The sequence below is a fragment of the Eulemur rufifrons genome, chromosome 6, assembly GCF_041146395.1.
Source record: "Eulemur rufifrons isolate Redbay chromosome 6, OSU_ERuf_1, whole genome shotgun sequence".
Classification (NCBI taxonomy): domain Eukaryota; kingdom Metazoa; phylum Chordata; class Mammalia; order Primates; family Lemuridae; genus Eulemur; species Eulemur rufifrons.
In genome coordinates, this window is record NC_090988.1 from 96,963,738 (window position 1) to 97,031,462 (window position 67,725).

General features: G+C 54.4%; 5 protein-coding genes and 2 non-coding genes across 21 annotated transcripts in view; 2 read left to right on the forward strand and 5 right to left on the reverse strand.

Moving 5' to 3' along the window:
* Positions 1–10,616: 10,616 nt before the first annotated feature.
* Positions 10,617–35,567, reverse strand: FRMD8 (FERM domain containing 8). Of its 3 annotated transcripts, XM_069470195.1 has the most exons (12): positions 35,282–35,567; positions 34,667–34,891; positions 33,795–33,879; positions 32,100–32,267; positions 28,394–28,495; positions 27,976–28,034; positions 27,693–27,859; positions 24,604–24,828; positions 23,330–23,453; positions 22,322–22,465; positions 14,916–15,120; positions 10,617–12,498 (listed from the first exon to the last, which is right to left on the reverse strand). In XM_069470195.1, exons 3-12 carry the CDS (start codon positions 33,877–33,879, stop codon positions 12,380–12,382), a joined length of 1,398 nt encoding a protein of 465 aa, XP_069326296.1. In that variant the 5' UTR covers positions 34,667–34,891; positions 35,282–35,567; the 3' UTR covers positions 10,617–12,379. The 3 variants fall into 3 exon arrangements, with proteins under 3 accessions (XP_069326296.1, XP_069326294.1, XP_069326295.1); XM_069470193.1 differs by lacking the exon at positions 10,617–12,498 and having other exon boundaries at positions 14,704–15,120; XM_069470194.1 differs by lacking the exons at positions 10,617–12,498; positions 34,667–34,891; positions 35,282–35,567 and adding an exon at positions 34,188–34,305 and having other exon boundaries at positions 14,704–15,120.
* LOC138385627 (small nucleolar RNA U83B) lies at positions 17,128–17,206 on the reverse strand. Its single transcript, XR_011233847.1, has one exon. It is a non-coding gene; the product is annotated as a small nucleolar RNA U83B (small nucleolar RNA).
* A 1,162-nt stretch (positions 35,568–36,729) lies between the features above and the next one.
* On the forward strand, positions 36,730–46,210 carry SLC25A45 (solute carrier family 25 member 45). 12 transcript variants are annotated; one of them, XM_069471591.1, is made up of 7 exons: positions 36,730–37,957; positions 38,511–38,573; positions 39,558–39,601; positions 39,789–39,860; positions 40,164–40,349; positions 42,451–42,709; positions 42,853–46,209. In XM_069471591.1, exons 2-7 carry the CDS (start codon positions 38,537–38,539, stop codon positions 43,119–43,121), a joined length of 867 nt encoding a protein of 288 aa, XP_069327692.1. In that variant the 5' UTR covers positions 36,730–37,957; positions 38,511–38,536; the 3' UTR covers positions 43,122–46,209. The 12 variants fall into 12 exon arrangements, with proteins under 12 accessions (XP_069327692.1, XP_069327704.1, XP_069327693.1 ...); XM_069471594.1 differs by lacking the exon at positions 36,730–37,957 and adding an exon at positions 39,321–39,450 and having other exon boundaries at positions 37,985–38,611; XM_069471598.1 differs by lacking the exon at positions 36,730–37,957 and adding an exon at positions 39,335–39,450 and having other exon boundaries at positions 37,985–38,611.
* A 6,671-nt stretch (positions 46,211–52,881) lies between these two features.
* Positions 52,882–67,725, reverse strand: part of CDC42EP2 (CDC42 effector protein 2) — a 34,005-nt gene continuing 19,161 nt past the window's right edge. The window contains exon 3 of the transcript XR_011233677.1: positions 52,882–52,892. The gene's annotated coding sequence lies outside the window, so the exon portion shown is untranslated. The remainder of the gene's footprint in view (positions 52,893–67,725) is intronic.
* TIGD3 (tigger transposable element derived 3) lies at positions 53,465–55,237 on the reverse strand. Its single transcript, XM_069470197.1, has one exon. It carries the CDS (start codon positions 55,217–55,219, stop codon positions 53,768–53,770), a length of 1,452 nt encoding a protein of 483 aa, XP_069326298.1. The 5' UTR covers positions 55,220–55,237; the 3' UTR covers positions 53,465–53,767.
* On the forward strand, positions 57,407–57,508 carry LOC138385553 (U6 spliceosomal RNA). Its single transcript, XR_011233784.1, has one exon. It is a non-coding gene; the product is annotated as a U6 spliceosomal RNA (small nuclear RNA).
* The window catches only part of DPF2 (double PHD fingers 2), a 15,371-nt gene continuing 6,028 nt past the window's right edge, over positions 58,383–67,725 (reverse strand). The window contains exons 5-12 of one of the 2 annotated variants that reach the window (XM_069471604.1): positions 65,608–65,700; positions 65,356–65,434; positions 64,811–64,852; positions 63,631–63,768; positions 63,411–63,539; positions 63,105–63,217; positions 62,071–62,152; positions 58,383–59,876 (exon numbers count right to left, since the gene is read on the reverse strand). In XM_069471604.1, coding sequence (XP_069327705.1) covers positions 59,800–59,876; positions 62,071–62,152; positions 63,105–63,217; positions 63,411–63,539; positions 63,631–63,768; positions 64,811–64,852; positions 65,356–65,434; positions 65,608–65,700 — 753 coding nt within the window. In that variant the 3' untranslated portion in view covers positions 58,383–59,799. The remainder of the gene's footprint in view (positions 59,877–62,070; positions 62,153–63,104; positions 63,218–63,410; positions 63,540–63,630; positions 63,769–64,810; positions 64,853–65,355; positions 65,435–65,607; positions 65,701–67,725) is intronic. The other variant, XM_069471605.1, reaches the window with a different exon arrangement.

Here is a 67,725-nt window from a genome sequence, read left to right on the forward strand (position 1 = left end):
GCTGGCACCGGAACAGGCCCTGGCCCGGGTCTTCTAGAAGCGAACCTGGGGAACCCCTGTGCCCACTGCCAAGGTCGGGCAGGGCCTGAGTGTCTGGAGAGGATTTTGAAAAGCCACCCGTGGTGGGATGGTGCAGGGTGAGGGGGAACCACTGCCTGGGATCCTGCTGCCATCTGTTCAGCCCGGGGACCCTGAGCTGTAAGGCAGAAAATGGACGCTGGTCAAAGTAACCAGAACTGAGAATGGCATCTGGCACAAAGTCCTGCCAGGACGTCTCCTAGGGTAACAGCCACACCCCAAACAAACCACCAGAGACAACAGGCTCCTTTGGCAACCGGGAGGAAACTGGAGAAGTTGTTTTTCCCCTGCGTCCATGAGTCTGTGAGATGGCATCTGCGGGCAGGGCGGGGCCCAGCATGCACCCCTCCCTGTGGTTCTCGGAAAACTGGTGACTCTGTCTCATCTGACCTTCAACACAGAAGTCGATGATGTGGCAAGCCTGAATGATGTGGCAAGCCTGGGCCTGTTCACTGGCCTGCTTAGCCCCACTCTTCTGCCAGCTTTGGATTCCAGCAGCTCACCCTGCCCCATCAGTCTGCCCCATCAGTCCTGTCCTAACATTTCCAGTGGTGGGTTGGGGCGGGGGGGACAACTTTGGCCTGAGAAAAAGGTGCAGAAAGAGGGAATTGCCTGTCAGAATGTTCTAGAAAGCTGGGAGGGGTGTATGAAGCCAATCGAGTGACTCTTCCCTGCTGCCTCACAGTACCAGGCTGCAGAGCCAGCCTTTTAGTTATCTGACAAGGTGTCTGAGAGATGGGCAGGCCCTGCTGTAGGGCTGTTTCCGGGCCCAGCTGTCTTATCTTGCTTTGCTTTACCTCTGGTCCCAAAATCTCCCTCATTCACACGGATCATTCCCAAATTGCTCTCTTGACCCCGCAGACTGGAGCTGCCAGAAATGACTATCTGAGATTTTATTTTTCAAAAGAGTAGGGAGAACTAACAACACACAAAGCATAGGTTTCTATAAACCGTCCCGTCACAAAGGGAAATAAGCCTCCTTTGTGCTCTTGTGCCTGGAGCTGCCACCACCACCCTTGGTTTTCAAGGACAAAAGGGCACAGTTTCAGAGGTCTTTACATAGAAGCTCTGCTGGCCTCCGAGTTCCACACAGCTCATTTTCTTTGGGAAAGGAATGTATTTGAGGAGAGATGAGTTGAGGGTAGAAAACCACACAGGGTGTCTCTGTCCTGCCTTAGGGGGCCCAGGCTGTGCCCACAGTACAGTGGACGTACGTTGGGCCTAGTTCTGCCCTCGTCCTCTGCACATAAGGCTAAAAATACCTCCACCCTGACTGAGGGCGGCCAGTGCATCAGCAGATTTCTCTAGCTCAAAACAAGCTGTTCCAGAAAACAGCAGTAAACAGAGGACCTTGGATCCTAGGATGCGGTTGGGTGGTGAGGGGCCCGCCCTGCCTGGGCGGGTGGCCACAGCTTGCTCCTTCCCGGCAGCTTGCTCAGGGGCTCTGGGTTGGAGGGGAGAGAACAGGAAGGAGCTGCTTTGGCAACGTCTGGATTCCACAGTCAGGGCCCTGTCTCCAACCCCTTTGTCACGGCCATGTCCAGTCAAAGTCACTGGTCTCCCCGGTGACCAGCCTCCCCATCTTGTTCTGAAGCCAGCCCAGCCCCGTTGTTTCCAAACACACATGCACTCCAGCCCGGAAAAGGACCCAAGGAAGTCCCTGGAAGAGGGAGAGACTACGAAGGGTGAGAAAAGGTGGTGCTTTGGGTTTACAAAAGGCCAGGACAATGACGGTATTGCTGTCACCACATGAGAATATGCCGGAACTCCAGTCCACTATCTGCATCTGCTTGGATCCAGTTCCAGAGCTGTGCCTCCTGGCCCACCTTGGGCTCCCACTCCACGGACGTCCTTGGCCCTTTCTCACTGAGCCCTGAGGGCCCAGGGCACAGAGTCTGTCTGTAAACTGCACAGTCACTGTGCGCTGGCAGGGAGGGAGCCTGCCTGCCGCCGCCTCACCATAGCCTGTGTGGGGGTGGGGAGGCCAATCCTGGGCCCCACCTCCAGCTCCCACCAGCCTCTTCCTGCCAGGCTCCGGCTGCTCTGCCCCCACCTCTCAAGTGACCAAGTGACTGCAGACAAGCCCTTCACCTCTCCCAGCCTTGCTGTCTCCATCCTGAGGCCCTTCCCCCTCCTGCCCTAACATTTCATAATTCTGACGAATATTATCTTGCCTGGAACAGTCTTTACCCAGCAACCACCTGTCCTGCCCAGCCCTCAGCGCCTTCAGGCCTCTGCTCCAAGGTCACCTCTCTGGGAGCCCCCCTGACTGCAGCTCTAAAGTGCCCCCATATCTTGATCCTTTGAGGGAGGGGTTTCCTCTGTTTTGTCCTGATCTCTGTGCGGGGTCAGAGCCCCCGGCATGTGGTAGACATGAGTAAACGTGTGCGACTCCAGAGTTTGTTTTGAAAATGTCACTCTGAGGCTGGGCGCGGTGGCTCACGCCTGTAATCCTAGCACTCTGGGAGGCCGAGGCGGGTGGATCGCTCAAGGTCAGGAGTTCGAGACCAGCCTGAGCAAGAGCGAGACCCCATCTCTACTAAAAATAGAAAGAAATTATATGGACAACTAAAAACATATATATAGAAAAATTAGCCGGGCATAGTGGCGCATGCCTGTAGTCCCAGCTACTCGGGAGGCTGAGGCAGGAGGATCGCTTAAGCCCAGGAGTTTGAGGTTGCTGTGAGCTAGGCTGACGCCACGGCACTCACTCTAGCCTGGGCAACAAAGTGAGACTCTGTCTCAAATAAAAAAAAAAAAAAAGAAAGAAAATGTCACTCTGACCTCTGTAAGGCTTTCGGGAAATATTTGTGGACGGACAGAAGGAAGGAAGGGAGTTCCCAGGTCAGCTGTCACCTGTGGCCTGAAATGCGATGACAGGCCCAGATCTGTGGGCAGGGGCAGCAGCTGCTCCGGGAGGACTGGTCCGGGAGGATTGCGGATGCCTGGGCAGGAAGGGGTGGGGGGCCCGGGGTGGGGGGAGCCCGGGAGACAGAGGGCTTTGGTCCTGGTTTACGGAGCAGAGGTGAGGTGGGATGGGCTCCCAGGGGCTGGTCATCTCCCTCCTGCTGCCCATGAGCTGACTGTCCCTGCCCTGCCTGTCCCTTCCTCCTTCCCAGCTGCCTGGGCCCCTCGCAGCACCTCCCATCTCCTACGTGTACTGAGCCCTCTAGCCATTTTTAACTATTTGACATAAGCATAACTTGGACCAGCCGGCCGCTTAGGCCAAAAAGCAGGCAGCCAGAGGGGCAGGCGCTGCTCAGTGAGGACCGGGCTGCTCACGCCTTGACCCTCATCTCCCCTGGGATGTGGGGGTCTGTGGGCCTGGGTCCCTGCTGCCCTTTCCTTACCACTACCAGGGCACATCCAATGGGGGCCTCCTCTGCCTAGGGCCCGGCCTCAGGCTTCGGGCCATGCCTTCCAGGAAAGGACTTTGGTGGTCAGTCCCCTACATCTGTATCTCCCAGGACTACTCCCTGTTCCCTGCCACTCTTGAGCAAGTGGCCTCCTGCCCCTTCTCCCAGGCCCTCGCGGCCCAGTCCTGCTGAACACGCACAGCTTCCCCAGGCTTGCCCCAGCCGCCCCACACCACACCCTTCCTGCCGCCTCCTGCCACCTCCTTCCCGGCTCACTGCTGCCCCTGATGCTGTCACAGCACTCACCAGACCCGTCTGTTCCCACCCCAGCCATGCTGACCGCCTGTGTCCTCACTCCTGGTCCGGGCCTGCCCGCAGAGGGAGAGCCTGTGGAATGCGTGGCCTGGTCCCTAAGGCCTTGCCCCCTGGGGCTCCCCAATGCCTCCAGCAGCCCCTAGATCTCTTCTACCCTCCTGTTGCCGATAAGGCAAGTCCCAGTTTCCCTCAACCCCACACTTTGGCCTGTGCCCACCTTTCCAGCCTCTTCCCCAAACCCACCAGGAATCCTGGTGCCAGCTCCTCTGGGCAGGGAGCCGGCTGCTTGGTGCTGACAATCTGCCATCTCTGCCCCCAAGAAACCTTCTCTTTTCTCCAGGGCCTGCCAGCAGCTCCCACCACCAGAGCCTCCCACTTCCACTTGGGTCCCTGCTGATGGGAATGTCCTCCAGCCTAGACCTTACTGGTCCCCACAGTGACTGCATTGGAGCACCAGTTGTTTAGACTGTCCTTGAACTTCTGAAGGAGACTTTTCTGCTCTGAACCCCCCTTGGTCTAACTCAGTGCCTTCCGTGAACAAGTCCGTGCATGGCGCCAGGGCTTCTGCTGCGGAGTGGACACCCCTGGAGGCTGCTGACCTTCATGTGGTAGGGAGGCCTGTGCTCTCACTGGCTGGGAGAGTGTCAGCAGTCACCGCCTCCCCACCACAATATGCCGAGGTTAAATGGGTAGGAGACACAGAAGTCCCAGGGAAGAGCTGTGACTATTGTTATTCTCCCTGTTGCAAATTATACTTATGTCAAATAGTTAAAAATGGCTGGAAGGCTCAGTATGCATGGGGGATGGAGGTGCTGAGAGGGGCCCAGGCAGCTGGGAAGGAAGAAGGGTGCCTCGGGCAGGGCGGGGGACAGCTCGTGGGCACAGATGGAGCAGGAGGCAGATGACCAGCCCTGGGATATGCTCACCCCACCTTCTGGATTTTTCCTAATAGCCCTAGTTTTAAATATGTTTAGTAAGTTGTCATTTCACAGAAAAACACAATTCCAAAACAGAATTTGTTTCCAGGACGTGATCCTGATCTTTGGAAAACTCAAGTCCCATCAGCAAGCCGAGGAACTTCCAGGGAAACAAACCCGTATCTAGTGCTCTTGGAGGTCCAGAAACCCCATTATGGATCCAGCGGCAGGAGGAAGGTCAGGGCAGTCAGGAGCCAGGGCGCCCACTCTGAGAGGGAGTGGCCACACAGCGCCAGGCCCGAGGCCCCCAGATTCTGTCCCAGGGCTGTGCCATAGTTCCCGGTTGCTTGGTTCTAAGAACCTGGTGGCGGAGCCTGCTCTGGGCCTCGGCAGCTGAGCCAGGAGGAAAGGGTGGGCTCAGCTGCCCCCTGCTGGCCACAGCAGGACCAGCAACCTGCGGGCAGTGATGGTAGCCACACCCCAGCCCACACTGCAGGCTCAATGGAGACTAGAAGGCCGTCCGGACTTGCTGCTTAAAACTGATGTCCTCAGACCCAAGCCTGGACCTGCCATCCCTGTTCTGGGTGAAGTTTGGTAATCTACCTGCGTCATTTGAAATGTGAGGTGGATTTGGACAGGGAAAAAGTGCCAGGTGGCTCTAAAGTGCCAGGTAGTCCTCTGGGTCAGGCAGAAAGATGAATAGCAAGAATCTGTCCTGAGGTCTGCACTTCCCTTGGGTCAGGGCTGTCAGTGTCTGTTAGGCTTGAGGTCACGCCTGGCTCTGCTTGGCTGTCCCTGCCCTGCCCATGCCCTCTCACTTTGCTCCATCTATCCTACTGAGCCTGTAAGACCCCTCCTCCAGGAAGCCTTCTTTGATCACCGATCCTCCTCCCCATCTGTTGTCTGTTCCTCTTTGTCTTGTGTTGGGTGTGGCCAGCTCATCTGTCAGGAGCATCATGTGTGTCCAAAGTGGCTCCTTTTCCTGGCCTTTTGTGCTCCCATTCCCAGTGTCCCCTGAAAAGCTGACTGGACTCTGAACTGACACTCCTGGGCAATTCGATTGCTAATCCTGCAACCCTGTGTGCAGGGGGCAGCTGAACTCCTGCTCACTGACAAGGGACAGGCACCAACACGCTCACCCCGGCCCTCTCCGTCCCAGCTTTACCTGTGTTCCTTGAGCCTTTGTCTTCTCGGACGGAGTGTGGCAGCTTCCTGTGGTGCCCCACTGTAGCTTCACAGACCCAGCAAGGCCTCTGGCCTCCCGCGGGTGTCTTGATGTGCTGCCACACACCTGGGTGGTGGCAACACAAAGCCTCACTGGTGGGTCTGAGCTGGCCTCTTGCTGGCTGCAGCTGTGGCAGGAGCCTCCCGTGCCCAGCTAGCCCAGTGCTGGGAAGGCCTGCAGGGGGGCCCCAGATGCTGCCGTAAGTGATGGACAGTGACCCAGAAATGCCCCAGCGATTGTGTGTTGACTCTTCCGGTCACCTCTGCTACCCAAGTTTGGAAGAGTTAAAGTGTTTGGGGGCTGCGAAGACCTTGTCCTGCTGTGCTGACCCCAGGGGCAGCCTGGGCAGGGCCTCCTCTGGTCTGGGGGCCTCTGGGTCCAGGTGCTGGCTGAGCCAGGCAGGACTTGCTCTGCAGCCCAAGTGTAGCTGGTGCTTGAAAATAACAGCCTTTGCTGTAATAAAAAGCCCCAAAGACCAAGACAATGAGCCTTAGGGGGTGGTATTACGGGTTGAATTGTGTCTCCCCCGCAAAAAAGATATGTTGACGTCCTAACCCTCACTACCTCAGAATGTGACCTTATTTGGGAATAGGGTTATTGCAGGTGTCCTTAGTTAAGATGAGGTCATAGTGGAGTAGCGCAGGCCCCTAATCTAATCTGACTGGTGTCCTTATAAGAAAACCGCCATTCGAAGACAGAGACACGCAAGGAAAACACCATGTGACCACAAAGGCAGAGACTGGGCCGTGCAGCTGCAAGCCAAGGAATGCCACGGATTGCCAGCAAGGCGCCAGGAGCTAGGAACAGGCATGGAAGAGCCCCCTACAGGTTGCAGAGGGAACATGGGCCTGCTGACACCTCGACCTCAAAGTTTTAGCCTCCATAACTTTGAGACGACAAATTTGCATTGCTTTAAGCCACGAGTTTGTGGTAGTTCGTGATGGCAGCCTTAGGACACTGAAAACCCAAAATAAGTGACTGAGGCAAAGCTCCCAATCAATGGAGGCTAATAAAGCCAAAGTGTGAGGACACAGCCAGGGAAAACACAAACCACAGACAAATCTATGACTGTTTTTTCCAAAGCGGGGTTTGGGAACTCAGGTTTTAAAGCGGGTAGGGCATACAGAAAGACAAAAAGCAGGTGGGAGTGGTCAATCCAACAAATGGTTAAAGTCTTGTGAGGCCCAGGAAATCTGTATTTTATGTTAGATGGGGGGGAGGTTTGAAGAGAAAAAGGGAGGGAAGGAAGCATCAGTTATGAGCTGTCCCTGGATAGTGGAAGAATGGTTGCTCTTGTGTCTGTCTGTTCTGTACCTGGGAAGATACAGGACAGTCAACGTTATTAGTGTGGAATCTAACAGATTTTAGCTTTAAGAGCCAGACTTGGCCTTGCAGACCCAACATTACAATTTGTGTGTCTGTGTTTATGGGAGACCAGCAAGCACTTTCCTTATGAACTAATGTGGGGGCAGCCCTCATAGATGCCGAGGCCTTTTGCTTTCCTGCGGGGCTCTGGCCGTGCGTGATGTTAGGAACGGCTATTCCTTTGGAAGTGGGTGTCGCATGACTCAGCCCCCAGGCGTGTTATTTTTCTTTACAAAACTAAGACAGATAGGAACAAAATGATCTCTGGAGTGCAGGCGGTCTTAAGGATAAGTGAATGAATGAGCCTGACATAATCACTCACAGGGGCAGCTGCTTGCACTTCTGTCACCCACAATCCCGGGAAGCAGGGGTGACTGCCTCACTGCACAGATGAAGAGCCCGGGGCTCAGAGAGCTGACTTCTGGCCCCAAGGTGGCACGGCCATGTCCCTGGCCTCTGAAAGTCCAGGCTCCTGCGTCTCATTTGCAGATGTGCATGGAACATCGCACCCTTGGGCCTGGGAACAGATCATTACTCCTGAGCACTTACTGCCAGCCAGGCTTGGCAGGTGTCATATCATATCCCCCCATCACAAGAAGGAGGCATGTTTACCATCCCGTTTTAGAGATGAGGAAAGGAAGGCCCAGGAAGGTGAAAACTTGCCCAAGGCCACACAGCAGGAGGAGGGAGGAAGTTAAGCAATGAATAAGGTCTTGGCCCTGCAGAATGGTCTATTCCAGGGAGGACAGCTGTCCAGCCAGGTAGGCTAGGGAGGGGAAGGGACCTCGGGCTGGAGGTGTGTTGGGAAGCCAAGGCCAGGAGGGGGTTGAGGAAACCTAGATTTTCAAAAGGGAGAGGAACATGCTCCAGCAAAGGCCCTGAGGCAGGAGGTTGCAGGGTGTGTTCTAGAAACAAGTGGAGCTAGGGTGTCTGGTGGGGCCTGAAACCTATCTTTAGGGCCCCTCTTTAAGAAAAAATAATTTTTAAAACCCTATGTTTTGCATATTTTACAAAACCACTGAATACATTGTTGGGCCCTCCCAAGGCTTTGGAAGGGGGTCCTGGCAAGGGGAGGGGCTGAAGCTTGACCTTCGTTCGTTCCATGTGAGTCAGCCTCCTGGCGGGTCAGCAGGGCTGGAGTTGACCGTGCTGCTGGCACCTGCCCTCACCTTCCAGCCGGTTGTTTCTGACCATGGTGGCCTCACAGGGACAAGCAAACCGGGGCTCTGAATGTGGGGTGCCACGGGGAGGCAGTGAGAAGACACCCCATAATGTGGGCAGCATGCAAGTGTGGAAGAAGGGGGCAGAAGACATCACAGACCAGGAGGTCGCCTGCGAGGGGACCTGGAGGAGGAGACCAGCCACACACGGCTGGACTCCCCACCGGGATCTGGCTCCCCCAGTCCAGTTTGGCCATCTCGACGGTGCCTGGAATTGCGATCCTAGGCTCCAGGCCCTCAGAGCCCTGGGAGGCCTCCCCTGAGCACCCGGCCTCTCCCAGCTCCATCTGCCAGGTCTCCCTTCAGGCCACATGGGCAGCTTCCAGGGCCCACTTTGCCTAGAGCACGGTGAGCACATGGACTGAGCAGTGAAGGCTGAACTGGGCTCAGGAGTACTGGGGGGTGGGTGCACAGTGCCCTCACTTTATGCCCCCTGTTGGGTGGGTGCAGAGAGCACCAGGCCCTTCTGTGGGGACCTGCTGATGACTGACATGGTGTGCCCACGTGTGGTGGGGAGACACGTACCGAACTTAGGCCCTGAAACAACTAGACAGCTGGAAGTGGAAACTGGGCAGCAGTCCTGGGGGCTGCCCCCCAGCAGGGTGAGCCGCAGAAGGGGCCAGCCTGCAGCAGAAGCTCCTCCATGGCTGCGAAGAGTCCTCGAGTCAGCCTCGGAGCCTGAGCCTTTGCAGAGACAGGCACCTGGCCAGGGAGCGCGAGTCCTGGTCAGAGACATGGAGCAACTAAGGAGGACAGTGGCCAGGAGGACAGTGTCCTAGCGTCGCTGGCCTGGAGCCCCACACAGGGAGGGCAGAGGCAGAAGGGGTGGCGTGCCAGGCAGGACGGCCCCCAAAATGTCTCCATCCTAACCCTGGAGCCTGGGAACATGCCGCGGGCATGAAGGCTGCTCATCAGCTGCCCTTTCACAGGGAGACCGTCCTGGTGGTCCCAGGGTAATCGTGAAGGTCCCTCAAAGGGGAAGAGGGCACAGAAGAGAGTCAGAGATGTGACAATGGGAGGTTGGGGTGTGACCTGAGGACTCCATGGCCCTCTCTTGCTTTGAAGTGAGCCGAGGAATGCGGAGGCCTCCAGCAGCTGGAAGAGGCAAGGGACCGGCTCTCCCCTCGGGCCTCGGGCAGGAATGCCGCCCACGGACACCTTGATTCTGGCCCATTGAGACCTGTGTCAGACTTTTGACCTGCAGAACTGTGAGGCAATGAATGTATGTTGTTCTAACCACTAAGGCCATGGTCACGTGTCACAGCAGTGCCAGGGAACTGACACAGGAGGGCAGGGCGGTGGTGCTGTCTGTGCTGCTGGCAGGCCCTGGCCACTCATGTGGCCCCCGGGCTCCCGCCTGGTTGTCCAGACACAGTACTTTGAGATGAGGAAAAGAGCCAACACCTGGGAGGGCCTAGTCTATGCCAGACACTGAAGCTGCGCAACAACTACTCGGTGGCCCCTGTCATTACTCCCTTCTGGAAGGTCAAGAAACAGAGGCACAACTCAGTGCCTTGTGTAAGTGCCTATGGCCATGCCATCGTGCTGCCCTGGCCAGGCAGAGGACCACAGGGGGGACAAGGTACCGCTCATTGTCATGGACACCCAAGGAGGCAGGCCCTGGTCCCAGGACCACGATGCCACAGGGACACATGGCTTGATCCTTCCATTTCTGGAAACACTCACAGTGCGAACCCCAAGCCCCAGGCGGTGCTCATGCTGCAGGGCCAAAGCCCGGTGTGTCACTGCTGCTGCTGCTTCGGCCTCCTGGGGCCCAGTACGCCAGGCCAGGTCTGGTGCTGTCCCTTCCCTCCCGGCTGGGTGCTGACAACAGGACCTGTGGGAAACAAACTGCCTCCCGCCAGGCCAGGGGCACGAGGTGCCCTGAGGGAGGGCATGAGAATCTGAGGTACCTGCTTGGTCCCCACAGGAACCCCAGAGCCCTCCTGGACCACCGAGCCTGGGAGTCCCAGACAAACCACCAGATTAGAAGCTTCCGCCAGTCTCCACCAGCTCCCAGCCTGGCCGGCCCTGAGGGCTGTACCCCAATAAATGTTTAATAAAAACTCCTGGGCTGTCATCAACACACACTTCATTATTTCATATCATAAACCACCCCACGGTTTGCTAGCAACTGATTTATTAGGAAGTCACATGATACAAAAGAATGAGAACATTCAAAGGGCATTTAGTAAAATACTGCTTTGTCCTAAAGGGCAGACAGAAAGGTTAAGGCACAATGGATGCTTATAAAATAAGAGAAAGAGGCTGAGGAGGAAAAACACTTAACTGGCCTGTGCAGACACAGCCCACACACCCTGGCCCGCCCGTCAGATAAGGATTCACCTGGAGTCGCAGCAGCCAGAGGGACCGAGATGGCCAGACAGCCGGAGCCGAGCAGAAGGGCTGGGCAGCCCAGTGAGGTCAGCGGCTCCAGGAGATGTGGCAGCTGACACCGCCCTGCAGCCGGGACATTCCAGGAGGCTGGGGACACCTCCCAGTCTATTTCTTATGACAAACAACAAAGTCCCTGCTGCTGGAAGGCAAGCCCACCTCAAAACCGGAGTGTTCAAAGTTACCAACAGGAGGAGGAGAACAGGCCCTTAGATCTGGAGTACCAGAGGCTCGTGTCTCCTCTCCATGGTTTTCCACAGGGAAGGGAACACAAGGCAAAGCCTTGTGCTGAGCCAGTCTGCCTCCTTCCCCTGGGTGGTCCCAGGAAGCACCCATGAGACCCACCTGCCCTCCACGGAGGGGCCCAAGGGCTGGGAATGTCCTCCTCTTGGGGAGGAGGCTCATCTGGGAGAAGACAGAGCCGCTGTTCCCAGGAGGGCAAAGCTGGGGAAGTGAAGTGAAGCCAAGCACCCACATCCAAGCCACCTTTCCCAACGTCCTCAAGAAAGAAGAGACTGTCTGGTATCGCTAGGGCTTTCATAGTCTGGCCCCCAGGGACACCCACAGCCGTCTCTTCTGAGAAAGCCAGCAGCCCCGAGGCGAATGAGGGTGTTTCCTTGAGTTGCCTCCAAGTTCACAGACTTCATGGAACCAAAGCAGATGAACAAAGACCAAAACTAACCCCTGAAGACTCAGGACACTGGGAGGAAAGGGCAGGTTCCGTGGGTCTGCCGAGGGCAGCCTTGGGCCCAGGGGAGCACCAAGGGGGTTTTTGGGAGCTTTTCACAGAAACATGGGTCTTGTGGGCCTGTTGGTCCACAGGACAGCCACCTCCCAGCACAGTGACATCACCAAAGGCTAACAAAAGGCACTGTCCTTCTGGTCAGAGTGTCTCATGCTTGAGATCAGAGTGAGGGACACAGGGTCCCCCCAGCTCAGGCCCTGCCTGGCTCCCTCCAGAATCAATTCAGCCAGGGAGGTATAGGGCGGGGACCCTCACTTTGTTTCTGCCATGGTCCAACCCAGGGAGGCCCTCTCCTGCCCTCCTCAGAGCGGCCGCCCACCCTGGCAGTGGGGGTAGCAGGCCAGCAGAAGGCAGGCGGGGAGGTGGTCACCAGAGTCTGAGGGGAAAGACCAAAGGCACACACTGGGCCTGAGGGTCCCAAGTCACAACCCTCACCTGCCATCATAGCAGGGGACACCCAACATCTTGAGATGGGCATAAAGGCGTGTCTCTGGGTGGGAGGAGGCGACTGGGGCCTGACCCGATGATCCTGAGAGAGCAGCTGGGCCCAGAGTCCAGGGGAAGGGAGAGCAGGCTGCAGGAGGGACCCTTGGAGGCCCAGGTTTGGTCCCAGGCACAGAAGTCACTTCTCCATGGTCTAAAATACCTGCAGACCCTGAGTGCTGAGGTGGCCCTCTCTGCTCGCTGTGCACAACCTTTAGGGGAGGACAGTGTTTGGCCAGGTCCAGGGGCCCCATGTGCCCTCCTGCCTGGCACTGCCACCCTCAGCCCTGCTCCAGGCTGTCGGCGGGCTGCACCACGGTGTAGCTCCCCTGGCCCACGGACAGCTGCCGGCTGAAGAAGGACGTGGTGCGTTTCGGCTTCACGCGCTTGATCCCCTTGCCTGGAAGCAGGGAGGAGGAACACACTGAGAGGCGCCGTCCCGGAGAGGGGCCCGGGCCCAGCCAGCTGGGTTCTGGCTCCTGGGGATGGCTCCTTCTGAGCTCCTCGGACGCCTGACACCTGCCGTCCTTCTGAGCCTCAGTCCCCCATCCCCAGCTCTCCCGCCAGTGACGGGCTGGGCGGGCGTGTGGCCAACCTCACAAGTCAGAGCGGGGGGTCTGCGCTTGACGCTGGGCCAGCTATGGTGCCTGAGGAGCTCTTGCTAAAACTTGTTCAAGAACAGAGCAAAGAAACAAAATACCTGCAACATCTACAGCTGACTAAAGGGAGCCTCAGTAAGATAAAAAGAAATCTTACAAGTTAAAAATGCCCAGCCAGTGAGCAAGGGCAGCGCCGACGATGCTAAGTCACACGGCGCGCTTAGCTGTGATGTGATGCACGTGGCACGGCACCTGCCCAGACCCACACCCCCAGTGCAGCCATGAGAAACAGCAGGCAGAGCCCTGCAGAGGGCGTCCTACGACACGCCCGCACACTGCTCACATCTGTCAGGGCCATCGAAAACCAGAAAGTCTGACCAACTGTCACAGCCAGGAAGACCCTAAGGAGACAGGAAAACCACATGTAATGTGGTGTCCTGGATAGGACTCTGGGACAGAAGGACGTTAGGGAAACACTGAGGAAATCTGAATAAAGTGTGGACTTTTAGTTAATATTAATAAACCAATACCAGGTCATTAATTGTAAAAAAGGAAAAAAGAATACCTATCATATTAGTATAAGATGTTAATTTTTAAAAATCATGTAACAGGAAAAATGGGCAAAAGATATGAACAGTAATTCATGAAGGAAATACACGTATGATCATGCACATAAAGACGTTTCAAGGCCGGGCGCGGTGGCTCACGCCTGTAATCCTAGCACTCTGGGAGGCCGAGGCGGGTGGATCGCTCGAGGTCAGGAGTTCGAGACCAGCCTGAGCAAGAGTGAGACCCCGTCTCTACTAAAAATAGAAAGAAATTATATGGACAACTAAAATATATATATATACAAAAAATTAGCCGGGCATGGTGGCGCATGCCTGTAGTCCCAGCTACTCGGGAGGCTGAGGCAGTAGGATCGCTTAAGCCCAGGAGTTTGAGGTTGCTGTGAGCTAGGCTGACGCCACAGCACTCACTCTAGCCTGGGCAACAGAGTGAGACTCTGTCTCAAAAAAAAAAAAAAAAAAAAAAAGACGTTTCAGCTCTGCTAGGGTTCAAACCCCACCCAGATGCGTTCTCTCCCTCAGAACCGTCACACCGTGGGGGGTGTGGGGGCAGAAGGCAGATGCCACCTTCTCTGCCAGGAGAGGGACAGCTGGGCACAACCGCTCTGGAAGGTGGCCGGTTTCAAGCCCTTAGACCCAGGAGGTCGCGTCCAGAAACTTATCCCGAGGAAACAGTTCGGATTCCAAGTAAGGTTTAGTTACATGTATGTTGTTTGTAACAGCTGAAAACTGGAAATAACTAATGTCCAAAAACAGGGGACTGGTGAAAAGGGACAGTGCTACAACCATGCCAAGGAATGCCACACAGCGGTCAAAATTATATTATAGAAAATGCTTTTTCTGATGATAATTATTTTAAAAATCATAAGAGACTATACAAACGATATGCTTGTTGTAAAAAATGTACATGCTACAAAGAAGTACAAAGAAAAAAGTACAAGTCGCAGTGGCTGCCACCTGGGGTCTCTCCCTCCTTATGCAGGTGGATGTAGGCACGCTGTCTCGATTTATTTCTGCTCAGTATCACTTTGTGAACATCTCGCTGTTTAAGTGTAGATCTTTGTTACTACAGTAAAAAACCTTCTTATTTTGGAATAATTCTAGATTTATAGACAAGCTGTAAAGATGGTACACCTGCACACCCTCACCCGGCTTCTCCTACCGTTACCAGCTGCTGTTACCGTGTCAAAGCTAAGAAATGAACATCGCTAGGATATTATTAACTAACTACAGGCTTTTGGGTTTCACCAGTTTTTCCACAAATGTCCTCTGTTCCAGGATCTGATCCAAGACGCCACACTGCATTTAGGGTACTGCACTGGACTCTCCGGGATGTGGTCCCAGCAGTGACTTACCCGCACCTTTAATAACAGACACTGGGTAGATTCCAGTCTTTCCCATTCTCGACGGTGCTGCAGTGAACACCTCTGTGGACGCAGCAGTGAGAAGGGGCAGAAAAAGGCTCTTCCAGCCAAGACCCTGCGCTCCCTGCTCTCAGCCAGGTCCTGCTGGCTGGAGAACTCACCCTGCGTCTGGAATCGCTCTGCAACTCCCTGCCCTCGGAGCTCCCCGTGGCATGAGTGTGTGCGCGTGCGGGAGTGTGTGCGCGTGCGGGCGTGTGTGTGCGTGCGTGTACACAGAGGGTGGCTCACCATCTTCCACGTAGTCGATGGTGGAGAGGTGCTGGATGCGGCTGCACACCACGCTGCCCTGCCTCCGCAGCTTGGGGCGCTGAGAGGGGGGTGGCGAGGAGGTGGGAGCTGCTTGGGGGCCAGGCACACTCTCCTGGGGGGCAGCCGGCTCTGCAGCCTGGTTCAGCTCAATGCAGTACTCGATGAGGCCGCTCATCAGTTCAGCCTGGGGGGACGAGGGGCCAGTGTGAGGCCACAGGGCGAGCTCCGGCCAGGCCTGGCCTTCCATGCCCACTGCTGAGCGGAGAAATCAGATGCACAGGCCCTGCCCTGTGTTGGGGGAGGCAGGATTGGGAACACACACCACCCCGGCAGGAGAGAGGGTGGGGTGCGACAGGTGCTCTGTGGATGGGGGGCAGGGGAGGCATCCTACTTGGGGTGACTTCAGAGGTGAGTGCTGATAGATGAGGAGGTATCCCCAGGTCTGGGAGGTGGGGTGGAAAGGAAAGAACATTCTAGTCAGAAGGCACAGCCCGGGAAGGCTGACACCCCTTGGCTGGAGCAGGTAGGGGAGGCAGGGGAAGGAAGCAGGGGGGATGGGCTGTTTGGGGCTGAAGAGCTGCGCATGGACTGGCTGGGAGAAGAATCTGTAGGAACCTGTAGGCTCCGTAGAAGAGGATGGTGATGTCACAGGGGGCCTGGGTGGCTCCCTCTGAGCATGTGCTTCAAAAGGGACACCTTCTCAATAGATCTGAAACGCAACGCATGCTGACAGAAAGATGAAGTGACCGATGTCAGTGGACACAGCTGGGCACCAAATGGCAGGGACCTCAGGGCTCTGAGGGAGTCACAGACAGAAGGTGTCCAAGGGTGGGGCCCTTGGTCAGGAAACAAGTATTTACTGAGCGCCTGGCCTGAGATGCGGCAGGAAGGCCCACCTGTGCTCCCGACTGCTGGGGCCGGGACAGACGCCAGGGGTGGCCCGGGGTAAACCGGCCCAGCTCCTGCTCTTCCACAGTGAACCACAGCCCCTAAGGAGGGCAGGAGGGTGGGCAACCCTGCCCGGCCCAGAAGGAAGGTCAGGGGCCAGGTGGCACCTCCTTCTCTCACCAAGGGGGTTCCCAGGCATGACAAGCAAGAGGCGCACAGATTGGAAGTGAGAAACATGACTGTCCCTGTTCACAGACCACAGAACTGTCTACATGGGAATTCCCAAAGGGTCTGCAGAAAAGCTACCCGAACTAGCGAGGGAGCTCAGCAAGGTTGCAGGATACGCAGATGACAAAATCTACTGCATTTCTATATAATGCAATGAACAGTTGGAAATTGAAGTTAAAAGCAGTGCCATTTATAGTAGCGCCAAAAAAAAGGAATAAGGAGAAATCTAACAAAAGATGTACAAGATTTGTATCCTGCAAACTATAAATCTTAATGAAAAAAATCAAAGACAAGTAAATGGAGATATAGAAATAAATGGATCAGAAAACTTGAGGGGTTAATTCTCTACAAAGTAATCCATGTAATATTAACAAAGATCCTAGGCGGTTTTTTGTTTTTGTTTTGCTGGGGGGGGGGGGCCAGTTGGAAATCAATAAGCTGATTCTAAAATTTATCTGGAAATGCAAAGGAACTGGAATAGGTGAAACAATTTTGAAAAAGAAGAACAAAGTTCTGGGAATCACAGCACTTGACTTCAAAACTTACTATAAAGGTTCAGTAATCAATACATAGTGTGGACGGGGCACAGTGGCTCATGCCTGTAATCCTAGCACTCTGGAAGGCCGAGGTGGGCGGATCGTTTGAGCTCAGGAGTTCGAGACCAGCCTCAGCAAGAGTGAGACCCTGTCTCCACTAAAAATAGAAAGAAATTAGCTGGACAACTAAAAATAGAAAAAATTAGCCAGGCGTGGTGGCACACACCTGTAGTCCCAGCCATTCAGGGGGCTGAGGCAGGAGGATCGCTTGAGCCCAGGAATTTGAGGTTGCTGTGAGCTAGGCTGACGCCACGGCACTCACTCTCACCCAGGCAACAGAGAGAGACTCTGTCTCAAAAAAAAAAAAATAATAATAATAATGTGATTATTAGTGAAAGACAAACATAGATCAATAGCTTTGAACTGACAATCCAGAAATAGACCCATGCATACATGGCCAACTGATTTTCAACAAAAATGCAAGCGCATGTCTTTTCAATAAATGACACTGGAACAATTGGGTATCTGTAAGCACAAAAATGATTCTTGACTTATGGCTCCTCAGTCTGACTCGGGCGCTGTGCCCAGCGCACATTCCAGGCCTCATCACTGAACGATTCTTGACTTATGTATCACATCTTAGGTAAAATATTAACTTGAGATGGATCACAGACTTAAACTTACACAACTTACAGAAGAAAACACAGGAGAAAACCTTTGCGATCTTGGGTTAGACAACAATTTCTTAGGAAACAGAAAGCACAAACCATGAAAGAAAAAACTGATAAAATGGATTTTATCAAAGTTAAAGACATCTCTTCAAAAGACAACGTTAAGAAAATGAAGTCAAGTTACAGACTGAAGGAAAATGTGCGAAACATGTATCTGATAAAGGACTGGTATACAGAATATATAACGATCTCTCTCAATTCATGAAGAAAACAACTCAATTTAAAAAATGGAAAATGATTTGAAAAGACACTAAAGATCTATGGATAGCAATTAATAAGCACATGAAAACATGATGAACATTAGTCATTAGGAAAATGCTAATTAAAACCACAATGACATATCACGACTATACCTTACTAGAGTGACAAACAAAAACTGACAATACCAAGTGCTGGCAGGGATGTAGAACAACTGGAACTCTCATACTGGTGGGAATGTAATATAGTACAGTCACTTTAGAAAACAGTTTGGCAATTTCTAAAAAAGTCACATATTTACTATATAATCCAGCAGTAGCACGCCTAAGTTTTTACACAAAGGAAATGAAGACCTATTTCCACATAAAAACCTGGACACAAATGTTTAGAGAAGTTCTATTCATAAAAACTGAAAACTTGGCCAGCTGCAGTGGATCACGCCTGTAATCCCAGCACTCTGGGAGGCTGAGAAGGGAGGATCACTTGAGGTCAGGAGTTCAAGACCAGCCTGAGCAAGAGTGAGACCCCATCTCTACTAAAAATAGGAAAAATTAGCCAGGCTTAGTGGCATGAGGCTAGTCCCAGCTACTCGGGAGGCTGAGGCAGGAGGATCACTTGAGCCTGGGTGTTTGAGGTTACAGTGAGCTATGATGTCGCCATGGCAGCCTACCCAGGGTGCCAGAGTAAGACTCTGTCTCAAAAACAAAAAAGAAAAAAAAAAAAAAACTGGCAAAAACCTTGAGCAGGTACTTCACCAAAGAGGCTATCCAAATGGTAAATAAAGACCTAAAAAGGAGCTCAACCTTATTAGCCAGGAGGTGATGGAAATAATGCCAATTAAAAAAGGGTAAAAGATTTCAGTAGACATTTCACCAAAGAAGATACCTGGATAGCAAACAAGCTGATACATAGCTGGGCCATGGTGGCGGTTACAAGGGTGTATCAAGTTGTCAAAACTCATCCTTAAAATGGGTGCATTTTATTGTAAATTATACCTTGATAAAGTTGATTAAAAAATAAAAGGAAAACAAAAGACATAAGGACTATACATCCAACAGAATGGCTAAAATTAAAAGACTGACAATACTAAACGCTGAGGAAGACATGGGGTGACACGCTGCTGGCGAGTACAGACTGCTACAGCTTCTTTTTTTTTTTTTTTTTTTTTTGAGACAGAGTCTCGCTCTGTTGCCCGGGCTAGAGTGAGTGCCGTGGCGTCAGCCTAGCTCACAGCAACCTCAAACTCCTGGACTTAAGCGATCCTCCTGCCTCAGCCTCCCGAGTAGCTGGGACTACAGGCATGCGCCACCACGCCCAGCTAATTTTTTCTATATATATTTTTAGTTGGCCAGATAATTTCTTTCTATTTTTAGTAGAGACGAGGTCTCACTCTTGCTCAGGCTGGTCTCGAACTCCTGACCTCAAGCGATCCACCCGCCTCGGCCTCCCAGAGTGCTAGGATTACAGGCGTGAGCCACCACGCCCGGCCCTGCTACAGCTTCTTTGGCAAACTGGCAGAACCTAAAGCTGAACACGCGCTACCCTCTGACCCAGCAATTCCTCTCCCAGGCGTATTCCCATCTAGTGCACAGAAGATACATACCATAGTGATCACAGCAACACTGTTTGCGATAGCCCCACCCTGGAAACCAACTATCCATCAGAAAGAGAATGGAAAAATAAATACAATTATGTGCCACATGTTTCAGTCAACAACAGACCACGTATATGATCATGGTCCCATGAGATTATAATGGAGCTGAAAATTCCTATCACCTAGTGTTGCTGCCACCGTAATACAACAAATTACTCAAGTGTTTGTGGTGGTGCTGATATACACAAACCTACTGTGCTATCCACCATATAAAAGTATAGCATATACAATTATGTACAGTAAATAACATTTCATAATAATAATAAACAGCTATGTTAGTGGTTTATATATTTACCATACTATACTTTTTATCATTATTTTAGAATATACTCCTTCTTATGAAAGAAAAAGTTATCTATATAGAAAAGTTATCTATATCTATAAAAGTTAGCCTCAGGCAGGTCCTTCAGGAGGTATCTGGAAGGAGGCATTGTTATCACAGATGACAGCTCTGTGGTGTTATTGCCCCTGAAGACCTTCCAGTGGGACAAGATGTGGAGGTAGAAGACAGTGATATTGATGATCCTTACCCTGTGTAGGCCTAGACTAATGTGTGTTTCTTTTTTAATTTTTTTGTTTTGTTTTGTTCTATCAGAGTCTTACTCTGTCACCCAGGCTAGAGTACAGTGGCAGGATTATAGCCCAGTGCAATCTCAAATTCCTGGGCTCAAGCGATCCTCCTACTTTAGCCTCCCGACTGTAGGGACTAAAGGAATGTGCCACCGCACCTGATTAATTTTTTTTTTTTTTTTTTTTGAGACAGAGTCTCACTCTGTTGCCCGGGCAATTTTTTTTTTATGTTTTGTGGAGACGGAGTCTACGTTGCCCAGGCGGATCTTAAGCTCTAGGGCTCAAGCAATTCTCCCATCTCAGCCTTTCAAAGTGCTGGGATTACAGGTGTGCACCGTGCCTGGCCTTCTTAGTTTTTAACAAAGAAATTTAAAAAGTGAAAAAAAAAATTTCAATTGAAAAATATTATAAAGATATAAAGAAAGAAAATATTTTTGTACAGCTATACGATGTGTGTATGTTTTAAGTGTTATTACAAGAGTCAAAAAGTTAAAAATTAAAAAGTTTATAAAGTAAAAAAGTTACAGTAATGATGCATTATAGTTGAGGGATTTAAAGAAAAAATTGGCCGAGTGCGGTGGCTCACGCCTATAATTCTGGCACTCTGGGAGGCCGAGGCGGGGGGATCATTCGAGCTCAGGAGTTTGAGACCAGCCTGAGTAAGAGCGAGACCCTGTCTCTACTAAAAATAAAAAGAAATTATATGGACAGCTAAAAATATATATAGAAAAATAAGCCGGGCATGGTGGCGCATGCCTGTAGTCCCAGCTACTTGGGAGGCTGAGGCAGGAGGGTTGCTTGAGCCCAGGAGTTTGAGGTTGCTGTGAGCTAGGCTGACGCCACGGCACTCTAGCCCGGGCAACAGAGTGACATTCTGTCTCAAAAAAAAAAAAAAAAAAAAAAAAGTATAGCAAGCTAAGGTTAACTTATTATTGAAGAAAGAAAAATATTTTTGTATAAATTTAGTGCAGCCCAAGCATACACCGCTTACACAGTCCACAGCAGTGTGCAGGGATGTCCGAGGCCTTCACATTCACTCTCCACTGACTCAGCCAGAGCAACCTCCAGTCCCGTAAGCTCCAAGAAGTGCCCTATACAGGTGTACAGTTTTTTATCTTTTAAACTATATTTTTACCGTACTCTTTTGTGTTTAGATACACAAATACTTCCCATTGTGTTATAATTGCCTCCAATGTTGAGTAAAGTGATGTGCTGTACAGGCTTGCAGCCTGGGAGCGGCAGGCGACACCATACAGCCTAGGCGTGTGTAGGCTGTACCACCGGGGTTTGTGCGAGTACACTCAGTCATGTTCACACAAAATCTCCTACTAATGTATTCCTGTCGTTAAGTGACACACGCCTGTACTGGCAAATTCATACACTGGAAAACCACACAGCAAAGTGAAAGAACAAACTGCTACTACCTGCAACAGGGTGAATCTCACAAACGCACACACAGAAAGAGTACACGCTGTAGGAATCCATTTCTATGAGAGTCAAAAACGGGCAGGACAACTCTAGGGTGACAGAAATCAGGAAAGTGGGTCCCCCAGTGGGGAGCAGTGACTGGGAGAGGCTCTGGGGGTCTCCTGGGGCATGTACTATTTCTTAATTTGGAAAGTGGTACATGTGTTTGTTTGGGAAAATTTGTTGAGCTATACATTTAGGATCTGGGCACTTTTTGTATGTACATTGCAGTTAAATAACACATTTACTTAAAAAAAGAGGTCTAGACGAGTGATGTGAAAATTGTGAACTCATGAGCATAAAAGTTCAAAGCCATGAGAGGGAAGAGCTCATGGACCAAGCACAGGGAGAGGAAGGGTGAAGGGTGGAGGGCCAGGAGAGAGCAGGGAGACAAGCCAGGAGGTGGGAGCCACAGGGGCCAGGAGAGGAGAGGAGAGGTGGGACAGGGATTTCCAGGAGAGCATGGTCAAGCTGAAACGGGGACAGAGGGACAGAGACCCCTCCTGTCCTCTGGGTGTGACAAAGCTTCAGCATGGAGCTGTGTGGCGAGCACAGGGGTGAGGGTGGGGGGCACCGAAAGGTAGCCAGGTGCAGCAGGCAACGAAGGGTCCAGAGACCTAGAAGCTGCAGGAGGCAGGGGGATGGGTATTTTTGGCCACAGGAATCCCTGGAGCATGTCTATGTGCCAGAGGAGAGAGAACAGCTGTGATGTGACCAGAGGAAGGGGCAGGGGAACAAGGCTGGCGGAAGATTGGGTGCTGGAATGAATGGGAAAGTCAGACAAAAGCAATGAGGGGCCCTGACCCTTCTACACCTGCTCTTCTTGTGAGTGGGGACCTCACGGGGGCCTCAGGCAGGAGGGGAGGGTGCAAGCAGGTCACAGTGCTGGGCAAGCTGCTGCCCCATCCGCAGCTACTGCTACCTGGCATGGGATCTGCAGACCACACCTCCCGAACTCACCGGGGTGGCTCCAGGTCAGCACAGGTCAGGCGCCCTGTGCCCCTCCCTCGCTCTTACCTCCTTCCCAGGCAGCCTGGAGCCTCCAAGGGTCTGGGACCCCTGGGCACCTGGGCCCAGCCTCCCCCGCCCGGGGGCAGGCCACACCCACGCTACCTGCTTGGAGTAGATCTTGAGGAGCTTGTTGACCGGCATGCCCTCGCTGTCCCCATCGAATTCCAGCCACAGGACAGGCTCCTCCTCCTCAGGGGAGGTATGGTCCCACGACAGCTCCTGGAAGCGCAGGCCCAGCAGGACATGCTGGCCAGTGGGAGATGCAGAGCAAGGCTTGGACCCTGGGACAGAGGCCTGCTCCCCATCCCATCCCACTCGTGCTCCACCAGGAGGGGACACCTGGCCAGGGTGTCCTCTCCAAGACCAAGTCTACGTTGGTTCATGTGCTTCTCTAAGGAGGTGAGCCTCGGCTTTCATCAGGCCCTCCCAGGGACTGTGGTCCAGGGAGGCTGAGAACCCCTATCCTACACTTCCCACTGTGGGCTGAGCCCCTGACAGCCGGGGAGACCCTGGGGGGCAGAGGCAGGTGGGGCGGGGAAGTCTCTTCCATGAGGTTGGCTGGGTAGCACCTGGGCAGAAGGCCGAGTTGGAACTGGCTTGCCAGGCAGAGCTGCCCAGGAGGAGCTCGAGTTCCTCTCCAGGGACAACCAGAAGTCCGCTAAAACTCTTCTGGCTTAAGAGGGGACTGCTGCCTACGTGCAGGGAAACTGCCCCACAGGGTTGGCTGTCGACACAACCTTCTACCCAGAGCCAGCCGCCAAATGCAGGGAGAAGCAGGACTTGGTCAGCCCACGACAGCTCCCAGTTGTGGGGTCTTTCTGGAAAACCAAGCTGCTCATCAGGCAGAAATGCCAGCTGCAGCGCCGCCCCCCCGCCACCCCCCCCCACCCCCTGGCCACCCTGCAGCCTGGCACACTGGCCGAGAAAGCTGATCCAGGGCAGACCCAGGGATGCCCTCAGGAGGACAGCAGGGGCCCAGAGGGTATCTGAGCAAGGCAGAGTCCCTCCCCAACAGTCCACCCACCCTGCCCCCACCCAGGCCACCCAGGGAAACCAGGAAAGCTGGGTTAAGTATCCCCAACCCCTTCCTCTCCACCCTGGAGGAGGTACCTTCTCCCTGCTGTCGATGACATGCACGCCCTCCAGACTAATGGCCACAGCCACTGGCTTGCGCCCACCTCGGTGCAAAAAGCCCTGGGCCGGCTTGTCGACCTCACCGTGGAAGAAGGCACACCTGGGGAGGGGACTGGCGTCAGCCTTCCTGCTCCGGCAGAGGATGCGAGGGGAGGCCTGCTCTGGGCCTGTCCTGGGCCCCTGGGCAGCTTAAGCTTGTTTGGGCGACTGAAGGCTGAACAGAAACCAGCCCCAGGGGAGGGAGAAACTGAGGGCCGTGAGAGGAGCTTTGTGGGGCAGGGGGTGGACGGGTGGGAGAAGGGCCCAGATGGCGCAGAGAAGGTGGGTGCTGCACGCACAGGGAAGAGCGTGGTCCCCAGCTCGGGGCAGGGCGAATCAGCTTTGCTCGGGCACTTGGGCGGGGGGAGGCGGGGGGGGGCGGGGGGGGGGAAGGGTGGCCACATCAGGGCAGGAGAGCCTCACCACCCACTCTTCAGCCACCCCAGGGACCTGGCAGGGAGCAGGGGATGAGTGCGGGGGCGGGGGGGGGGGGGAGTCAGGGCTTGAAACTGAGAAGGGGAGGGGCAGTGGCCTTGGGGCACCAACCTGGAGGGCCCCCACGTCCTCCCCTCCCTACGACGCACCCCCGCCCAGGCTATGTCAGAGCCGAGTTACATCCCGCTCTCTCCACCCAGCGGGACGGGGCTGAGACGAGCACGGCCTTATCCGATTCCTGAGGGTGGTCCCACTCCAGCCCCCCTTCTGGAATACTCCTAGCCCCAGGCTCAGCTGATGGCTGCTGCCGCCTGCCTGTAGGCTGTCCTCTACCTCCGTGTTCTCGTCTCTCTCTCTCCACAAGAACCACAGCTTCACCAGGCAGGGCCACGGTGTCTTTGGCTCACCGAGGGACCTCCAGCACCCAGAGACTGCCTGGCACACAGTAGGTGCGGAGAGCTATCTGCTAGACGCTGACTGTGCGAGAGAGGGCTGGCTGAAGGGAAGGCTGGCCAGCCAGTGACCAAGTGACTGTGGCAGGTGGAAGGAAAGAATGCGTCCCTGGTGCCCTGGCCGATGATGGGGAGAGGGAAGGACAGATGTCCAGCCGGGGACCAGTGGGGCCTAAGAAGCTGGTGTCAAGACACAGCTTCACTGAAGGACAGAGCTCAGCTAGAGCAGAGATGGGCTCGCCAGAGCTGTGCTAACAAAGCCAGGACAGGCTGCTGGGCTACAGGGGAGTGGGCGGAGGGGACCCCAGGGCTGTGGCTGCTCACCCGTAGAAGGGCAGCTCGTGGCACTTGAGGAGGTAGGCATGGTAGTGTGTGCCCAGGGTGGCCTCGCACCCACCGTCGCTGCCAACTGCTTCCTTCACCTGGCGGTAGGCGTTCAGCAGGCCCTGCTCGCCTGGCCCAGCCTTGGCCCCACGGCCTCGGAAGGCAGCAAAGAGCCCCTGGCCCCGCTTGCAGAGGTGGGCAGGGAGGAAGGAATCCAGCTTCTCCCTGCAGAGGAAGGAAGGTGGGTGCTGGTGGCCCGGCTGGAGGTTGCACGCTCACAGGGGAGAGGAGGGGCCCGGCTCGGGGAACCATGGGGCATGAGAGCACATTAGTGCCCTCCCCCACCCTGGACACTGACCAACGACCACCAGAGACCCCCACTGCCTCCATCCCGGTGGCAGCGTGGTCAGCCCTGCCACAGGGCCAGCCCAGCTGTGTTCAGGGAGCACTCTTGAGGTGGGGTGGGCAGCTCTCCCCCAGAAGGAGAAGACAGCGGGGGCAGGGAGCAGGGCTGCCTGGAGGAAGGGGACACACAAGCTACTTCCAAGCCAGAGACTAGGTAAGGGGCCTTGGGGGACAGGGGGGCCTGGGCACAAGACAGAGGTGGGCTCAGATCTTGGCCCCTCTCCGAAGCGCAGGCCAGGGCCAGACTCTCTGCCTCTGCCCCAACCAGCTGTACGACTGTCCAGAGGTGCCCTCCGTCCCCGTGTTTGCATCCTCTGCAGAGCAGGGATGGTAACGTTCCCACCTGTCCAGGCAGAATTCCCTCAACCCTCAAACATGACAAGGCTCTTCAAGTGCAGGCCCAGGACTGGGGTGGGAGCTCAGTGAGGCCCACTGGGGCTGTCCCTCTGCCTGCCCAGCCCAGGGTCACCGTCTAAAGCCATGCACTCTGTCCTGCTGCTCCAGGCGTCAGCACCTGGCCCTGCCTCCTGCATTTCCCACCAGTCCTGCCTGAGCTAATGGCCTCTGTGCTGCAGGACCTCAGTACCAAGGGGCCCCTACGGGCCTGGCCCAGCCTCCCTCCCTGCCAGTCACCATTTGTCCACCCAAGAAACTCACAGGAACACCTCTGAGGTGGTAGAGGGGACAGACACAGGGAGTTTCCAGGCCATCTTCACCCCCAGGAGGGAAGGACACACATCATGTGTGTCCAGACACCGTGGAGGAGGCCCCCCAACCCATCCTTCGAGGGGCACGCAGATGCTCAGGAAGGCAGGCCCCGGAGACAGGCCCAGGGCCTGGCAGGGGGAGAGGCTGAAGGGAAGGTCAGGAGGCCGAGACAGGAGTGCGGGCAGCCCCTGCCCACAACCAGCCCACGGCAGGAGGTTCCTGAGCAACGCCTGGGTCTGCGTCGGGACGGTTGGGATTTCTGACCTGGTGGAACTTTCACAACCAAAAACTGGTGCAAATGGCCCAACACTCCCAACACTTTGTTCTGTCAGATAAAACGTGAAACCCTATCATCAGCACAGGTTCAGGAAAGAAAGTGTCCTCCGCACACGGCGCGGAGGCAGGGGCTCCCGCCTCGGGCAGCCAGAGATCACGCAGCCCGGCCCAGAGTTCTCATAAGCTGCAATCTTGAGGCTTCTGAGGCTCAGCGTCCCATGTATAAAACAAGGACACTGGTCTGACCTGCACATAAGGCTGCTAGTGTGTGCCCGACACGAGGTGAACGCTGGGCAAGGCTCACTGCAGTCGCCGCTTTCACGGAAGAGGGGAGAGGTCCCTGCCGGGCTTCCAGCGCACCAAACCCCATAGGGTACTAGGGGAGGGGGGCTGGTCCTGCAGAAAGGCCCAGGTGAAGAAGGGGGCTCCGGGGGGGCTCCCCACCCAACTCAGGGCTGCTGTGGGCATTTCTATCGTCTGTCCACCCCCCACCCCTTCTTCCAGCAACAGCTCCCACTTGTCACATGGAGACCCAGCCTTCCCCACTCTTGGACCATGGTCCTGCACAGGTTCATGGTGAGACCCAGAGGAGGGGTTGGGCTGCAGCCCATCACTGGCCTGGCCACTGATGGCATTTCCTTTGGGTGGGGCTGGAGCCAAGCCGTGGTCATCAGAGCAAGTCTGAGGGCTCTGGTCATATAAGGGATGTGTTGGGGCCTCTCCTCCCCAACATGCCACTGCTGCCCAAAGGACACGGCTGAGCGAGGGGAGTGAGAACGGGGGCCTGGGGCCCAGACAGACCCTAGCACTGGGCTCAGACTGGGGCACTTCACCACCCTGGACCTGTCTGTTACACAAGGTGACAAAGTACCCTTCAACCAAACAGTTTGAGCTGGTTTTGTTGTCACTTGCAGGAGGAACAAACACCCACCGTGAGGGCCACCAACCTTGAGCCCATCTGCTGGGAGCCTTCAGGCTGGGCTCTGAGCCCAGGGGTGTCCCTGCCGGGCTCCAGCTGTCATCAGTCCCTCAGCACAGGGTCCGTCTCTGCACGTCTCTCTCCTGACTCACCCACACATTGCAGGGTCGGGTGGGGAGGAGCCCTGGCTAGGAACAGGCAGGGCTGCACGTTCACTTCGCTGGGACTATTTCTAAACCTCAGGATCGTCCTCTATGGGGTCAGAAACCAGCCCGGTCTGCGGCCAGGGCAGGCTCAATCCTCCTGCCCCCTGGAGGCCCTGCTAGTTCACACAGCAGAGAACACAGCTTCTCGAGAGAGGGTGGGAAGCTGAGAGCAGGCGTGCCGAGCGTCTGGGGACCGGCCCCATCCCTGCAGTTCGGAACTAAGCTGGACTGTTACTGGTGACGAGAGGCCAGTACTTGTTTGGTGCCTGGCTGTGACTCGGAAAGAACAAGCTGCAGGTTGGGCTCCACCCTCACGCACAGCTGGGCCCCCCGGGCTGTGGACTCCTCTCACAGATGTCACTTTACCTGAGTCTCCCGCTGCCCAGAGCAGACGAGGAAGAGGCTCAGAGAGGTGGAGTGACCGCCCCAAGGCCACCCAGTGAGTGTGCGGGCCGAGGCCTCCTGACTCCAGGACTGTGTCCCCACCTTACAGACCTAAGATCCCTTGTAAGTAGGATTCTGGGGGCACCCTCCCGGCACCCCGTGCCTGTGCCTCAGGTCACACGGCGGCTCACCTCAGGGTACAGGCCGCAGGCTGGCTGGGCTGATATGGCCCAAGCTGCACACGGCACACGAGGGCGCCCAGCACCTCGCAGTCTTCCACGTCACACGGGTACCGTGCGGCCAGCACGTTGCCCTTGGCCTCCTCATAGAGCAGCCGCAGGACCTCCTCATCCTGGATCTGTGGGCCGGTGGAGCAGGGAGACGCTGCTCAGCTGGGCGAGGGTCAGGCACAAATGTCCAGGGGTCTAGGGTCGGGAGGGTGGGCACAGGGGCCGGACCTGGGTGCTGCCTCACCTGGAGCTCCCGCCGCTTTGGGAAGAACACGTTCCTTCGGAACTGCAGGGAAGGCTCATCTGGGGACAGAGGTGGGGGGACAGAGGTGGGGTCACTGCCTGGCCACCCTGCTCGGCCCAGCCCTGCCCTCTCCCGATGGGCCCAGATCCCATTCTTGCCTCACCCAGCACGACTGAAAACCCAAGGGCCATCCAGAGAGTCTCAGTGTGCTCGCTGCCTTCCCCACCCACCTCCCTGGGGCTCCCTGTAGGGACCTGCTCCTTCCCTGCCTGGGTGGCTGAGGGAACCTGGGGGAGATGCAGGCCCTGCCCCTCAGCCAGGGCAGCGCCACCTGCCAGCAGCAGCCTGGCTGGGCTGGGAGCCAGCACTCCAGACTCAGGTGGGCCTGAGGCAGGGACGGGCAGGCAGCAGCACTGACCCACGGCCACATCGTCATCCGGCGCATCAGTGAAGCGCAGCAGCAGCTCCGGCCACTGGCGGCCCAGCTTGTAGGGCAGGTGCTTGGGCTTCAGCTGCACCTCTGCAGGACGAGAGCAAAGTGGCCCATGCAGCCTCTGACGGGTCCAGCAGTCGCCCACCCACTCCAACCACTGCCCACTAACAACAGCAACGATGATAGTCACAGCCAATAGTAACCGAGCATGTAGTAAGCACCCAGAACTATTGCAAGTGATTTATACACACCTACCCTGTAATAACCCTAAGCCCCATTTCACCCATGAAGAAAATGAGGTTCAGAGAGGTTGAGTTGCTTGTCCAAAGTCACATAGCAAGTGAGAGGGTCTGGCTCCAGGCACAGCCAGCCCTGACTGTTCATTACAGCCCTCAGGGCAAGCCGGGCTGAGAGGCTGTGGCTGATAGAAGGTGCTGGGGTGGTTGGTACAGAGGGACCCGAGCTGCCCATGAGGTAGCAGAACCTGAAGCTGGTAACTGGGGCCCACAGGCCCGAGGGGCTGCCTCCCCTGCCTCTGGCAGAGCCTGGGCCTCCCCCTTGTCAGTCCCCACCCCAGTATCTTCCCGGGAGCTCCAGCTGACCCTCCATCCTGCAATCTCCCGCTCCGGCCTGGCCCTCCCACCTCACTTCCTTCTCTGCTTCCTGTCCTACTCTGCTCCTGCCATACTGGCCTTCTTAAATTGCTTGCATATTTCCAGCTTATGTGTGCCTCAGGGCCTTTGTGCTTGTTGTTCCTCCTGCCTTGGGTCACTCTTCCCCCAGATCCTCACATGGCTGCCGGTTCAGGTCTTAGTTCAAGTGTCACTTTCCCTGGATCCCTAACTCAGGCAGCTCCTCCTCGAAACTTTCTATCACATGGATTGCACTGTCATCCAGTTGCCTCCGTAGCGTTTATCACCCCAACACCCCCTTGCTGCCTCCACCGCACTAGCCTATACGTGCCACATGGCAGGAGCCGGCCGCTTTGTCCACTGCTGCACCCCTGGCGCACAGCGGGCCTCACCACGGATTGGCAGAATGACTGAGCACACTCCTCCAGGCCCTGGAACTCAGGCTGTTGCCTGACACCACACTGCTCTGGACTCAGGACGCAACACCTCAGGCCAGGAAGGTAAAGTGGTGTTAGCTCGCGCACCAGTGCCCACCAACTGACAGTGGCTGTCTGCAGCGCAGCCTCGGAGAGGGGTGAGATGAATGGGGATATCTGGGGTGTGGCAGGGAGGGGGCAGCAAAACACCTGCTGTGTACTTCTACCCTGCCTCCGAGCCCCCTCTGACCTGCATCTCCCCACTCACCCCTCCGCCCCGCCCCCTCCATGCCTCAGTGCCTCATCCTGCCAGCCTGCTGACAAGGGCCATCTCTGTTCTTTGGACCATCCGGACCTTCTTCCATCTGGACCCTGATCTTAACCCCAAACAGCAGCCACAGCCTGTTCTACCCCACCCCTGCATCCAGCTTCTTCAGCCCTTTCTTATCCTGCCCTCCCCTTTTTTTCTTTTTCTTGTCCCGCTGTTTCTGATCCCGATTTTCCAGAGACTCCACAGCCCTCATTTCCAACCTAGGTCTTTGGCCCCACCCATCTGTCACCACCAACCCAGGGAAATGTGCCATTTGCCCCCAACAGCTGCCTCCCTGTCCCCTCCAGAAAGGGCTCCCTCAACCCCGCCAGCTCGGCCCCTTGGCCAGAGTCCTGCTCATGCTCTCTCCACCTGGAAACCCGAGGGGCTGGAGGACACGGAGATCACCCACTTTGCAGGTGGGAAACTGATGCCCACACAGAAACAGTGGCAGCTGTACCCCCAGCATCGGGAACACTGCCCAGCACAAGGAAGGCTTTGTATATCCTTGTGGAATGAACCAGGTAACTGACTAGCTGGGACCCACTGGACACACTGCAGGGAAGGGAAACCCAGGACAAGGATGCCCTTCCTCTGGCCTGCAGCCCGGCCCTGGCCAGCCTTGACCCTGAGCCCCAGCAGCTCAGAGGACTCTCATCATCAGAACAGGACTATGCTGACTCAGTGGTCCCGAGAATCACCAGACGGGCCTTCCTGCCTGCCTGGAGGCTGTCACCCAAAAGAGACTGACAGTCCCTGGAGTCCTGTTCCACGCAGAGTGACAATGGCACTGAGAAGGCAAGCCCTTCCAAAACAGCCAGCATGAAGGGTGGCTCTAGCAGATGGCACCCCCTCTGTCATGCAGGGTGCACACAGCCCCAGAGCATCTGTCATTGTGTCACTCAGTCTGGGAGTGGGGGGAGGCCAAGGGTTCTAGGGGCCCGAGTCAAAGCTGAAGTAGCCTTTCAGCCCCCCGGAACCCAGCCTAGGGACAAGATGGGTAGAAACTGCTGGGCCTCTCTCAGGCCACACAGACAGCCCATTCCTGCTCTTGCCGAGGGGGAGTAGGAATGTACGAGGCGGAGTGGGAGGAAGTGAGCTGCCCAGCCCCGCACTGGGAGCCTCCTAAGGCAGGGCAGGGGCCGCCTACATGTAACCCCCCAGCCAGCCCTGATCAACAGCCGGAGGTGAAGGAGGGGTGCCTGGCGGTGTGTGGGGCCAGAGGAGACAGGTCAGCAGGAAGAGGGTGCTCAAGGGCCTCTGAGCAGCAGCTGGGCAGGAAGCTCCAACTGTGGGGGTGGGGGAGGAGGATGGGCAGGCAGGGGATGCCGGGGCTCCTTCTCTCCTACCAGGCTGGCTGAGATCCCCTCTCTGGGGTACAGGCAGACCCCAGAGGCCTGAGGAGAGGAAATAACCACTTGGGGCCCCTTGGCTGGCCCAGGCTGGCCTGCTCGCTCTCCATGGGACTGGTCACCCCCTTTTTGTCCCCCACTCTGTTCGTCTACAAGAGAATATTTAAGCTCAGAAAACATGCCTGGCCCTGGCATCAATCACCAATTTACTTTCCTAAATGACAACATGGGGCATCCTCTTCTGTCCCTCTTCCTGTCCAAGCCAGCAGGCTCAGAGACCCTATTTACCCAGGGATCCCGCTCGAGGGTCTGAGAGTCACTGCCCCCACGCCCACTCAACCTTGGAATCTCTGCCTGAAAGGGCAGGACGTGGGTGGTCACAGGGCCAGACAACAGGCAGGGCTGGAGCCCCCCTGCAGAGACATGTCCTGGCCTTCCTGCCCTCCCCACCCTCAGCAAGAGCCTCGAGCTCAGAGCGGGCTGCTTCCTGGGCCGAGTCCCTCTCCTCCCCGCCCCCAGGGAACAGGATATGGTTCAAAGAGGCCGGCTGGAGGCCACCCAGATTCTATCCTGGTCCTACCGCTCAGTGGTCTGACCACTCTAAGCCTCAACTTTCTCATCTGCAAGACGGGGCTGGGCCGAGGATAAGGCAAAATCATGCTCATGAAGCGCTGGTCGGGGCTGTGGCACAGATTGGTGCTCAGTGAACATGGTCCCTTCCCTCCTGCCCCCATGGTCCTGCTCCGCCCTATGCCCAGGCACTAGCACGCTGAGATGAGGGGCAGACTGGCTGCTCCTCTGCCACCAGCAGAAAGAGAGAAGGCAGGGGGCAGAGGAGCCAGGAGTCTTCTCAGGACACAGCCAAGTCCCACCTTCCCCTGATGTGTAGCGGCCAGAGGTTCCAGAAGCTGCCCCCTCTCTCCTGCACTGGTCAGTGCCCTTCCAATCCTCTGGCCTGGGCTTCTCGCTGCCCAGCCTTACCCAGAAGAGGGGAGACGAGCCACAGGGCGAAGGCATCCAGGGCGACGTCCGGGAGGTGCAGGACCTCACGGACTGCACGGTGCAGCTCGTGGGCACTGAGTGAGGGCAGGTTCTCCACAGCCAGGGGCACCACCGTGTCATCCGCCAGGTACACCAGCACATCAGCTGCTGTGATGGAGGTCAGGCAGGGTCAGCTGAGGCCCACTGTCCAGGCATAGACAGGCCAACAGGCACCCTCCACCACCCAATGGGGCTGGAGCCTTTACCCTATGGCCTTTGGGGGTGACCAAGGTTACACTCCTGAGGCAGAACCCCAACATCCCCAAAAGACTCTGTTAAAAAGTGGTATACATTAGGACTTTGAGAGACTCAAACCACCCAGGAACCTAGCAACTCTGGCCCACAGACTAGCCCCACCCCAATCCCCAAGGTTCAAATTAGGGCTGGCCACTGCAGTGCTCACCCCCCCAAATCCCATGGCAGCCCAAGGACTCTGCTGTGCTTCTGCCCTGAATGAGAATGTTCCATAGGTGCAGAACTAAGGCAGAGATAGGCTGAACCTGAGGTTACAGCAGTTAGTCTGTCATGGTGGGAGGGGGGAGAGCTGGTGACCTATTGTTACCCTAGGCAAGTCTCTGTGGCCCAGGCTAAGACGGGATCAGAGGATTTCTTAGATTACCCCAGGTTAAAGCAAATTCCAGGTCTTAGCTCCCTTAGGACTCTCCAAACCTCAGGAGTCAATGCTGGGGCCTTTCAGACAGCCTTAAGCAAGCTAGGGAAGCACACTTCATACAGCTGAGTGTTCCTTGTGACAACCTGTGGGACTTCCATTTGGAGCCCAGAGCCAAAGGGAGAGTCTTGGAAGAGCAGACAGATTCAAATCCCCATCCCGGGAACCGCCAGCATGGTGAAGGAACACTAAGCTTGGAGCCGACATAATCGGGTTCCAATCCCTGCCTGGTCTCGGGCTCGCTGGCTGACTCCAGCAAGTCAGCTTGAGTGTCAGTTGCCTCATCTGTCAAAGCAGAGCTAATACCCTTCCCTCAAAGAGTGGCTGTAAATCAAATGAGGTGAAGTCTCACAGGTAAAGCCTGTGAAAGGGAAGGGCACAGTTTATTATTAATACAAGTGAAAACGCTTCTTAACCCCTAGTCGGTTCTGCTGTAACAGCTACTGTGAGAGACTGGAACATCATCTTGGGGAGGCTCTGAGGTTCACATCCACCTGTGAGGCAGGGAAAACTGAGGCACTGAAGGCTCACATATGTGATCACCTGGAGGGCTTCAATAGCTTATGACTTAACCTCTCAAGGGTTCAATTTCCTCCCTACAAAACAGAGAATGATCCCTGCTTTCAAAAGGCTGTTAGTTAGAAAGAAATGAAACAAAGAAAGCAAGTGTGTCACTTTTTGATCTGTGTGATCTTATTTGAATTTCACAGCTATGTGAGACATGTCCATTTTACAAATGAGGAGAGTGAGGTTCAAGAAGAAGACTACACTTGGCCACTAAGCTAGTGACAGAGTCCAGGTGCTCTGACTCTGACTTCTGTGAGTCTTCCACATCTAAATTTACCTTATTTCTTAAGTGATACATAAGATTATCTTTAGTGAAAAAGAAAAAAAGCCAGAGCCACTTCCCCAAGGCTGGGGTCCCAGGAGGGTATGGAGGGGAGGGGATGTGTACAGGGACTCACCTCGGGCTCCCACGGAGGACACGCTGCTTCGGTGAGACCGCTCAGCGGGGCCGGGCTGCCCGGCACTGCTTTCTGTCCCGTCCATCTGCAAAGAGAAAGAGAAACAGCACTTACTGGGGGATCCAGGGATGGGGAGGTGGGGTCTCCTCAAGTTCTCAATGAGTAAGGGAAGGGGTCCCGGGCTAGGTCTGCAAGGCTGGCTAGTGGGACGGAGTGTGCAGACTTGGGTGGGGGTGTCCCTCGGCCCACTCGAGGTCAGGGCTGGTGGGAGGAGTCAGGGCTGTGACTGTCAATAGCGAAGGTCTAACCTCCGCTCGCCGGGATGCCCAGGCAGAGCAAGGCGCACTCCCATCCGAGGGCGGGGGCTGCGGCAGGGCGTCGCCGCGCTCTCACCTCGCAGGGACGCAGCCGCCTCAGGCCAGGCTCCTGTCCTGACTCCCGCTCCTAGCTCCGGCTCCAGCCCCGCCGCCGAGCGGGCCACCGCCGGGACTCCGGCTGCAGCTAGGAACCCAGCCACTGGGGCTGCGATGCGGAAGCCACAGCCGGAGGAAGCGCGGCACGCAGGACCCCGCCTCCGCTCCGCGGGAGCCAATCAGAGCCCAGGGCCCAAGCGCACGCGCCCTGCCGGCGCCCGCTCGGTCACCCGCCCCACCCCCACCCCCACGCGGCCGGCGCATGCCCAAACGCCCCGGGACAAGCACCTAGCGTTTCTGGTCACACCCCAGGGGTGGCCCCGTCACGAAACGGCCTTGCCACCAACTCGAGTGACCCAGGGCAAGTTACCCCTCACACGGGCCCCGATCATTGGCCTGTAACAGAGTGTGGCGAAAATTCAAGAAAATCGGGGCTGGGGCGCGAGCTCTGGCACACACTTGCCGTGTGACTTTGGGCCAGGCCTGTGAAACGGAGATGCTTCCTGGGACGTGTCAGGGAGCCGCGCTGCTGGGCGCTGGGTAAAGGTGACGCAGGCAGCATCCTGTACTGCAGCACCCCCCAGGCCGTGAAGGGTGATGGGCTCTGGACTGTGGTCAGGAGACTGTCCTGCCCCTAAGTTGACCCGGACAAGTCCCTTCCTCTCTGGGCCTCAGTTTCCTCATCTGTAAAATGAGAAGGTTGGACTCGATGACTTCCAAGGACCCTTCTCACTCTCAAATTATAGGTGTATGTAAGAAACCCAGGCCAAGCACACCTGTTTTTCCAGGGAGCAGTCACGTGAGCCCTCCCTATCTTACACACACAGCCTCGGAGACCTTGAGGTATTCCCTAGGCTGGGAAGAGATGTTGGGGCCCTGAAGAGGCTGGTGTGAAACCATTTATCCTCAGGGCCATATCCCCAACATGTCCTGGCAATGCAGCATTCTCCCTGTAGAAGTCAGGGAGAAAAACAGGTCCATGCGGCACCATCCTGAACAGAGGAACCAGAAATTGTTCCAAGTGACAACAGTGGGCTTGGTGATCTGGAACAGGGGGCAGTGGGTTCACCTTACCCTGATTCCCTGGGATTGGAAAGCAGCTCTGGCTCCTGGCCCAGTCCGATCTTCTTCAGTATTGGAACCAGCTCTTTGCTGCTCTTCCAGGACCCACATGGCCCCACAACAGAGCCCACTACAACTGCCTTACTGATGTGACGTAAGGACTGGACAAGGCACAGATGTGGGCTGCAGAGAAGAGGGTGCAGCAGGGGCAGGCGTCTCCCTCCGGTTCTCAGCTCTGGGACCCTCAGACCAGGACTCAGTGGCTCCGTGGCCTCCCAAAACCAGCTGTGTTACCAAAAACTCACCACTTGTCAACGAGGTCGAATCAGAAGAACGAGGACAAATGGTTTGAGGGGAAGGAAAGAGAAGTTTATTACTTTGCCAGCAAAGGAGGAACAATGGTAGACCTCATCTCAAAATCCAAATTTTCCTGAACATCAGCAGAAATACAAAGCTTTTAAAGGGAGGGCCCCTCAGTTCTAGGCTATTTTGGTTAACTATACTAATCGTCCCATCTCTGCCAAAGACAAAGCCTGTGACCTCTGCCAGCCACCCACCTGGAGGGCAGGTGCTGCCTGGGATGGCCAAGTTATCTCTTTTAACAAAGGGCTTAACCTGCCTTGGTGATGCAGGACAGGCTGCAGTTCCCAAAAAGAGGGAGAAGTTTTAAACAGAGAGAAAAAATTTTTTTTTTCTTCAAGCCCTTTCCTCTGTTCCTTCTGTTCATTCAGCCGAAGTGAAGTGGGAACACAGTTCGGTGTTGTTGGGTGCTTGCTGGGTGCAGGGCCTGTGCCAGGTCAGGGGGTGGAGACCGAAGTGAGATACGGCCCCTGCCCTTGGGAAATGTATGCTGGGGTTTCACTGGGGAGTGGAGGAGAGGGGAGAGAGAAAGAAGCCCAGGAGAACAGCATATTAAAAACTACAGAAGATGACAGTATTGCCTTAAAAGTTACAAAATGCTACAATCAGGAAGAGGAGGGTCCTCAATTCCTGCTCCCCTACTGTGTGCTGGACACTGAGCTAGGCCCTTTCCTGGGTGTTCCCTCATGTCATCCTCATGTGTCCTGCAAGTGGACATAAGAGCATTAGCAGCTACTATTTACGTGCCAGCCACTGTTCTAAGTGCTTTAATCCTTATAACACAGTAAGAGATGAGTATTATATCTCTGTTTTATGAATGAGAAAACAGGATTGGAAAGATTAAATAACAAGGCTGACATCTGCCAGTGTGTGTGGTTGCGGCGGAGAGGCTGGAACCGGCGTCTGGCTGAGGGGGGACCTTGGAGGAGAGCTGGAAGGCTGAGTAGTGTGCCAGCTGGCAGGGTGGGGAAGGAAAGGCATTCCAGGTAGCCGCAGCTGCATGGTTAGGACCAGGAAAGACCCCTGCTGTGTAGGAGCACAGCAGGTGGGGTGGCATCAAGGCTGGGCCCCTGAACCCCAGAGTGAGGGGTATGGGGCAGGTTTTTCAGGCAGTGAGGACATCTTAGAGGTTGCGAGCTAGAGAGTAATGAGGTGAGAGCTCTGCTGTGCCACTCGTAGGGGAGCTTCTCTTCTGCAATGCTCTAGGGAAGTGGGAATGAGGGTCTCTCTTGAACAGCGGTGGGTGGTGAGATTGGAGGAGAGAATGGGGCCCATTCTGGAGTGAGGGAGGAGGAGCCTCCTGGCCTTTAGAGCCCAGGAGGCTTAGACATTGGCAGTCAGCCAGGCCGGTCCCCTACTCTGGCGAACAATAAAGGACCCCAAGGCTCACAGAAGGGGTTGCCTGATGCCACTCAGGGAGAGAACAAGAGGCAGAACTAGGACTGCAGCCAACCCACCACGAGGCCAGTCCTTGGGATGGTCTTTAGGGTGGCCCAAAGAGCCCCAGGCAGTTCCGGGGGCAGGAGGTTGGAGACGAGGCCCTGCCTTCTAGAACCTGCCACCCACACACGAGGTAGTAGTCACAGAGAGAGAAGAGAGTGAGCAGGACTGGGCCTTGGGTATCTGATAGGAAATTAAGAGCTTCAACAAGATCTGGAGGGGAAGCCGGGGCTGCTGTTGGACTTTTATGTTCTCTAGGGCCCTTTGGCGATGCTGGGAGAGGACTGGAACCCCAGAGCTGGCCACTCCCTGACTTTTCCATTCATTCGTTCACTCGATATTTTTTATTTTCTAGAGACAGGATATTTATTGAGTGCCCACCCTGTACCACCCACTGTTCTAAGCCTTTGGGATAACGTGAGTGAGCAAAACAGCCAGAGATCCCCGTCTGTTGGGCGGGGATACATCACCGATCAGAGGGGATAAGTGTGATGGGAGGAAGAAGAGGAAGGGCTGGGTGCTGACTGCTGGGGGGGCAGGGCAGACTGCAACATTGTTGGGAGGCTCAGTGAGGAGCAGGTGAGGGGGCTCAAGGTGGGGAGGCTGAGAGTGTCCAGGAAGAGGGAACAGCCAGTGCTAGGCTGGGAGTCAGGAGGCCAGGGGTGGCTGGATGTGAGGTCAGAGAAGAATGGGCGGTGCTCGCGGCTCCCTGAGCCTAAGGAGGATTTCAGTTTTGGCTTTGAGCAGGACAGGCCCTTGCAGAGAGACACAGGACTCTTTATATCGCCAAGCCCCCATTTTCCCCTGGGAAAGAAGGGGCCTAGGCAGGCTGTCTTTGACTCACACACGGGAGTCGTAAACAACTCTGGGAGAACAGCTTCCGGCCTGGTGAGTCACTCCTGGGAGCGGCTCCTCCCGGGCTGTGCCCCCATGCCCTGGCTCGGCAGCTACCCCATGCCACAGGCAACTGTGGGCTGGGCCTGCCCCCTGGTGGCCATGCGCCATCCGCACCGGCCTGCAGGCCTGGGAGAGTGGGGGTGGGGTAAGGCGGCCTGGTGGCTGCTGTGAACACAGGGGTGGGGGGCTGGGCTAGGATGGGCCGGCAGGGCCTCCTTGTCACGGATGGCTGAAGGCAGCCCTGGAGAGGCCTGAGCAGGGGGCTGGGACTGGGTTGCCAGCCCCAGCATTATCATTGCCTGGGCTGGGGGATCAGGCCTCCGTGGTTCCATCTGTCACCCCGGCCTGTGAGATTCCATACTCTGCACACCCCCTCCAGTGTCCAGGTCACCAGAGTTGGCTGGATCCCCTCTCCCAGTCCGCCCAGGTCTGGGCACTAGGCCACTTCTCACCCTCTAGCCAGGGTTAAACATTAGCGGGAGGTTATCAGCGTGTACAGGGCGGGCGAGGGGGAATTCAACCTCCACTCTCTCCTCCGCTGCAGCTGCCAGTTCCCACGGAGCCCACACGATGCCCGTGGAGGAGTTCGTGGCTGGCTGGATCTCTGGTGAGACATTTTCCTTCCTTCTGTCACTTCCCACCCAGGTAGGTCACTTCCCGGGGAAGGTGGGAGACACGAGGTACTGAGGCCAAAGTCTGAGTTTCCCTGGAGCACCCCAGAGTTGGCTGTCCCCAGAGCCTCCTGAGAGTGGCCGGCAGGGAGAGGAGAGGAAGGCGCAGGGGCGAGGTGCTGCTTGTGCATCCAAGGCCATGTTGCCGGACGCCTCCCCAGGGAGCACCCTGTGCCTCAAGCCCCCTCTCCTGGCCCACCCTATGGGTGTCAGAAAGGAAGTTCACCTTTGACCTCATCTGCTATCCTGAGTTCCCTTTGGCCTCTGCCCCACCTGGCAAAGGATTGCACTCCTGGCCTCTGAGGAGGGCTCCTGTGTTTGTGGACCCAGCCCAGCTTCTGGGTGACACTCCTCTTAGGAGGGAGGGACATTCTGAACCTGCCTGCTTGGGATGAGACCTCCTCCAAGCCCCAGAACTAGCCTCACTGTGGAGGACAAGACTAGGGCTGGGGAGTGGTGGGTGGGGAGGCCCTGTCCAGGGGCCAGCACGACTCCTGAAAGGGCCCTCCAGCTCTGGATCAAGGTGACAACCTTATGAGTTGAAGGAAGGAAGGAGCGAAGCTGGCAAGAGGTGGGAGCATTGGAGACTTATCCAGAGTCCCACCGTTCATAAGCAACAGGACCCTCGGGGGTTCACTCCCAGCCAAGGACACACGTGTCTTTGGTTGCCTCTTCACTTCCAGCTGTTCGTTCCCAGGTGGGTCGGGGCCTCACTCCCTGTCCTAATGCCTTCCAGCCCCATGTGGATGGGGCAGGGGACAGCTGGAATTTCTCTGGAGTCTGGCAGGAAGATGGCTGCACGTGTCTGAGAAGGTCCTGCCCCCCATCCTCCTGCCTGAATCCCTCTTTCCTCTCAGCACAGACTTGCACCCTGGGCCTGGCATGAGGCCCACACTCATAGCATCTTCTTGTCACCACAGGAGCTCTGGGCTTGGTCCTGGGACACCCTTTTGACACTGTGAAGGTGAGTGTAGGAACGGCACCTCAAGTATGAAAGATCTCACCCAAACTAAATGTCAGGGTGCCCCGAGATCAGGTCTGCCTAGTGGAGGCTCTTCCTGCCTCTCCTGCCTCTGGCATGCTGCTCCTGGGCCAGAGGGAACAGTGGGCCCCCTGCCTCCCACCCCACCTGCTCTGTCCTCCCCATCCAGGTGCGCCTGCAGACCCAGACCACGTACCAGGGCATCGTTGATTGCATGGTGAAGATTTACCGCCATGAGTCGGTGGGTGGCCTGCTTCTTTTGGGTAGGAGGCATCTGGGGTGTTTGGTACCAACTTCCTTCTCCTCCTCAGCAGGGCTCTGCTTCTGGAGGACAGACGACCCAAGTCCAGTACCCTTGGGGAACTTGGTGGTAGCTTAGCACCCCAAGAGTGGAGCCAAGGCCTTCCCCAGCCTCAGCTTGTCCCCACCTCGCTGTGGCCAGGCTCAGGAGTGGTTTCCAGCCAGAGACGGCCTTGCCTGGGCTGGAGAGGACAAAGGGGAGGCCCCACAGTACCTCCTCTAGTGTCGCCGTGTCTCCCTGCAGCTGCTGGGCTTCTTCAAGGGCATGAGCTTTCCCATCGCGAGCATAGCCCTGGTCAACTCCGTGCTGTTCGGGGTCTACAGCAACTCCCTGCTGGCACTCACCGCAACCGCCCACCGGGAGCGGCGGGCCCAGCCGCCCAGCTACACACACGTCTTCATAGCAGGCTGCACCGGGGGGTTCCTGCAGGTGAGAGGGCAGCACATGGGCACACACGGGTGGCACAACGACAGTCAGCTCGATCTGTCCCCACCATCCCCCTCTGGTGACCTGCAGCTGTGGATGGGCAGGCCTTCCCTAGGGGAATGAGGCATGGCTCTGGTGACCTGGCCTGACTGTGCTGTGGCCTTCCCGGCTGCAGGTGCCGGGAGGATGCCGTGGAGAAGCAGCGTGCCCCACTCTCAGGCTGTCAGGGCTTACCCACCTCCAGGGGCACCTGCCAGCCTTAGAGCTGTGGGACGCCCACTCCCCAGCAGGCCTTAGTCCCTGGAGAGCTGCTGGGCCCAGCAGAGCTGTGAGCCCAGCCACTCCGGCCTGGTCCTGGTGTGGTCCTGGATGCCCCCTGCCCTACCCCGCACAGCCCTTTGCCTGCAGCGCGGGGGTGGCAGCTACCTGGGAGACAGCTCTCGTGGGGAGGCCCGGGGTATTCATCATTAAGTCACTCCAGTCATCTGGTTTTGGTCTTTGTTCTGAGCACTGTAGAGCCGGGGTTGTTGAGGAGGATGGAGGAAAGAGCGACCTGTGGGCACCGATGGGAGCTGAGCTGAGTGGGGCCTCTGAGCTTAAAGAGGCAGAGGGACGAGCACGCGGCGCCCTCTCACACCCCAGCCGGGCGCCTGGGTCACCCTCTGTTGGCCGTCTGCCCTGACACCCCTGACACACTTCATGCGGCAGAGAGCGAGGACAAAGGGCAAAGTCAGGTTGCTCATTCAAATGAATTAATGATTAATGAGACCCCAAAGGTCCTGGCTTTCCTTCTACCCATTTTTGTACAAGGCGCATGCCTACATTTTTTCTAAGCCCGGAGACCTGCAACCCCCCAGAACAAGGAAGAGAACTGAGACCCTGGGCTATGAGGCTGGTCCAGGCCCAGCCAGGCCCGGCTCTAAGCCGCCCTCCCCTGCAGCTCTGTGGGAAACAGAACCTAGACGGTCAGGGACCCTGCTGGGGCCGGGCTCCAGGAGCCAACTGGAGCCTGGGTTTACCGTTAAACCAGTGCTTTCCATTTACTGGGTCTTGGCACAAAAATATGCTTTAGTGTGGGGGAGGCAGGAAGAGGCAGGGATTGACATCCTCTGACGGGCACAGACATTGCCTTGGACTTGGCTGCGGCTGACCTGGCCAAACGGTGAAGTAGGGTCTGGTGCTCCACCTCCCCCACGTGGGCGGCGTCTGCCACCCTGTCTTTGGCCAGCCCTTCCTCACCCCCAGGAGCCCAGGGCTCAGGAGAACACCCCCCAGGGAAGCCCTCAGCGCAGCCCTGCCACCAGGCTCTAGAGGCAGCACCGAGGTCCCATCTCACATGGGATGGTCCCCTAACTTCCCTGCCCAGGGGGGAAGTAAGCAAAGACTCAGCTTGCTACACTCTAAAGACCACCACAGAGGGAACTGCCAGCCGCCTCCGCCATCAGCTGTCTCCTGGACTGAGGAACTGAGCTCATGCACCTTTAACAAAACACACACAAAGCAGAAACCACATCCATGCCCACCCCCAGCGGTGTGCTAACCTCAGCCTGGACTTCAACAGTGACCTTGACCCAGTCACATCCCTGACTCAAACCTTAACCCCTGCATGGTCTCCCTCCGCATCCCCCCAGCGCCAGCCCTCACCCAGGGCCCAGTCCCAATACTGTCCCAGATCTGTGTCCCATCTGCTGCAAGGCACCTCGCATCCACCTAGACGGGGCTGGGGAGACATCGGTGGGGTGCAGGAAGCCAGTGGTGCTGGGCTTTAGGGAGGCCAGAAATCGACCCCTGCTCCTGGAAAGAGTCCAGGCTTGGCCCCCTGCGCCGGGTGCCTGCCAGGTGAGTTTGGCACTGTTGCATGAGGAGGGAGGGGGCAGTGCTGCTTGCTGACAGGCGCCTAATGCTAAGGGAGGTGGCCTGTCTCCACAGCATGCAGACGTCCTGGCCCATCCCCCAGGCATGCATGTGCGAGGCTGCGTGCTGGCAGCAGGGGCCAAGTGGCCCCTCTGGGAAGGCGCTGCCCCCTGCCCTCCCCCTGCCTGTGCTTAGTATAAGCAGATGGTTCCCAGCCCAAAGCCCCACCCAGGGCATTCCTTCCCAACAGGCCTACGTCCTGGCCCCTTTTGACCTCATCAAAGTCCGGCTACAAAACCAGGCAGAGCCGAAGGCCCAGCTGGGGGGCCCTCCACCCCGGTACCGGGGACCCATGCACTGTGCAGCCTCCATCTTCCAGAAGGAGGGGCCCCGGGGACTGTTCCGAGGAGCCTGGGCCCTGACGCTGAGAGACACCCCTACAGTGGGAATCTACTTTGTCACCTATGAAGTGCTCTGTCGCCAATGTACACCAGAGGGCCAGAATCCTAGTAAGTAGAGCAGCATGAGAGGGTGGGGGATGGAGAGGTGCAGGTCGCAGGTGGGCTGGACTGTGAAGGCTGGGGAGGAGGACTGGGGACTGGGGAGATGCCCTGTTCCAGGTCTGACCCTACCTGGGCTCCCTCTGCCCCAGGCTCAGCCACAGTGCTGGTGGCAGGGGGCTTTGCCGGCATCACGTCCTGGGTTGCAGCCACGCCCTTAGACGTGATCAAGTCCCGGATGCAGATGGACGGGCTGAAGCGGAGAGCGTACCAGGGCCTGCTGGACTGCATGGTGAGCAGCGTCCGGCAGGAAGGCCTGGGGGTCTTCTTCCGGGGGGTCACCATCAACAGTGCCCGTGCTTTTCCCGTCAACGCTGTCACCTTCCTCAGCTACGAATATCTCCTACGCTGGTGGGGATGAGCCTGGGTTGGCGATGCCAGTAGCTCCCCAGCAGGCCCAGAGCCTGCCTGCCAGTTTGAGATGGAGCCGGGATCGAAGGCCAATTTGAAAGCACAGTTTGTAATTCAAACGCACGAGGCTCAGCTCCTTTGAATCAAGGCACCTCCCAGCAACCCAGACTGGGCTGTGGAGACCAGTGGGGCGCAGGAAGCCAGTGGTGCCAGACTCAGCCTCCGTGAGGTCGTGGAGCAGAGAGCGGGCACACGCAGCCTGGCCAGCCCCCGCGCCTCCTGCAGAGCTCTGGAGGCTCTGCCGCTGGCACCGTCCCAGCCCTGCTGCCTCCCACCTCCCCTTTCAAACTGTGCCCTTCCACGACTCAGAATCCTTCGGTGGCTCCCCCCCCTCAGGAAAAAGCCCAAACCCCTCCTCCACCTGGGCCCTCCTGCCCATGAGGCTTTGCTCTCCCTTAGTGGCTTCCCGGACCCTGAACAAGCTGTGTTCTGTCATCACCCTGGCCTGGAAGGCTTATTCCCTCCTGACCGGCAGTGGGCAGTGCCCGGCAGGGTGACGCCGTCATCCCCTGGCTGACCCCATTCTCCTCCAAGACCTAGGCTGATCACTGTCCCCTGGAGTCCTTCCTTGGCTCCTCCCCCAAGCCCAAGCTGGCTTTGGGGTTCAGATACCTCGCTCACTCGGAGTTGTTGGTTTGCTTCTCTACTTCCCCCCGGGACCGCGGTGAGCTCCTTGAGGTGGGGGTTGTACTTCTGAGTGTTTCCCAGCACGTGTCCAATAAATGCTCGTTAAGTGAAGTGCCCGTTGCACTCGAGACCCTTCTGGCCCCACTCCAGTTGCAAGCACCTGCTTCCTTGGGCCCGCCACACACACCTGTCTACTGAACCGCCCAGGCCTGCCCTGACCCGTCTTGAGGTCATCTGGCATGGAGTGGTGCCAGAAGTTGGGGGGCTCTGCCTTGCCCACTCCTAGGCCATGGCACTTGTGTACCCATCTCACTTGCTAAGTGGGAACGAAAAGCCGGCTGAGAGGGTTATTTTAATGACAGTAAAGCTGAGCTTAGTTTGTAACCGCTAATGTCCCGATCTGGTTTGAGATCAACCTGAGTCCACCCCATGGTGACCTGGATTCCTGAAGTTACTGCCATTTACCAGGATCCCTACAGAAACTATGGCAGTATTATCATCCTAGTTTACAGAGGAGGCAGCCTCGGCTCAGAGACATTATGTAGCTTGTCCCAAGTCACCGAGCTGGTAAGCATGTGACTTGCCTAGATGCGTCCAAGCCCCCAACTCCAGCACCCTGCTGCTATGCTACCCTGCTCTACCTGGGCACTGTGGCTGTCTCCCATGCCACATCAAAGTTCAAATTCCCTTGGGCTGGAACCGCCGGGACCAGCTCCCTTCCCATGCTCACCAGAGCTCTCCTTCCTGGGATGGTGTGCCGCAGACTGCTGGAGGCCGCCCCAAATCAGAGCGTGGTTGCTGGGCATGTGGCCACTGGGCGAGGCTGTGTTTCCCAGCCTCCCTTGCAGCTAGGTGGGGCCTAACCTGGGGTTAGGTTCTTGCTAGAGAAACGTGAGCAAATGGGATGTGTGTAAATTGCCCATCACTGGGCTGGAAGTGGTGACAATAGGAGTGACCCTTGAAGGCACTGTTGGGGTGCAGTAGGCACCCTGCTGACCGGCACCAGGGTGACTTTGGGAGAACAGCCCACCTCTCCACCCTGGGCTGTGGCATTCTGAGGTCTCTTTGTTACAACATTTTAGCAAACTTCACCCAAACTAATCCAGCGGGCAAGGGTCTGCAAGCTCGTAGGTCAGTGGTGATCCAGTGTGGTCCGTGGGGCAGCAGGGCTTGTTAGAAATGCAGGCTCTCAGGCCCCCCAGGCCCTGCGACCCAGAGTCTCTGAGGATGAGGCCCGGGAATCTGTGTTGTGAAAAGCTCTCCTGGTGATTTTTGCGCACAGTAACGCTTAAGAGTCAGTGTCTGGTGCTCCTGATAGCGGAAATGTGCTGCCCTTTCGAGCCAAGGAAGATTTATGGTGGACATGGCTTGGACTAGTTTCTAGCATTCTCATATGGAAAACACAGCGTCACTGCCCTTTCTGTGCCTCAGTTTCCTCTGTGGTCCCTTCCAGTTGGATAGTCTGTGAGCCAATGCAGCACCATCACGGTGCCAGGGATTCCAGGCTGGACGCGGCAATGACGGTACAGCAGGCACCAAAACACGACTGGGGCAGTGGGCAGCTCGAAGGACACAAAGGGCATGTGTGTGGAAGAGGAGGTGGCTCTTACAAGTGGGGCAAGAAGGGGCAGGAGGTCAGAGTGGTCCTCTGTAGTTTGCCATTTCTTATCACATGACCAGTTAGCATAAGAATAAAGTAAAAAAAATCTTTTTTTTTAATTTTGTTTTAATGAAATCCTTTTTGGGGTAACAATTATGCCTGTAAGCCTGTCTCTGCACTGTCTCTCCCTGGTTCTATCCAGAGGCATCTCCTGCAGCAGTGGTCCCCAACCCTTTTGGCACCAGGGACCGGTTTCATGGTTTCATGGAAGACAGTTTTTCCGCAGATGGGAGTGTGGGGGCAGAGCTCAGGCAGCACACACACAACCACAATGGGAGCAGCTGCAAATGCAGATGAAGCTTTGCTTTGCCCGCTGCTCACCTCCTGCTGTGCTCCTGGTTCCTAAATTTCCAGGAAGACAACTTTTCCACAGGATGGCAGTGGGGCCGGAGAAACTCAGGCGGTGACGCATGGCCCAGTTCCCAATAGGCCACAGACTGGTACCAGGCCACGGCCCAGGGTTTGGGGACCACAGTCCTACAGGGCCTGGAGCCCCCTTCCTCTAAGCTCCACTTTAGAGCCAGAGAGAGCGGAGCCCTGGAGTTCCAGGCCCAAGTTCTTTCCACTACCCCTGGCAAAGACTTCCCGCAGCCAGGAACAGTCCCGGAGTGAGTTTAGGGTGAAGCTTGGAGTGATTAATAAGAAAAGAACTCACTCCTATTGCATAGGGGCCAGGGGAGGAGACACAACACCAGTAGAGAGGAGGGCAGAAAGACAAAGATGGACAGGAAGGGGCTGAAGATAGTTTTATTTTATTTTTTATTTTTTTAGAGACAGGGTCTCGCTCTGTCGCCCACGCTGAAGTACAGTGGCACGATTGTAGCTCACTGCAGCTTCGAACTCCTGGGCTCAAGTGCTCCTCCCGTCTCAGCCTCCTGAGTAGCTGGGACAACAGACATGCACCACCACGCCCAGCTAATTTTATTTTTTGTAGAGACGGGATCTTGCTATGTTGCCCAGGCTGATCTTGAACTCCTGGCCTCAAGTGATCCTCCTGCCTTGGCCTCCCAATGAAGATATTTTTAAAATCTAAATGTTTTCCTCCATAATACTCTGAAATAAAATTTAAAAAAAAGAAAGTGGATCCTTTCCCAGTCAAGCCTTTCAGATGACAGCGTCTCGGGTCAACATCATGACTGTAACCTCATGGGAGACCCTGAGCTGTAACCACCCAGCTTAGCCGTTCCAGACTTCTGGATCTTAAAAACTGTGTAAGACAATTGCAAAGATGTGGAAACAACCCAAGTGGTCATCAATACATGAATGGATTAATAAAATGTGGTATATGTATACCATGGAGTACTATGGTGTAAGAAACAATGGTGATATAGCACCTCTTGTATTTTCCTGGATAGAGCTGGAACCCATTCTACTAAGTGAAGTATCCCAAGAATGGAAAAATAAGCACCACATGTACTCACCATCAAATTGGTTTCACTGATCATCACCTAAGAGCACATTTAGGAGTAACATTAATCGAGTGTGGGGCAGATGTGGGGGAGGGGGAGGGGGTGGGTGTATACATACATAGTGAGTGAGATGCGCACCCTCTAGGGGATGGACATGCTTGAAGCTCTGATTCGGGGTGGGGGGGCAGCAAGGGCAATATACGTGACCTAAACTTTTGTACCCCCATAATATGCTGAAATAAAAAAAAAAACTATGTAAGACAATAAATGTTTATTGTTCAAAAAATAAAAAAGGAAATTATTCACATGATAGGTAAAGCAGCCCAGTACATTAAATTCTCCCATTTCCCCCCTCATTGTCCTCTGCCACTGAATTACGGGCTTCAGAAAGAAAAAAGTGCACCACAATGTGTAAAATCTGAAATAGAAGATTTAAGCTTCCAGGGGACAAAAAGATACAATAAAAGTCGAAGAATAACTAGTTATTCACTCAGATAATATTCCCAGCATTCTCTTAAACACTGTGTCTCCTTCCTTTCATTTTTCCCAGTCAAAAAGAAAAAGAAAAGAAACATGTATCGCCATTAGGGGTGTCAGATATGTATAGCTGTTACCTTAAACCCCGGCTTGCTTGCTTTTCTTCCTTCATCCAGTTTAACTAAGGTGGCTTTACTTGACTAAACTCTTAGGAGGGGCCACGAAATGCCTGCCTCTAGGCTCTAAAGAGAAGCACCAAAGTGACCAGCTTTGGGAGAGAGAGCTCCTGGGGAAGCCAAAACAGCAGTCAGAGTAATGGAATTTTCTGGATTTAAGTATATAAAGCTACATTTCATAGCGTTTTGCTAGAGCCTAATCCTGAGTGATGATGCTCCCAAATAATGTGCTCAACTATTTATTCATCTCGTTTTAATCCTGGTTCCTGATCGTTTAAAGATGTCCTTAAACAGGATGTATGAGAGGCCGTTGTTTAGACCGAGCTCCTACACTGGGTCCAGCAGATAATGGCTTCACTCATGCTGGGTGTCACGCATAATCAAACTGAATTTTGAAACACGCCAATTTCTAAAAAATAGGAGATTCAGAGCAAACAGTCAGAAGTGGCCCGTGTACCTAAGCCAGCGTAGTAAGGAAGCCCCGTCTGTGTTAACCCTGTACGTGAAATGTTAGTAACTCTGAAATGACCGATCTGCTTTTGTTCCCTGTTTCTGCTTTCTTCGCCTCTTTTGTGCCTATAAAGCCAAGCCCCTCTGCTCAGCTTATTGGAACACCTAATCTTTTTTAAACAATGAAATAGTGCCTGATTCTATAATCATTAATAAAAGCCAATTAAATCTTTAAACCAAAAAATAAATCTAAATGTTTTTAAATCAGCAGGGTGTCATAAGATGCATGTGAAATTGCTTAAAAATTTAACAGATGTTATTCAAGGTCGCCCTTACTTTTGAGAGCTAAGAAGAAATAGAAGAAATCCCTAAGAAGTAGGAAACAGTGAACTTGCTTTGAGGTTACAGGGGGTGATGTCTGAGGGTCACCGGCAGAGAACTTACAACTTGGGCAGACTATTATACGGTGTCTCATTGGATTCATGTTGACAAATGTCATACTTACAGAAGTGACCACAGCTGGAGAAATTCCAGGAGACTGACGTGTGTGTAGCGACATGACAGCTACATGTGCGGGGAAAGGGGAAATGACACAGCCTGGGGATGATTCTGGCTTAAATAACTTTCACCAGCCTCACCAACAGCTGAGCTAAGAAGATTCACTCTGTAAATGGGACTTAGGTGGCGGCGTCTCCAGCCTGCCCAGGCTCCTGGGCTCCTGAGCTCCTGGTCGTGGATCCCTGGGCGTCCCCAAGGCACCTGAGTGTCCCCAGTTCACCCCTGCTGCGGTGCTCCGGGGGCACGCCCTCTGCTTCCTCTGCTTCCAGGGCCAGGTGACTCAGAGCAGCGCTCCCTCTCCCACTTCCGTGTCAAAGGAGCCCCTAACTCCTATTAACCTGCTTTTAAAGGTTTTCTGGGGCCCACTAGCACAGCCCTGGTCCTCTCCCGAATCTGGACAAGTAATTTAACTTTTTGAAATGCAGTTCTGATCAAGTCACCCTGCTCCCCAGTGGCTTCCCGTCACTCTGCGGAATCAGGGCCTGCAGGGCTCCCTCCCACCGCGGGACGTTTGCACATGGTCTCCTCACTGCTTTCAGCTGTCGGTTCAGTAGGGCAGCCTTTGGGAGACCTTCCTCAGCACCTGTGCCTAGGGCAGGTTCCCTTGGCTTATGCCAGTTGTTCAGAATCTCCTGGAGGGTTTGTTAAAATGCAGTTGCTGGGTCCACCCTCGAGTTTCTGATTCAGTAGGTTTGGGGAGGGCCCAGGAATTTGCATTTCACTAAATTCCCAGATGCTGGCGACTCTGCCAGTGCGGGCCACACGTCGAGAACCACTGGCTTGTGCTTTCACACCATCCCTCTTCCTCGGTCAGCGATGACACACTGTCGTTTGTGTGACTCTTTGGTTACATCTATCTGTCCTCTAAACTATGAGCTCCATGAAGCAGAGACCCTGCTTGGATTGCTCATCGTCAAAACCGGAGCAGGCATACAGAGGTGCTCACGAAATAGTTGAACAAATAAGTGAATGAATAAATAAAGGAAAGAAGACTGGTCTTCCTGGCTTCCTCTCTGGCAGCCTGGTGCTCTAGATTTTACGTAGAGCCCTCCTACTATAAAGCAACCAGATTCAACATCAATTATAATAAATGTAATTTTAAAACCATTGCTAACTTTGCAAGAAGAAACGGCTGCCCCTGGGGCAAACGCTGACCCCACAACCTTGGTGGTTAAAAAACTGCAGGGAACAGATTACAACCCGAGTCCACATTTAGTGGGGGAGTTGAGTCCAAGACTCATAAATTAAGTAGATTTATATAGATCCAGGAAGGGGCTACCCCTTCACTGAAAGGGTAGACTACCACCACCCACCAGTGCAGGGGATCTACAAGAAACCCTGCCTCTCTCCTTCGTGGTGGAAAACATTTGAGAATAAGATCTGGCTGCCCTGTGTGTGAACCAGGCACCATGTGCCTGCTCCCTAATCCACCCCTCAGGTCTGGAACACCTGCCTCTAAAAAATGAATTTCTCATTCTAGTAGCGCCCTCTTGTGTCCTGTGGGAGTAACTACACATTTTTCTAAGTGAGAGTGAGTCGGCTCTTGTTTTCCAGAGATTAAATCCAACTTAAAAAAATTCCCTCACACAATTCAGTAACAAAAACCAAATAATTAAAAAATGGACAAAAGACCAAGCATAGTGGCTCAAGCCTGTAATCCTAGCACTCTGGGAGGCAGAGGCGGGAGGATAGCTTGAGGGCAGGAGTTCAAGACCAGCCTGAGCAAGAGCAAGATCCTGTCTCTACTAAAAATAGAAAAATTAACCAGCTGTAATGGCACATGCCTGTAGTCCCAGCTACTCGGGGGGCTGAGGTGGGAGGATCGCTTGAGCCCAGGAGTTTGGGGTTACACTGCATTCTACCCTGAGCAACAGAGTGAGACCCTGTATCAAAAAAAAAAAAAAAAAAAACCTAACATATACCAATCATATCTAAGATAGGTAGGTAGATAGGTAGAGTTTCAAGTAATGCCTGGCAAGTAGTAAGCACTTTATAAATATTAATTCATTCAGAGGGCCTTGAGAGGAGGAATCCTGAGGTCTTACTCACTGACCGAGTTGTAGGTAACTCCAGATTTCTCTCTCTGGGTTGTGAGCACCTTAGGAACGGGACTGTGTCTTCTTCATTTTTGCTGCCTGGAGCCTGGTGTGCCATCTGAACGTGGCGTTCGTTATAGACTTGGAAATAAACGGAAATAACACACGATTTCTTTGTCCTCCCGGCCCCTTCCCTGCTTGGCAAGCGGCAGCACCTGCAGAATTGGGCAGGCCCACCTGACCTGGATTAGAAAACGAGCTCTGTTGGGAAGAGTCGACGCCATCTTTGTCGCCCCTTCCCTTGGTTCCTATGCCCTGTCTGTGGGGAAGTCCTGTCAACTCAGGAGCTTCCTAGAACTTACTCAGTCTTCCTGCTGCCACTTTTGCTCCCCACCCCCACCCCTCTGTTCTTCACATGAGAACTACAATTCTGATTTTTAAAACATGAAACGTACCGTGTTCCTCCTTTGTCTAAACCACCCACCCCAAAAAGCTCAGCTGATTTCCTCTCTCACTTACAATGGCATCCAAGTGCTGCCTGGCTTAAAGGCCCTGACCACACCCCTGACCTCCTCCCCTCGTTGTCCCTGTCACTTCCCTCACAGGGACTGCTTTCTATTTCTCAACCCCATCAAGCTGTTTCTAACCCAGATCTGTACCTACAGTTCCCTTGCAGAGGAGTCATTCGCGACGTGGCTCAAATGCCATTTTCTTGACTACCCTTCCTCACTCTCTCTGACATCATTGTTTTATTCTCATCTTGACATTTTTCCATATCAAAAATTCCTGTGTTCATTTGTTCACTGGTTTGTTCTTTATGTCCCCCCTCCAGAGAGGAGGGAGCCTCTCTGTCTCGTTCCGCGCTGGCTCTGGGTCCTAGAACAAGGCCTGACCCACGAGCTGAGTGTGCAGTAAATCCCACTCCCAGGAGCAAACGAAATCACCACAACCAGGAAATGTATGAAATATGATGTTGCAAGGAAGGGAGAAGGAAGACATTCACTGTGGCTTGAATGAAAAAGCTCCAGGAAGAAGTCAGCAGTGAAACGTTGTGTTATATCCTGCTGCTGAGACGGGACTAGGACACCTGAGGACAGACAGCCAATCTGCCTGCCGTTTGTCGCTTCGGTCAGACCTGCAGAGATTGTGTAATTTTGGCTTCCATGTTTTAAAAGAGATATTTCATAACTGGAATGATTTCAGCAAAGAACAATTTACTTGAATACAGGGTAGGGAGAGCAGAATGTGTGAGGAAAGGCTGATTTGGGACCTTAGGCAAACGGAGGGCCTGTGGGCGGCTTCCTAACTGTGCAAAAGTGAGTCGCTGAGCTGCCAGGTGCTGAGTGGTCAGTTAGGACAACAAGCCAAGCTGGAAGTGACAGAAAAGTTTTTATTCATTCACTGCAGCTTGAAGAGGCAAGACCAGGAGCCGAGGCTCCCCAGTGCCCCATTTTATGGAACAGCACCAGATGAGGGGTAGATGTCGCTGATGGGAACAGTCTCACTGTCGAGGGGCCCCAGATAAAAGGCTCCTGCCTCTTCATGGACTCTGGCTGGGGGAGGATGAGGGAGAGAGGCTGGAGTGAAAGGGGCTGAGTCAGAGTGGACAAAGGTCTCAGCTGATGCCCCCAAGAAGGACGTCTCGGTACAAGCACCTGGAAAATGCCTCAGCCCAGGTCCCCAATGAGGTGGCCTCTGAGGGAGGCACCTGGGCTGGGATGCAGGTGTGCGGTGAGCGGGGCTGGCTGCAGGGCCTGTGGCCTTGACTGCAGCTCCCTCCAGAAAACTGCCACGTGCCGTGCACTGGTTGTGCCCCGGGCTGCTGTGGGGAGGGCAGCTGCCCGGCATGAGGCTCACCTTGCGATTGCCGGTGGCCGAGCCTGAATGGTCAGGGAGGATTTTGGCGTGGACCTGGAATTCTCGCCAGCCGGGGTCTGTCTGCCTCCAAAGCCCACAGCCTTTCAGGTAAAACCATTTTCTTCCCGTCTTGCTCCCACGATCTGGCTCAGGCTTCACCTTCTCTCACCTGGACCAGTCAGAGTCTTTCTGCCTCTCGGTCTCACATCGTTGATCCACCTTATACTGACTCTGTTATCATTCTAGAACGCCAAGAACGCCCTGTTCCTGTCTGACAGAAACCCTTCAGTGTTACCCTGCCACTAAGCCTGGGGGCTAACGGCCCTTCCTACTCCTGGCTTCACCTTGCACCACTGTGCTTGTGTGGTCCAGTCGCCTCTGCGCCTCTGTCCCTTGGCCTGGAGTATCCTTCCCACTCCTCTGTCTACCCAGCTGCAGCTCAAAGCTCCCTTCCACCTGCCGTCTCCCCAGCTCAATGGGCCACGGTACTTTGTGCAAGCCTTTGTCGTGACCCTTAATTGCACTCCACTGTCATTGTCTGCGAGGTTGTGCCTAGCAGAGACACCATCTTTGCAACCTTGTCACATAGAAGGCCTTGCTGAAGAGATGTGAAATGAACAGATGAAAAAATGAACGACTACTCCAAGTTCTGGCTCCTTTCTGCTTCCCTGACATGTTCCTGGCCCGCCCCATCCCCACACCAAACACTCACAATCTGAGCGGGCAATGACTGGAGCTGCAGCATGTCTGGGGCAACACGCTGGATCTGTCTGTCCTCCAGCCTCCTCCTCATGAGGGCAGCCCGACAGCAATGCCATGTCCTGAGGTCCCTACTGCTGGGGCTCTGGAAGAGGACCCCTTCTCGCCATAGACAGCTGCATTGTAGCAACCACCGGCAATCAATGTTTCAAACCTGCATTGAAAGTTCTCAGCTTTCTCCTGTGAAAATAACACCCTGGGCTCTTTTCTGATTAAAAACTTTATTTTTAGAAGCAGAACTGTTTTTAACTGTTCAAGGGGTCAGCCCATCTGTAAAGCCCAAATCCACCTTTCCAAGTCCCAGCCTGTCTAGACTAACGCCCTAAGGTTCCTGAACTTTCGAGCAGGGTTTAGAAACTACACTGCCTAGATTCCTACCCCTAAAGCCACATCTTTAGAGCCCTCTTCTCAGGGCTTGGACGACTTCCACTCCGAGCCCAGACTTGGTGTCCCAACTTCTCTCCCTTCTCCGCTTTCCAGGATAGCTGTGTTTCCACGGGAAAAAGACAGCCGGGTCTGCCTTCTGGAGAGGGCGTTTCCATGGGAAACAGGAGAGGAGGGGGCTCTGGCAAGCAGTGAAGGCATCTTCACAAGCAGCAGAGCCGCTCCACTTCTTCCTCACAGTCGTAGAATTTTTCAAAGAACTCAGGGGAGGTGCCATTGCACTCAAACCACCTCCTCAACGTGCCCAGGGCCCGGAGGGCATCAGCTTTGGTGGGCAGGGGCTCAAAGCCTTCCTTTCCACCACCCTCCTTGTCTTCAGTGCCCGTCTCCTCTTTGCACATGCCAGGCCCTGGCTCCTCGCCCTCCAGGTCCACAAAGCGGGAAAACTCCTCTCGGCTCAGCCCACTGGGAACTGGTAACATCTCAGAGGCTCTGTCCAGGGACAGGGGTGTTTTACCAGTAGCCAGCCCTTCCTGAATGAAGCTGCTCAAAATGAGCTGAGGAGGCACCTTGGCCCAGGCCGCAGCCACCATGTGCAGAGCGTCCAGCACTGTGATGCCCACCCTGGCCTCGGTCAGCGAGGTGCCATCCCTCTTGCTCTGGATGGCAGCCAGCTTGCCCAGCAGACGGCGCCGGTAATGGGCCTTAAAGGCCCAGACCACTGAGCTGGGCAGGGCAGGCGTGGTGCTAGAGGCAGGCAGGGGCAAGAGCCTCACGTGGTAGAGCCCAGGCAGGCCTGCCAACTCCTCCACCACTCGCGCAGCCAACAGCAAGGCTACCTGTCGGCCCTGCTGCCCCATGTCCTTGTCAAACTGTGCCAACCACTCTGACCAGGGGATGCCCAGGTCAAGGTGGTAGGAGGCAGGCAGAGCCTCACTGCTGACCCCAAAGAAGCATCTTGGGGCAACTTGTAGCCCACCCACCAATACCTGCCGCTTCTCTGTGCCCCTGCTGTTGGCACACAGCAGCACCTGTACTTGATCACATGCACCCATGCTGCCAGGCACTGCCCGATATAGCAAGGGCACTTCGGCACAGCCAAAAACGTCCTCTGGGGAGAAATCTTTAAGGGAAAGAGGCAGCTGGGCCTGGGCCATGAGCCCTGGGGGCGGTGGCTCAGGGGGTAATGGAGGCACAAGAACATGGCGGGCCCCAAAGCCTACATTATTCCGGCGTTTCCAGCGGACTAGCCAGCCAATGCTGGGCACAAAGTCCTGGCCCATGATGTCAGCCAGCTCCTTGGCTTTGTGGAGCAGCATGGGCCCCGTCACGTCCCAGGCCTTGGCCCGGGCGATGTGGTACCAGCAGAGCAGAGCCTCATCGATACCGCTGTACTTGGACTCCCGCTTGCGCTTGCGCTCCCGGTTGGCTGTGCCACTGCACCAGTCCGCCAGGAGCTTCTCCTTATTCTTGCAGATGCGCGAGATCTGGGGCTGGGAGACCTGGAAGCGCCGGGCCACCTCTGACTGGGACATCTTGGACTCATCCAGGAGTTCCAGCACCTGGATCTTCTCGGCCAGGGACAGGGCGTGCAGCTTCTTCTTGCTGCTCAGCTCCATGACTTCTGCACAGTCCCTGCTGGGGGAGGAAAGCATGAGGGGAGCAGAGTAGACTGAGGCCAGGAGGGACGGGAGAGGAGCACAGGAAGGAAAAAAGAATAGATGAGGACAGGGAACTGGCTGGAGTACAGCCGGGTCAGGGGGGACCAGACAGGCTGAACGTGGAAGGGCCAATGGCCAGGCTGAGTGAGGGGCGGGCGGGCCCGCCCCTATCCCGAGGAATGCCAGCATAGAGCTGGGGCAGAGGCATCTCTCTGGTCAGGAGGAGAGGGGAGTCTGGGCTGGGGCTTGGCATCAGTGGGGGAGAAGGATGAATAGAGCGAGGGGACAGCTGCAGAAACAACAAAGGAGCATGAATGGGGAAGGCCTGGGGCTGGGGCTGAGGGGGCAGGTGTAGGGACAGTCAGGGCTGCTGGGAGGGACCCTGGGAGGAGATGGAGAGAATGGCCTGAGCTGGACTCAGATGAAGATATTGGTGGGGGGGCGTGGAGTGAATGCACAGAGTTCAGGTGACAGGTGTACAAACGACAAAGGGCAACGGAGGGGTCTGAAGGAGAGAGTCTAATTTGGTGCTGGGTCCTGGGTGACGGTCTGGCCTGCAGGAGGAGTGGCAGGCCAGGGCCGAAAGGGCAGTTGCACAAGCGACAAAGGGTGAGAGGGGTGATGAGGCTGCGGACAGCGGGAGGCGGGTTGTCCCCGCAGGGAGGGTGGTGGCCTGGGAGAGATACCAGGGCGCGGGCACGAGCGCCCAGGACCCAGGCAGGCTGTGAGCCGGACTCCGCGCCCTGGCTGGCCTCTCCCCCCTCGACCCGGAGCCCATCGGCGGGGCGGACCCTGGCGCCTGCCCGCCCGGCCTCCCGCTCCGCACCCACCTCAAGCGCTCCTCCCGCGGCTCCCGCCCCTGCCCCAGCCTGGCTCCCGAGCCCCTGTCCAGGCGGTCCCGAGCCCCTGTCCCAGAGGAGGGACAGGCGCCACGACCCGGAGGGCAGATCGGGCCGAGGGGCTGCGCGGGCGGCGGGCGGCAAGCGGGCTCGCGCACAGCCGGGCCCCATGCGCGCCGCCCGCGCCGGGCTCTCTCCCTGCTGGGAAGTCGGTGGTGCTGCCTCTCGGCGCCCACCCGCCGCAGCCCCGCCCCGGCCCGATCAGATTGGTCTTCAGTGGTGCCCCGTCCCGCCCCCGGCTAAGTCTCATTGGAGGCTGCGGAAGTGGCGGTTCGACTGGCACTCTGGGGGCGGGGCTCCCAGCGCGAGGGGCGGGAGGAGTCAGGACCCGGCCGGAGTTCCCGCGGCGCCGCCGGCCTCCTGAGACCGGCCCTCTGGGACTGCCCAAGCCTCTGGGCTGACTTGGCGTCCCAAGGACTTATTGGCTGTGACCCTAGGCAGCCCCAGCTTCTTCGTCTACCAAGCAGGGCTAATGGCCCTCACGGAGTTGTTTTGGGAGAATGATGAAAGGAGAAAATGGATGCAAGCTTCAAGCTACAAAAGCTAATTACCATGGACAGCGCTGGCCCCGTCAGCCCGCTGCCGAAAAACACTGCTTGCCTGGGGTCAGTTCTGAGTTAGGGAGAGTAAGGACTAATATTTGTTTTGGTGCTTGAGAGATTCAAGTTCCTAAACTCAAGATCTAATATCTCCTCGTGTTAGCCTTTGTATTAATAATAAAAAGATCTAGTATCACTTCTTTCCTTGCTAACCTTCAGTCCTGAATTAAATGTAGATATCTTAACCTGCAGTCTTGGGCTTCCTACTTCCAGCTCCAGCATGGCTTGCCTCTCCGCTGTCCCCTCCCACAGCTCTGGGTCCCCATCTCTGCCTTCCTCAGACGCTTCCACCTCCACTCTCATTCTACTCAGTGACACTGTCTATCCCTCCAAGTCCCATCCTAAATCCCACTTCCTGCAAATCCTCTCCAAATTTGCTCTCATATGCCTGCTACAGTGTTCTTACCTTGTACCTTTCCTGGCCCTTAAACAAACTCAGCCACCAAAGATCATCACTTTGCTACTCCCTCTACTCCCGGCCTATTTTGGTGTCAAAGGATGAGGACACCCTTTGCCCTGCTGCTCACACAACCCCCAGGTCGGAGCACCCTGCTTGCTTACTGAACATAGCAGCCCAGGCCTTGGCCCTCAAAGAGGCAATGACGGCTTTCAGAATGTTCCTGAAAAAACAGGATACTTCAGGGGGCCCATAACTGATTCAAATCTTTCTTTAAAGTTTATGCCTGCTTTGGCAGCACATACACTAAAATTGGAATGATAGAGAGAGATTAGCATGGCCCCTGTGAGAGGATGACAAGCAGATTCATAAAGCAATCCTTATTTTTAAAAAGAAAACAAGCACTTCAAAACACACACTCAAGTGAGATGTTGTAACAAGATCCTCCACGTAAGCTCGCATAATGGTCGTTCTGGCTTCAGGAAAACTTGCTTTGTGCATGTAAATGTGCCCTGGGAAGGGCGGCAGGGCTACACTCTGGGCAGCTCAGGCCCCAAGAGCAGCTGGCCTGGCCTGAGAGCACTGCAGGCAACTAAAGGCTGCCAGACAAGCCAGGCCAAGGCCCCTCCGTTCCTCAGGCTGCCCTCATCACTCCTGCAAAAGCTGTCATGTGTCCCATGGGGATGTCACTAGTTGCTTATGTTATTAATGCTATTTTTTTTGAGACAGAGTCTCATTCTGTTGCCCAGGCTAGAGTGCGGTGGCGTTAGCTCAACAGCAACCTCAAACTCCTGGGCTCAAGTGATCCTACTGCCTCAGCCTCCTGAGTAGCTGGGACAATAGGCTAATTTTTCTATATATTTTTAGTTCTCTCACTAATTTCTATTTCTTTTAGTAGAGCTGGGGTCTCACTCTTGCTCAGGCTGGTCTCGAACTCCTGAACTCAAACAATCCGCCCGTCTCAGCCCCCCAGAGTGCTAGGGTTACAGGCGTGAGCCACCGCGCCCACCCTAATGCTACTGTATTTATATAATAATCAAGCTTTTGGACCCATCTTAAGTATCTGAAATTGCAAGGTCAGCTGTTACAAACTTGGTACCACTTCCATCTATGTATCCATGTCTACGCAAAATTTTCTCCAAACCAAGCAAAACACAGAAATAAACAGCATGCTAAAGTTGATTTTAACCCAAATTTTATACTGATCAAAACAGCTTCATTGTTCTTTATAACAAGGAATTGTTATAAACTTGAATTCACATAACAAATTAAAACTAACAAAATAACCCATTTTATATCTGCTTTACATACTGGGGTTCAACGGAAAAATTTAATTTGGGGGGAAAAAAGCTGTATTTCAAAACATTTTAAAAAACCACTGTTGAGGAGGAACGTTTTAGGATGAAACGGCCTTCTTAACAGGGAGTTGGAAGATAAACCATCCAGCAGAGGGCTCCGTGTAAAAATGTTTATTTTTACTAATGTTTAGAATACAGGAACTAAAGAAAGAAAAAAGAGACACCTCAATTCCTAAGCGACAGCAAGTTGGGCCTGCCCACAGCCAAGGGGGAAGGCCACTCCAGGGTGTCTTAGCATGGACTGCCCCCCAGTACTTAATGTCAGTGCCACTAAGCAGGAAACTTGAGGAATCAGGGTGAAGACCTTACCAGCTGCTAGCGAGCGTGCAAGGGAAGAAAGGGACATCTATGTGGCTTTCCTGCGACCTGGAGTCCGGATACACAGGGCAGGAGGCTGAAGCCCCCAATTCAGTTAAGGGCAGGAGGCTGAATGCCCAGGTCCAGGAAGAACAAAAAGGGATTTTGGAGGTAGGCTTTTTCATCATGTTAAAAAACAGGCACATTATCCAATGTCTCCCTGTGGCCCCAAGCTGCTGGCCTGGCCCCCTGATGCTTCCCGTCTCCCCACAAAACCAAAGGGAATAGGAGGGGAGGCAGAAGGTGGGAAATTCCAAGGGTGGGGAATGCTTCGGTCACTGGAGACCGCCCGTGACAGTGAGCCAGGAGAGCACATGAAGAATACGGTGAAGCTGCTACTCCCCCTGGGTGGGGTGGAGCAGGACAGGGCAGAGCCAGAAAGGTGACTGAGAGCATCCAGGCTCAGGCAAAGGACCCTGTGTAGCGGGAACAGAGGGCTGCAGAGAGCCGCTCTGAAGGGAAAAGGCAAGGCTAAGCAGCACAAAGGGCATGGAAAGCTCCTTGCGAGCGTGGCCTCAGCTTGCTCACTCCCCGCTGCTCTTGGCAAAGAGGCCCTGGCCCAGCTCAACTTTGGGGGAAGGGAAAAGCCTGGAGACCAGAGTGGAGGCAGAGCGGAGAGAGAAGCGAGCTGTTCTCCCACTCCTTCTCGGAGGACACTAAACCCTGTGATCACCAGGGCCTGGGCCCAAGGCAAGCAGAGTGAATGCACTTCATGGAGAGCAGAGAGAAGCTGGGCCCACAGGTATGCCTTGGGGCAGTGCGCTGCTCCTTTCTCCCTGAGGGCTTGGGGCCAGAGGCAGTCAGAGCTGCCACCTCAGCTTGCTGCTGCCAAAGGCAGGTTGGCACAACCATCCCAAGATTCTCTGGACTTGTGAAAGAGAGGAGGAAGGGAAAGGTGGGTATGAAAAACATGGTGGAGGAGAGAAACAGCCTTAGACGTGTGGGGAGCAGGGAGGTGGCCACATCAAGAGGAGTTCTGGTTCTGGTAGATGGAAGCTTTCTCCTTCAACAGGTCCAGACACAAGTGGCAGCTCCAACTTCCTGCAGAGAAGCATAATGGGGTCAGGATGGGTCCCACACGACCCTCATCTGCTTGCTATTCTTCTTTCTGTACCCCTTCTCCACTAGTGGGGTCAGCTCCAGGGAGGAAGGGGGATATTCTGCAGTAGCAAAGTTTCACGGTTATCCTGCGCTAGGAGGAAAAAGCATTCTCAATGGAGATGAAAGAAACCATTATCTGGAGGACTATTTCAGAATACAGATGCCCAGGCCCTCTTGGCCCTATTAAATCAGAAGCTCTGGGAGTAGGAGGAGGACCTAGGCAGAGAGGAAGTTTCTAAAACATCCTAGTTTTGGGCTTGTGATTATAAAAGAACCTGACTTGATTCTCATGGTCCAAAGGTTAGACTAAAGATCAAGAGTAGTGGCTCCAGAGAAACCAAGTTTGATAGGGCTTTCTGTGAAAATCACTGCAAGATGGGCTCCCACCATCACTAGGTGTCTAAGCAGAAGCTAAGGACCTGATCAGCGAAAAAGGGGTGAACTATATGATCTAACCCATTATGACCTGAGTCTAGTTTCAGAAAAAAAGAAGACATAATTCTTCCTTACAAGAAAATTAATGCTCATACCTTGTTTATTAACATATACCATGGTTGGATTCTTCTGTTTTTTTAAAAAATAAAATTAGTCCTAATGCCTTGAAATTATGAGCATAATTATACATATGTCCATTTGGACATAATTCGGGGGGAAAGGATCCACAGCTTTTATTAGCTCTTCAGAGACACGTGATACGAAAATGTAAGAGGAAGGTCCTTTCTAGCCCAAAGGTCAATGAGCAGAGCTTGGCAAACTTTTCTGTAAAGAGTTAGAGTGCTAAATATTTTAGGCTTTCTGAGCCACATACAGTTTCATTCACATCTTTTTCTTAAAACTTCCTTTAAGAAGAATGCTTGAGCCCAGGAGTTTGAGATCAGCCAGGGCAACATAGCAAAACATTGTCTCCACAAGAAACAACAAACCAAAAAAAACCTCCTTTTAAAAATATAAAAAGCACTGTTAGCTTGCAAGCTATATAAACTGGCTGTGGCTGGATTTGGCACATGGGTTGTAGATTGCCAAACTTTTTTTTTTTTTGAGACAGAATCTCACTCTGTTGCCCAGGCTAGAGTGCTGTGGCGTCAGCCTAGCTCACGGCAACCTCAAACTCCTGGGCTCAAGCGATCCTACTGCCTCAGCCTCCCTGGGACTACACACATGTGCCACCACTTTTTTCTATATGTATTTTTAGTTGTCCAAATAATTTCTTTCTACTTTTAGTAGAGACGGGGTCTCGCTCTTGCTCAGGCTGGTCTCGAACTCCTGACCTTGAGCGATCCTCCCGCCTTGGCCTCCCAGAGTACTAGGATTACAGGTGTGAGCCACTGTGCCCGGCCTAGTTTGCCAAACTTGACCTAGAACCTAGAACATCTGATGACTTCTAGGGGTTGCCCCTCAACTGCCTCAACACTCCAACAAGAACACTCCACTACCTCAGTGTCCCGCAGAACTTCAATAGGAAAGCCATTCTGCAACTAGTATAGATTTTGTCTACAAATTGATATTTGATGGCTAAAAAAACAAAGCACAAAACATGCTAATTCTCCCAAAAGCAGATTTATAAACTGGGCCTGAGAGTGTTCCCCTGTTGCTGCTAAAGGACTCTCAGATTTTGTTAGTGGCCTCATTCTCTAGTGAGGAGTGACAGCAGTTTGACCTATATTACAAGTCAGCCACACAGACAGTGAACCACTTTCTCTCACCTGGAATGCTGGCCCACATCCTTTGTGCACAGTAACAGCTACTGGGTGTTTGTGTCCTCATGAATAAGCTCCTGAATTTCTATATAGAAGGGGTTTAAGGCATGGAAATCCAACCAGAAGGGGACTTGTGGAGTTTCCTAGACTGGCTGGAGGAAAACAAATTGCTCCTTCTGGGTGACTGTTCTCTGCTCAGCATCTGTTTTCTTTTGGGCTGATTTTTTTGTGTTTGTATATGTAACTAACAATAATGTGCAAACGTTAAACCCTTTAAAAGTTGAAATGCTAGGAAAGCACTCTGAACTGAGCCAAGACAAGGTGCCTTACTCCCTAATTTGGAAGAACAAATAACTGATAATAAAGAACACAGAACTCAATATTTTCCAAGTTATTAATAAAATCATTGTTCTGAGTAACCGATCTGCGCAACTTACCTTCAGGAGGCTCAGACATGGACGGGGTAAGACAGTACATGTGGTAGCCACGATCACAGTCATCACAGAAGAGCAGCTGGTCCTGGAGCAGGGCAAAGCACGGGGGCTGAGTGACTTATGTGCCTCAGTTAGGCCACTGGGGGAAGGGGGTAGGAAGAGGGCTTCTGTGACACTGCTGCTACTTCCGGAGGGGCAGGGCAGGTGGCAGGCAAGAACAGATGCATGAATCTTGGGTAGGAAACCACTGCTGTCCATCTCTAGTTCAGACCCAGTCACTGTTGTCCCTCACGTGGATCCTGCCAGACCCTGACTGATCACACACAGCCTCCACTCTTGCCCCCTTATCATCTACCTTCCACAGGGCAGCCAAGTTACCTTTTTAAAATGTGAGACAGACCATGTCACCCCCCTGATTGAAACCTCCAACAGCATCCCACTGTAATCAGGACAGAACCCCAGGCCCCACAGACCTGGCAGTGTCCACCTGTCCCATCTCATCTCCTGCCATGCTCTCCCATAGGCAGGAAGACTCCATCCGGCCACGTCAGCCTGCTCAACACGCCTGGCTTGTCCACCTTAAGGGCCTCTGCACTGGCTCTACCTCCAAACCTGCTCGGACTGGCTCCTTGGCATCACCCAAATTCCAACACCCACATCGCCTCCTCAGAAGAGTTATCTTTGACTGTCAATCTGAATTAGTAACACAGTTACTCTCTGCCACATTACTGGTTCATTTTGTCCATGGCACGTCATACAAATCTCACTTATTTCCCTGCTGATTGCTGTTCCCATAAGAATGTAAATTCCATGAAAGCAGGGACCTTATTTGTCTTATTCAGTACCCTCCCTTAGTGTCTACAACAACGTCTGCCATAAAGTCAGTACTCAATAAATACCTGCCAACAAATCAAAGTTCTGACTGGGATGCTGGGGAGAGTCATGCTCCCTTTTAACAGCAAGCTCACTTTAGAGGGAACTGGGGGAAGAAAAGTAAAAGCCCAGAAGGAGCCACACCAGGGAGCAGGGATACGCACGTCATTCTCGGAGGTGCCGCAGATGTTGCAGCACTTGCACTCGATGCACTGCCAGCGGTAGGTCTTCACTGCCGCCATCATCACAGGGGTGAACTGGAGACAAGAAGGATGCCCTGTGGGGGACAACAGAGTGAAACAGGCAGCCGGAAATGAGGGGAGAAGAGAGGAGCCCCTGCCCATGGCTACATCTTCTCTTGGCCAGAAGTGAGGTGTGCTGGTTGACTGTGACAGTGCCAGAAGCTAGCAAGGCAAGAGCCCTACGGGGACTGAGCATGGCTGCAGCCTTCTCTTTGGGGCAGGAGGTACCTGAGCGGCCACAGTCAGAACAGGACACCAGCTCCTCTGGCTGTCCTGTCTTCTTGTTGATCTTTGAGTCGCCCAGGCAGAAGTCACAGTAGTTGTTGGGCAAGGCCAATCCATCAGGACCCTTCTTGGCTATAGGAAGAAAGACAAGAGCTGTAATGATGCCCTTGGGCCACTCATCCCTGCAGGGGGTTTTTATAACCAGGCCAACTCCTCAGCTTACATTTCTGCTCCTCGGACCTCTGGGAAACAGGAGTGGGTGGCTGGGAGTCTTCCTTGTCCTCACCCTCCTCCTCAGCCAAGTGGGAGTGGGCATAGTGATAACTGAGGCCTGGTCGGTTCTTGTAACGTTTCCCACAAACTGGGTAGGGAGAGGATTGCAGAGAAAGGTATTAGGATACAAGAGTGCCACATCCCACCCCTGCCAGCTGTGGGGCTCCACCTAAGGCAGAGAGGGCAACCTCCCCTTCACCCACCAGCTCTGTTCTGGGACAGGCCTTTCGTGAGGCCCTCTCCCCTCGGCCAGGAGCATCAGGCCCTGGGGTGCTCTAGCTTCTTCCTCTCAAACACCAACCTCATGGCCACCACTACTCTTCCACATTGGCTTCTCAGAGGCTTAGCCCTTGCCCCATCACTGCTTGACCTGGGAACAGTAATAGCCTAGGGAGCTCCGGGTCAGGAAAGGGAAGGGAAGGGAATTTCTACAGTCCTGCAGGGTGGCAGGAAAAGGGAAAGGTGAGAAAGAGACTTCAAACCTTTTTACTCCTCAGTAAATGTGGGGTAAAAGCTTAAGCTACCCTGTATAGACCATGGAGCCCATCTCTGCTGAATGTAGATAAACGAGTTGGTGAGGGAAGTCTCTTGGGGATACCTATCAACTGAGCCGGCTGGGGCAGGTGGCCCCCAAAGAAATTCAAACATACTCCCAAATCAGTGCCCTGTCCAGCCCCCACCAACCAGCAGGAAAGCAGATCCCCATGAGGTATCCTGTAAGCTTGAGCAGATACTGAGAAGGGCACGGGGGTCAGCAGGAAAGGAAAGGGGAGAGAGGATGCAGGAGGAGCTGGTGGGATGGTAGGGAACATCAGCTGAGACCACCAAGTGCCTGTTCAGGGGAGGGCAGCAGGTGGATCTGTCTGCAGTGGGTTCCTTATGATGCCCCTGAAGCTGCCCCATGCACTAGGCCGAGCGGCTTTAAGAGCAGGCTTGTGGAAGGCGAGCAGTGGTAAAAGCAGCTTCCAGGACTTGAGGAGTGGAGCACAGCAGAAGTTCCACTGCTCCTACCCCATGCCATTCCAGAGATTTGAAAACTAGCACCACTGGAGATGAGAAAGGCAGGAGGAACAAGGGAGGAGGGAAAAAGGGACAGGAAAACCAAAAGTCTGAAAAGTTGAGAGAGCTACCTCTCTGGGGCGCTTTCGAGGTATGCTTTTGTTTGAAACTATCTGAAAGACAGAAAGAAAAGTCATGAGAAGAAGGCCTTGACACACTTGAGACAGGAGCGGCAGCAGCAGGAAAGCAGAGCAAGCGAGAGAGAAACCCCAACGGTGATGATCTCCCAGGGTAGAGGGACAGAAGTGGGGCAAGCCAGAGAGGACAGGAAAGAGGACAGACAACGAAAAACTTAGTGTTGGACCCCTGGGGCCCTGGCTTGACTGGGGCCAGCAGACCTGCATGCCATCTATCAAAAGGCCAACCCTGTCCCCCCAACAAGCACCCCCACCCCAGAGGACAGCAGAAATCTCTCCCAGAGCATGCAGGTCCCACCCGCCACGTAGCAGAGGCCCAAGCCTCACAGAAGCCTGAGGGAACCAGTCAGCCAGCAGGCAGGACAAGAGCCCAGGCTTGTTTTACCACTCCAGGCAAAAACACAACCCTCCCTCCTCTCATATCCTGAGCAGGAGCTGGGTCAAGGCAAGGACTACCCACCCACTAGTGAGGCACTCACTGTCACAGGCATAGGGCTTGTCTCGATCCTCCAGGATGGAAGCGTCCAGCTTCTTACGGGCACTGCTCACACCCTTACCCTGCCAAGAGCAAAAAGATGCCCTTACTGAGGCGTCTAGGCCTGAGGAATTAAACTCTCCTGTGAGTGGCTGCTAATTTCACTTGAAAGGGAAAATGGCAACTGCAAGAAATAAAACATGGGACTTCCCAGGCTGCCCTGCCCCAGGCTGAAGGCCCCGTGCCAGCCTCTCACCTTGGATTTCCCCTTGCCCCGACGCTTGGGAGTGTCCTCCTCATAGTCCTCATCATCAAGGTCATCCAGAAAGTCATCAGGTTCTAGGATCCGCTGAGTGGACAGAAGGATTATGATGAGCAGAAATAACGTGCATCCAAAAGCTCCACTGAGATGGGATTGGCCAAGGCTACCCAGAACCTCCTCTGACCTGGCCCCACCAACACCAGCCTCATTCCTCACCACTGTTCTTTAAGCGCTCTCCAACGCCGTTCCTGCTCCTTTCCACGCTTTGGGCTTTCCTTCCCCTGTGCCTCTCTTCACGCTGTTTCCTTACCCTAGAATGCCTTTCCCACTATGCCAAGGGGCCAAATCAAATAGCATGACTCCATAAGCTTTCCCTAATTCCCCAAGCACCTGTGCCCTCTCCTGCCTCTGATCAGCACCCAGGGTGCATATTATCAGTAGTACCCAACACTCACTTCCTAGTTTAAATGAGAGCTTTGTTGCTTACTTGTGCGACCTTGTGGGAACTTTTTAAACTGTTCTATTTCAGTCTCCCTGCCTATGAAATGGGGACCACTGGACCTACCCCTAAGGTTGTACAGATGAAAGGAGAAAGCATGTGGAAGAGTACTTAACACAGTGCCTGGGATATTTTCAGCCCTTATTTATATATATAGTTTTATCTTCTCTGTTGGCTGAGACCACGTCTGTTTCACCTACGTAGCCTCAGGCACCAAAAAACTATGACAAAAACTTTTGTGACAAAAGAGGATGAATGAGTGACAGTCTGTGCTTAGCAATGGGAAAGACCAGATGGCAACAAAGAAGCCTGTCAGTACCCGGCACTAATCAGGGGATGAAGGAGGAACAGAACTACAGGTGCCTGCTCCTGCTCCACAGCTTTGCTTCAGTTCTATTAGGCTGGTGCAAAAGTAATTGCGGTTTCGGACTGTGAATTTTAAATCATTATAACTAGGCTCAAACACATCTTTATTAATCAAAATAGGAACCATTACAATCACCACATTTTTGCCAATGAGAAATAAGTTTGTTTATTCCTGTAGCATAAAAAGCTGTGCTTTGGGATTTGACAAATTCTTAGAAAGCATTTTCTGCTTCCTGCTGGTCAAGGAAGCGCTTTCCCTGCAAAAGTTGTCAAGATGCTTGAAGAAGCGGTAGTTGGTTGGTGAGAGGTCAGGTGAATATGGCAGATGAGGCAAAACTTCGTAGCACAATTTGTTCAAATTTTGAAGTGTTGGTTGTGCGACGTGCGGTCAGGCATGGTTGTGGAGAAGAGTTGGGCCCTTTCTGTTGACCAACACCAGCTGCAGACATTGCAGTTTTCGGTGCACCTCATCGATTTGCAGAGCATAATTCTCAGATGCAATGGTTTTGCAGGATTCAGAAAGCTGTAGTGGATCAGACCGGCAGCAGACCACCAAACAGTGACCCTGACCTTTTTTGGGTACAAGTTTGGCTTTGGAAGTGCTTTGGAGCTTCTTCTTGGTCCAACCACTGAGGTGGTTGTCGCCAGTTGTTGTATAAAATGCACTTTTCATCGCACGTCACAATCCAATCGAAAAATGGTTCATTCTTGTGTACAGGAAGAGAAGACAACACTTGAAAACGATGATTTTTTTTGATTTGCAGTCAGCTCATGAGGCACCCACTTAGCGAGCTTTTTCACCTTTCCAATTTGCTTCAAATGCCAAACGACCGTAGAATGGTCAACGCTGAGTTCTCTGGCAACTTCCCATGTAGTTGGTAAAAGGATCAGCTTCTATGATTGCTCTCAATTGCTCGTTGGCAACTTGTGATGGCCAACCACTACGCTCCTCATCCTCAAGGCTCTTGTCTCCTTTGCAAAACTTCTTGAACCACCACTGCACTGTACATTCATTAGCAGTTCCTGGGCCAAATGCATTGCTGATGTTGTGAGTTCACTTCGCTGCTTTACGACCCATTTTGAACTCAAATAAGTAAATTGCTCGAATTTGCTTTTTGTTTAACATAATTTTCACAATCTAAAATAAACAGCAAGTAATAAGTCATCAGCAAAAAACCAAAGCGAGAATGCACATTAAAATGATGTATAACATAACCACATTTATTTTTTAAGAATGTATTCCAATA

Bases quoted from the DNA above. Each gene is read 5' to 3' on its own strand.
- FRMD8 (XM_069470193.1), bottom strand. From the start codon at position 33,879: ATGGACGGGACAGAAAGCAGTGCCGGGCAGCCCGGCCCCGCTGAGCGG. The intron at 27,860-27,975 runs GTGAGGCAGCAC...ACCGGCCCACAG, and splicing joins CAAAGCGGCGGGAGCTCCAG to ATCCAGGATGAGGAGGTCCT. The intron at 15,121-22,321 runs GTAGCGTGGGTG...TCGTCCCCCCAG, and splicing joins TCAAGATCTACTCCAAGCAG to GCTGAACTGATGAGCGGCCT.
- SLC25A45 (XM_069471591.1), top strand. From the start codon at position 38,537: ATGCCCGTGGAGGAGTTCGTGGCTGGCTGGATCTCTG. The intron at 39,602-39,788 runs GTGAGTGTAGGA...CTCCCCATCCAG, and splicing joins ACCCTTTTGACACTGTGAAG to GTGCGCCTGCAGACCCAGAC. The intron at 40,350-42,450 runs GTGAGAGGGCAG...CCTTCCCAACAG, and splicing joins GCACCGGGGGGTTCCTGCAG to GCCTACGTCCTGGCCCCTTT.
- TIGD3 (XM_069470197.1), bottom strand. From the start codon at position 55,219: ATGCTTTCCTCCCCCAGCAGGGACTGTGCAGAAGTCATGGAGCTGAGC.